This window comes from Leopardus geoffroyi, chromosome B2 (genome assembly GCF_018350155.1).
Source record: "Leopardus geoffroyi isolate Oge1 chromosome B2, O.geoffroyi_Oge1_pat1.0, whole genome shotgun sequence".
Classification (NCBI taxonomy): Eukaryota; Metazoa; Chordata; class Mammalia; order Carnivora; family Felidae; genus Leopardus; species Leopardus geoffroyi.
In genome coordinates this window covers 64,546,502-64,618,590 of record NC_059332.1, presented here as the reverse complement: position 1 = coordinate 64,618,590, position 72,089 = coordinate 64,546,502, and the positions used below count along the sequence as shown (strand labels likewise).

The window sequence follows — 72,089 nt, the reverse complement described above, 5'->3', positions numbered from 1 at the left end:
AATAATGAAATTTATCCTCTTGATTTTCTTCATGTAGACCATAATCTCCCAAAAGAATTTATTTGATATATCAAATACTACATGATTATTTCCACATACACTGAAAATAATTTAAAAGCAATTATTATGTACAGAACTTGGAAACTCACATCCTAAAAGTGTTAGAGAATACATTCATTTATTGGGTCTTGCTTAAAACTTCTTACTAAATATTAAATTCATTATCATTCAAAATAAAAAACCAACAACAAACTGTTTACAACAGAAATTACAAACAGACAGCTAAAATTTGAAATGACCTCTGTTCTTCAGGATATATTGTACAGTTTTTCCTCCCTTACCTATACACGTTTGTGGGTTTTCTGATAATTCACTGTGATGGTACATCATCAGGGGAGCCTGTATTTCCAGGATTTTCACAGTCTTTGTTGTGGTTTTCACCTTCTTCATCTTTTTCAGGAGGAATTGCAATCTCCTTCCTCTCTATAGGATGGCTGACTGCTTTTTCCAGTTGAGAATTTGAATTTTCAGCATTACCGTCCTCTGTCTTTGACTTGGTGGCTTCACTGCTGGGCTCTGTGCTAGGCCTGTCTGCCTCTTCTCCAGCCCCTCCAGGTGCCGCTTTTTTTTCTTCAGCTGTTTTGCTATTCAAATGAATAGCTGAGGAGGAATTTTTAGAGTCCTTGGATTTTTTGTGCATAGAAGTTTGACTGATATGACCAGAGGTGGGAGGGGCAGGCAATTTCTGGGCTTTGCTTCCCTCTGACTGTTCTTTCCTCGGCGGTCCCCAGATAAAATTCTCTGAAGGCGTGTAATGTTTCTGGGCAAACCGTAGGAGCTTTCTCCTCTCTCTCCTGTCTCTAATTGTATAAACAAAATACTCCAGAGCACTCTGTTTAATATTGGGAATAGTGTTTTCTACAAGAGCTTCATGAAGAATAAATTTTACAAGAGGAGATTTAAAACTTTCATATCCAAGCTCACCAAGGCTTTTGAGAATACGAGTGATTCGTAAATAGTTGTGCTGGGACCTGGAAGAGAGGATTGAACAAAAAATGTAGCGGGGAAATCAGGTGAGGGAAAGTAGGGGAATAAAAAGTATTAGAAAAATCATTTTTAGTGGAACTGTAAGCCATGGAAATGTGCATTACGATTTTAGTGAAAGTCATATTAGACACCATAAGAAGGATAAATGAGAAGTTATTAAACTCTTATACCTCAATGTAATGCCAATCTATGTGAAATTCAAATGTGAAATATAAATTCCTCTTGTTTCTTCAGTTCTTCATATTTGAGAGATATTTAGATCTAAAATTTATTCCCACTCATGTTGAATTGTTGTTTAATGTTAAATACACTGAGGATGTGATCTACTAGAGCATTTATTTGCAACGACGCCTGCTGTACCGTGCCCACCACAGGTAACTAGTCCCAAACATGAATGCAACATCAGCTATCAGCTGAAGGTATGATTTAGAGTGTCAGAAAAATCCACCACACTGGCCAAGTCATAAGGTAAGCAACAAAATCCACTCTACTTTACTGGAACAATTCTGACAAAGGCTGCAAAACTGACTTATTTAGCAGAACACAGTTAACGGCATGGGCTCTGAAGTCAGACCTGGAGTTTATACCATGGCTCTGCCACATACAGCTATAAGAAATTATGGTATCTTCTTCTGACTCAATATGCTCACCTGTAAAGTAGGGGAAATGGCCAATATTTCAATGGACTTTTATAAGAATAAAATGAGTTGAGACATGTTCAGGGCATGTAGAACTTAAAAAATACTAGATACTATTTAAAATCAATATTATTGCTATTATTTAAATCTGGTACTAAGGACCACCATATATGTACCTATCCCCACATAATTACCTAATTGTCTTCCATCCATGCCTTCTCTCTCCTTCTTTTTCCCGGAGAATTTTAAATTTTGCTTCTAATGGCATAGACTCCAAAGATGCCTTTTTTCCCAAATTGCACAAACTTCTTCTCTGTCCTCAAACTAAGGCCGTTATCAGATGAATGCTTTTCAAGCTTATCTATCACAATTCATAATATACCTACCTTACATCACTGGGCCAATAGTTGCCTCATTTACAAATACCTGGCCACATCCTAAAAGAATCTTCAGCTACACATATTAATCATGTGTCATCAGCAGCTCAGGTATTTATTTACCCAATATTGACACGCAACCATAACAACCACTTATTTCTAACTTCCTAAAATCTGTTTTATACATCAGACATTGAACTTTATACAAGCAATGCATATACCTGCTTTGGTTTCCAGAAGTACTTACAGCATTTCACTTATAAATAACTAGCTAATTATTTGGGAAGGGTGAAGAAGGATGTTAAATTACTTGAGGGACAAAAGGGGGTGGTTCTATAGCCTTACATTTTAATAATAAAGTTTGTCTGGACAAAACAAAATTCTTAATGAGTCAGGATAGATAAACACTGAAAAAGACAAGTCGGGCAGTTTTTATCATCCCCATTCTTCTGGATGTTTCCTACAAAAGTATTATCTTAATATTCAACTCTTTGAGGCCAAAAGGTAAAACACAGCAGAGATATAGTTCAGCCTCATGAATCTATATTTTTTAATAGTGGAGAAGTTAAGAGTCTTCTGAGACAACACAAATTTGAATGAGGTTAAGACAATCTGCCATTAACAGCAGAGATGACTTAGTATTAGGTTAGTATGGGGTTTATACTCTCCCAAAACTTAAGCAACATCTGCTTCATAAATCTATGAAAAAGAGATACATGGAAAAGCGAGGGAACATTTTTCCTAAAAAATCCCAAAGATGAGTTATATGATCCAACAAAATTTTCTATGTTTGCAACCAGCTCAATTGCAAACATCCAGTCGAAGACGAATGACCAAGATAAAATTTCTGTACACATTTATCTGTATCTATACACTCTTCAATTTAAACTATTTACATTACATAAAATATGTACACAACAACCCAATATTTACACTGAGTTCAAGAGAATGAAAATCAGGACTATGGAACAAAATTGTACAAGAAAGAAATTGAGTGTGTCAGTATGATTTGAAATAAATTTCGCAGATGAAGACAAAAAGGAAGAGAGGACACCAGCTGAAACCCACCCAATATTGTAAGCAGCCTCTGGGGTTGCAAAGCAGATAAAAGGGAGAAGCTGGGCTTCCCAACAGAAGTAAAGGCAGTAAATAGCCCTGAAAAAGTCAGGAAGACTAGGTAGGTGAAGAGAGAATACACAAAAGGCAAGAACCAGGAGACAGGAGATAAAAGTTAGAAGCAATTCCAGGGTCTAAAATATGGCTCAGTAATCTAAGGTGATTACAAATAAAACTGGAAATACAGCTTAGTGGTTAGTCTATATGTTTGTATTCTCATGTTCAAAAATATTTCACTTCTTTTAGTCATGGTCACTTGTTCACTGAACATTATTTCATTTCACTTTCATTCAGTTTTTTTTTTGGTCTGCTGGGCTACTATAAATATATTGAGTTTCCTGCCTACTCTAAAAAACTCAAGATGTCATACAGATTAAAACACAAATAAAAGCTCTGTGCAACACCCAGGGAAAGAAAAACGAGAGACAGTGGGTGGCAGAAAGAAAAGGATCTGAATGAGGCAAAGGGAATATGACAGTTAATTCAGGCTCCTTTCTCCTGACCCAAGCCAGGAGATCATTTTAATTAAAACCTTCAGAAGGGTTCTGTTTCCAACTGTCAGTTAGAGGATCTGAAAATAAAACCCCAAGGAGGATTTAAGCTGGCAAATGTTATTTTGTTCAGTGTTTATTCATTCAACAAACAGTTACTAAACAAGATTTCTATTCCAACCAAAATTAACAAGTTGGGGATGGAGATTCTCTAAAATAAAAGTTTACCATCCTAAATGTCAATAGGCTATTTGCATACAGCTTTCATTGACAGTGGGACATTAAGTGCTTAGAAATTCTGTGCAAAGACAGCGACCCGCATTGCTTAGGCAGAGGCTTAATATACTTCTGCTATAAGTGCCCTATATATATCAAATTTAACTTGAGTTATGAGTTAATGGGTCTTCTAGTCAGGATCATAAAGCTTTACGCCCATATCTTCAGTGTTTTAGTACAAGCTACCATTTTAATAGTGTTGATTATAACTAATAAAGTAAAAAGAAGGCTTAAACATTAATACTTATACTCATTTTAGCAAAGCAAGATGAAAGTTCTAGAAAAACACCAAAAAATTCAGTTAATTGATGCTCAAAACTCTTTTCAGCAAAGAAAAATTTCTTAGGTTAGCTTTTTTTTTTTTCTCTTAGTACTTGCCCAGTTCAGCTAATTATAATGTGCTTAAAAAAAATGCTTTAAAGCTGCTGGTTTTATGGTCCAGCATTCATAAGCCACCCTATAATTAAAATGAAAAAAATTCAGTTTGCATACAAAGAAAATACTAAGAAAAATAAACTCTGGGTATAAGTATTAATGAAAGTTATAAATATCCAGGCAAAAAAAAAACAAAAAAAAACAGCAAATCAATTCCAAATAAACTATGTTAAAATTCTCTTCACAGATTTTAGGATTTAAGCAAAAATGGGCTTTTGTTTTTACTTAAACAATGACGATTCTAATTTTCCCCCTTTTTTAGAAACGTACAAGCCCATTTCCTTCTTATAAAATGATTTTTTTACGTCATAGGCTTCATTTATAGATTTAGTCTAAGAAGGTACCATGCTTGAGGAACAGACTGTGCCACAAGAAGCTCACGGACTAGCCGAGGGGAGCTGGAAAAATGCATACACAAAATAAGTACAAATGCCAAGATACATGCTATAAAGAGGGAGAGAGGCCACACTTGGCTTTGGGCAGTAGAGAGGTTTCAGGAAACAAAAGAGCTATGAAGCAGAATGGCCTTATTTCTACCTGGAATTTCACTCTTTCTTATAGCTATTTTTTTGTGCTTTAGATGGGACAAGGAATAAAATGCATTTCAGACTAGCTTTTGCATTCAGATTCCTGGGTCCATCTACTAGTTAGCTGTTCCTATGTTCCACGGAGAATTCTAACCAAGAAAAGATAACATGCTGGCCCCTGGTGTGCCGTTGGGGCTTTACTTACTCATTCAGATGCTGAAATCTTTCCTGCCAGTTAACAGCACGAGCAACATTTCCAGTTTTATCAACCAGTTTTATTCCAAAAAATTCTAACATCATCTTATAAGCCAGGAGGAATCTTTTAATTGCTTCTTTCGTTTTTTTGAATTCCTAAGGGGGAGAAAAAAAGTCAGCTGAAATGATTCAATAGTTACCAGGACAATAAAATAGCAATATTATTTGGTCATCGCATATAAAATGAAATGAGCTTGCATTACCTCAATTTCATATGTAGTTAATTCTTTAGCATAAAAATTCAAGCCTTGTTCTCTCAGGGGGAAAAGCCTATTTTTTAGAAAAATAATATTATTATATTAATGCTATCTGAAAAACATACATGATTAAATAGGACATGGTTCAAGACACATAAATGTAACTGACCATTGAATGTAAGTGTGATTGTGCTCCAGCTTTTCATAATCTCCTTTCCACTTATTTAGAACTTCTTCAATGTAAACACCTAGACAGTAAACATTTAGAAAATGAGCCAGACATTTAAGACACTGTTGATGACATTTTAATATTTAATCAATCTTTATATTAAAACCTCTGAAATGTAATTATAGCATGTGAAAATATTGTTTTTAAAAAATGTTTATTTATTTATTTTCAGAAAGACAGTGCAAATGGGGGAGGGACAGAGAGAGGGAGAGAGAGAATCCCAAGCAGGCTTTGCTCTGTCAGCACAGAGCTCAATGTGGGGCATCCCAGGAACTGTGAGATCATGACCTGAGCCAAAATCCAGAGTCAGATGCTTAACCAACTGAGCCACCAAGGACCCCCACAAAAATAATGCTTTCAAAAGAAAAATACCTTATGCCATATGCTCAGTTATGTAATAAGCCTAATTTTTAAAAAATCAGTGGCACCACAAATCACAGAAAGTCTATCAGTGTTACTCTAAAGCAGAGGCTGACAAAGTACGGTCTGCCATCTGTTTTATAAAGTTTTATTGGAACACAGCCATGCACATTCACATTTATATATTTTACACTACAATAGTAGAGTTGAGTAGTTGCAATAAAGACTAATGGCCCACACACCTGAAAATATTCACTACCTGGCCTTGTACAGAAAAAGTTTGCCAACCCCTGCCCTAGATGGTCATATAGTTCTTTAAATACAAGACGGGATCAAAATGGAATGTGGACAAAAAAAAAAAAAAAAAAAAAGGAATGTAGGCCAGGAAAAAAAAAAAAGGAATAAGAGGCGAGAAAAAAGAGAAGGGAAGAAGGAAAAATGGAAGAAAAAGGACCCAAATTACATACAGTATATATCATCCAGCTTACTCTTCACAGAACTCTCCCAAACCAGTACTATTATCCCCATTTTACTAATGAGGACATTATGTGATTTGTTCAAAGTCACACACTAACAAAAGACTAAATGTAGGAATAGAACACAGGTCTTTCTGTTTCCAAAAAGTAAGTCCTCTTCACCACATTTTATTGTTTCCTCATAAGAACTTATTACAGTTGACCCTGAACAACATGGGTTTGAACTGTATTGTAAGAATACAGTATATAATGCATATCACATAACAAAATATGCATTAATCAAGTGTTTATGCTATTGTTAAGGCTTAAAGTCAACAGTAGGCTATCAGCAGTTAAATTTTGGGGAGTCAAAAGTTACACACGGATATTTGACTGCACGGGGTTGGCACCCATAACCCCTATACTGCTCAAGGGTCAACTGTATAACAACATCCTCCTGCTTCTCAAATTCTATGTCCTCACAATTGACTATGTGGCCAGTTAATCAATTTTAAGGAAAAAAAAAAACAACAACACAAAATATTTCTCTAAATATAACTCATCTCATTCTTGTTTCTTCCAGAGATCACCAGTTTGTAGTTGAGGCCTACTCTTGGAAGGCTGAGTAAAAAGTTGTTTTTGAATCATACTATTGGCTTTATCAGCAATTTAAAACTATTTACCTCCATAATCTCCCTTCCAACTACCCCTCCACCTACTTACACAAGTAAAATACATCAGTGCAGGCTTACGCTTATTGGCAAGTGTATATGTATGTGTGTGGATACACCCACACGACAGGAAATGGTGTGAGTTGGTGTAATTTATATAATAAACTAGAACACATTTTACGTGACCTTAGATAAACTCCTGACTCCCACCAACCTTACATAATTTCAAAGTAAATTTTGTGATAAAAATTACAAAAAATTAGTAACAATGTTTGAATTTATTACTTTAAATTACTACCTCAAAAATAAATTCACTACTAGAAATACAAAAATAATTCAGTTAAGTACTCTCATGTTCAATGTTTTTAATATTTGAAGGCATTACTTTAGGTGAATTTTATTAAATTCAAATCAGAGTCAAATTAACAATCATTGCATTTCTTCTGAAGGTTTTCTTGCCCCAGGTCCTAAAAAACCCTAATAATTTAATTAACATTATTTCAATTAGTAAATAAAACAGTGTGTTTTTATCATTAGTAAATACAACAGAACACTTTTATCCAGAGGTTTCCTCCCAAGTCTCAGCAAACTTTTGGGACACTTTAATTAACATTAAATTAATTCAAGACCAGTGGATTTGGCCATTGGAGCAATGTTCTTAAGTCCTAACTCCTAACTGGTGCATCTCTCAGTGCACAGTACAGGGAATTCCTCCTCCCAACATGCCATCCACCCTTCAGACAGCCTTCCTCCAGTTTGTTCACCAAAGAATACACAGTCCGGCTACTTGGAAAGCTTTGCAATCTATGACCCTCATTCCCTGACTCACTTGGCTGCAGATTTGGCTCAGATTCCACTAAGAGCAAAGAGCAGAAGCCAGGGCCATCTGGTCACTTCACAGAGATAAGGGCAAGGAGAAAAGCCAACTTTGCTGGTTTGACCTGGATAAAATTAGGATGTCCATCATGAACCACAGCATGGTACTTTGGTGAAATATGCATATTACCACAGTGGATGCATCCTCTCCCTATAGGGGGAGAATCTTAGAAAAGATCTTACAAGGGTAATTGTAGAATTGTGAAGGAGGAGGCAGTTTATTTGGCAGGGTTGAATGGAGATGTAGTGTCTCTGTAGTTCCCTTCCCAGGATATTGGAACAGTGAACTGAGACTGCCAGGACCCCCTGACCCCTGAATCTAAAAATCAACAGGAAAGATCATTCTAATACAAATATTACTTTTCAATTATGTTCTAAATAATTTGGGGCTATGGCATAGTAAAAAAAATACTGAACTGTGGATCCTAGACCCAGCCCTATAATCGAGTGACCAGACAAGTCAGTCATTCAAGCTTTAAGACCCAGTGACCTCATCTTTAAAATAAGGAAGATTAAAAAAATAAAATAAAATAAAATAACATAAAATAAAATAAAATAAAATAAAATAAAATAAAATAAGGAAGATTAATCTGATCTCCTCTAAGGTTTCTTAATAATCTAGTATTTTATGATTCTATAAATGTCATCTCTTTCCCTCTCACAAAAGTGGCCCCCACTACCTTTAAGACAATAGCCCCTGTGAACAAATGGTGGGAAAGTATTGCTAATCCACAGTTATTCCTCTAGAATTTGCCAAGTGGAAGTTCACAAGTCTAGGGTCTAGGGCTTTGGGGACACCTTAGACTACATAGCAAAGTAAAGCCAACCAATGAACAAATGCATTAAGAATGTACTGACCACAGAATAAACAAAGAATAACTAGGTGTATGTTATTATGTAACATTTGCTTTTTACCAAGGTAGCAGATTACTCACCATCTGGCTTAAAAGGAATTTTATTCTTATAAAAACGAAGATTGCTCAAGTCATTTTGATATCGGATATCTTTGAAGTTCTGCTAAAGGAAAAAAATACATCAATCTCCAGCATATGGACATATAAAAAAGGCACAAGGACCCTTCTTGCATGTTTGCTCACTAGCACCACAAAATAACAAAAACAGAAGGGAAATATTTTACATTGTAGAAAAAAACATTCTATACTCTTACTGGGTACTGATGTCGGTATTTGTACAAATCCCTCGCAGCATAAAAGCTTCTCTTTGGTTTGGCAGTTGCTTCAGTGGAATCACCACCCTAAAATGAAAAGTAAAATTCCATTTACATGTTGAAGCACAATAATTTCACTGAGAAATTTCTAGAACACCTAAAATAATGAACATCCATAAGGAAAGCCTGAAAAGTGTCGAGCTGTTCAGAATAATGACAATATTATACATTTGCTTTTAATGATGCCTACTAGCAACATTTGTTGGCATTCTATTTGCCTGATTTGAACCCAATAACATTTGTCCTAAAATGTTTTACTAAATAAAAAACGATACTATTCACCAAAGCCTATGGAGGCCAAATGTTCTAGATTAATACTCATTAGAAATAGAACTCAAAATGAATTTAAGACATTTACCTTACCAGAGATTACACAAGTGGTTCTATGACCAAAATTATTTTTGAATACATAATATTAAAAAATTGTTAAGAAAATAAATTCTACAAAGAAAATTATCATTGATTTGCAACATTTAGCTGAACTTAAAGGCAAATAATACTCATGAAAGGGAAAGGGGATTTTTAAAACAACCTAAATAGCTTTCTAAACTCCATCCTTTATTGCACCATAACAAGTATACAAAGGCATGAATAATCTGTTAATCCAGTGATAACACTATGTGACATAAATCAGCAAATTTATAATATACATACACAAAGCAGTAAAAGCTCTCAAATGGAATGAACTTCAGATTGTAGTAACTTATGTGTGGTAGTTCATCCATACTATTTAACTTATAAAAATTCTCACCACCATAATGATTTTAAAAGTATAAGATACAGGTCAATATAATGGATTTAAATTCTCTAACTATATGTATTGTTATAATGTATTAAGAAAGTGCTTTGTGTCCCATGTCATCCAGGACAATAAGACAGATAACAATAATGAAACAGAAGACAATGTTTAGGTCTGAATATTCATTAAGAGCTTCACCTCCCAAATCCCTTTCTCATCATCCCCCACCCCCATCTGTATTGACAGATTAGCATCCTCCAAGCAATTTTCACACATTTTTCAAGTGGTGTGATTCTCACTATTACTACAAGTATAGAGATACTTACTTTAACACCAAATCCTCTGATGTTTAACATTAGCTACTCTGTCATGTTACATAAGCAAGGAAAAGCTTAAATTCTGGTCCTTGCCACACGTTCAAAATAGCTCTGCCTAGCAAGTTTCTGAATCTATTTAGCCTGAGCTACAACCATATGAATCATCATCTTACATTTGTACAGAAAGCACTTTTCCCATTTACAAAGCACTTACATGTATATTATTTCATTTGATTTTTACGACACACCTGGATGGCAGATATTAGTGTTTCCCTCTTAGAAACAAGGTAACCCAGCCTTAGAGAAGTTCAACAAGGCCCTCAAGCTCAGTGACAGCACAGGATGTGGAATTCCAGGCTCTGGGCTGCAAGTCCAACTAATTAGGCATGAATCCATTTCAGCTCCACTAAAAGTGAAGGAGCATTATAGAAACCTGGGTATAATGTCAACAGCCCAAGACTTGGGCTGTCTTAACTCTGTTACTTATTTGTGAGGCTTAAGCACACCACTTAACTGAATCTTAATTTTATTATCTGTGAAACAAAGATAATGACTCATGCCCTAACTATTTCTCCAGATTATTATGAGAATGACTGCAGCCTCCAACCTCTAAATGTACCAACCTGCAAGCATCTGTCTTTGTTTCTCCAGCTTCTGCTCCTTTTGGAATCTCTACCCTTTCCCCTCTCACTGCCCAGTCAAGGATTTTGTTCCTTAATATATTGTTCCTATTCCCTGCATCATCAAAATTTCTCACTCTTCTGGATCATTCCCCTCAGCAGACATATGTGTACAATTTCTAAGCTTAAACATATACAATCTTCCTTGACCCAAATCTCCCTTCAAATACAGAGCCATAGCTCTGCTTCCTGTTTTGATAAAATATCACCAAACAATTGTGCATAACCCCTATCTCCTCCTCTTCTCCCATGACACACCCCAATCAGGTTTTCATCCTCAGCATTCCATCAAAATGGCTCTTTCAATGTCACTAACTAATCTCCATTTTACCAAACCATTTCTCAGTGCTCAACTCAGGCAACCTCCCAGCAGCACTGGGCCCGTGAAATATCTCCCTCCTTCCTGCAACACTGTCAGATGTCACACCTCTCCTGGTTTCTTCCTATCTCATTGGTTGTCCCTTGTCAACCTTCTCTTTAGCTCCTCCTCTTCTGCATAGGTTCCAAATTGAGGAGTGCCCAGGGTTTAGTCCTTATTCCTCATCACTCCTTAATGACCACATATCTCCCCTGACTTTCCACACCACCAACAGACTGATGACTGCAGTTCTGGACTAAGGCTCCATTCATCGATATAGTTAAGAACTCCACTTAGACGTCCAAGAGGATATAAAATTCAAGGGAATTCTTAATTTAACCTCTGATGATGCTTTTTCCCTAGACTTACTCATCTTACTTATTGGCGCCATCATTTGTTAAATATTCACTTGAACTAGGAATACAGCAGGTATTCCTAGGAGGTAAGAAGTAGTCAGACTGGGATATATTCTAAAGGTAGCTCCAGTAGTACTTGCAAATGACTATGGGGAGAGGGAACAAAAGCAAAAATAAAAAGGAGATTTTTAAAAGAAGTTAAATGGTGACACTAACAAAAATAAATCACTAAAGGGGAAAAGGGAGGGCTGCTGTGGTCTACCATTTTCTGGGTTCACAATTAACTGAAACATTAATTCTGAAACTGTTTTATACAGAGGGACCTGGTTAGCTGGATTGAATCTGGGCTGGAATTTTTTGATAGCCCAGACTTCTTTGAGAAGGTTACTTAATTGGGAGACAAGAGAAAGAGAAAAACTGGAACCTAGCCTCTAATACTTTTTGAGGGTTGAATTTGCAATTCAAAATGACCCATCAGCAATCCAGAGCACAAGGGACAAGGGGATCCGCACAATATTGACAGGTTAAAGGTTCTACATTGGTCACAGACATACTTGGGTTTGCATCATTCTCTCCCTGAGTATTCTTGGGCAAGCTTCTACTCTCTAAGCCTCAGGTTTGTCTAAAATGGGGATTAAAAACAGCAACTCCCACCCAACCCCCGAAATCGCAGGTGACTGAAACAGCGCGTTTAGCATAGAGCCTGCACTAAGACTTTGTCTCCTCCTCATCTAAACAGAGATGATCATCCAGATGAAGGAGGCAGCCTTGGCTGTAATATTTAGGTGATGACTCCTTTACTCCAGTCAAGCAACCAGTGGTCATATTTGACTTTGGGCTCCATTTTTTTTTTTTTTTTTTTTTTCACTCTCATTTCCCCCTAGCTATAAGGAGGAGGGCCTAATACAGAACCACAAACCTTAACATACCTCTAGGATGCGCACTTCTCCAGAGGGCTGGCTAAACAGTCCCCCCTTTCTAAAGTTTTCTGAATTATTTTCAGTCCGTCAGAGGTTAATAGGGAATATTTAACTATTTACTAACCTCTCCTCCAAACTGTATTAGCCAAATGATTTAAGGACAGTTGGATCAACAAGTCTCTGGGTGATACAAGAGTTCTGCAGAGTGCCCTGAACTCCTCGGTTGAAAGGCCTTACTTGGGGCGTTTTAACTTCGGATGGGGGTCTCCTACCATACTCTGAATGGCTGTAAACCCCACGGTAGGGGAGGGTGCTCACTGCTCCTCACTTGCAGTCCCACCTTATTCTGGGTAATTTTTCCCAATGACACGCACTAGACCGGTTTTCACAATCCTCTATTTTTAGACAGGTTCCTCCCACCCCACCTTCGCAGCACCCAGCTGCGCCGCAGAGGCAAAGAAAACACCCATTCAAGTTGGGTTCTCCCCTCAGGGACTTTCTCCTAGTGCCCGCGGTCAGGCCCCAGGCCGGCAGCGAAAGGCTCCGGCACCGCAGGCCCCCAGGTCCGCGGGGCTGCGGGACGGCGGCCGGAGCGGAGGGGTCTGGCCGCAAAGGACCGGCAGCCGCCGGCGCCCCTGCCCTCCGTGTACAGGGGTCGCTCGGCGTTTGCTCCGGCCCCCGGGGACGTCCTTCCTCCCGGGGCAGGGGCGCCCCGGCCCGGGCCGAGGCCACCGCGGGGCCGCGTACCTGCTCGGCGCCCGCCGCCTCGGCGTCTCCGTCCGGCGCGGGGCTGGCGCGGGGCCGCCCGCCCGCTCGCTCCGGGGGCTGCGCAGGCTGCTCGGGCTCCTGCCCCGGGCCCTCGCCGCCGCCGCCGCCGCCCGGCCCGGGCTCCTCGGGCTCGGGCTCCGAGTCCGTCTGCCAGGTGGAGTCGCAGTCCTCCACGGTGGTGGGCTCGCGGAAGCTGACCCCGCCGAGCAGGTTGCCCATTGAAGAGGCGGCGGCGGGCGCGGGGCTGGCGGGCTGCGGAGCGCGGGACGGGGCGCGGGGCGCGGGCTGCGGCAGGCGCGCTAGGGCCCGGGCATGGCCGCGGCCAGGGCGCTGGGCGGCAGCCTCGGCCCGCCCGCCACCGCACTGCCTCAGCGCGGCGAGCGGCAGACAGGCACACTCGCGGGGAGGAGCCGGCGGCCCCGGGACCGCCGCCGCCGACGCTTGAACCCGCCCATCTGGTTCCTTCCTCTCCCCACCCGCGGGAACCGGCGCCGGCCCGGATCCCTGGGGAGCGTAGTGCCTCCACTCTCCCCACCCCCACCTGGCCTGAGCGCTGACAGCCTCAGCCCTGGGGACACACCTCACTTTCCCCTTCCCCCCACTTCCCCGGAAGGCCTGCCTTCGCGGGGCCTTTGACGTCTCCAGGGAAGGATCGGGATCTGCTGCTATTCACCCGCTCCTCTCCACCCCTACCCAGGCAGGGCAACCAGCTTGGGGCTCCTCCCAGCTGAGCGGGAAGAGTGGTCCCGCCCAGCTCGGGGAGCCACGGCTGGGGTGGACGTGTTATCGAAGACAGTTAACACAGTCTGGAGGCCAGTCCTGTCCACACCTCCTCCCCCTCTCCTGGCTGGTCCGGGAAAAAGATAAATTAGCCACAGCAGAAGAAGACAAAAGCTAATGGTGATGGGGCACCACACATCAACAGAAAATCCCAGCTACCACGACTGCAGGTATTTAGGGCAGCCACCTAGAGACCCCATGGACTAGATAAAGTCAAAGCTATCTGTCACCTCATCTAATGAGCAAACATCTCTTGAAACAAAAGGAGCAATAATAGCTAAACTTCTTCATTGATCTGTGGATTGTTATTACTATTACCCACTCCAAATCTATACTCTGAGTAGAATAAAAACTCAGAATCGTAGTCCTCTTGGTCTGTTCTGTAAATGAAAGGAGGAGGGAAAACATGTTCTAGAAATACTTAAAGATAAAATAGCATGGTGAATTCAATATCCCACAGCAAAGTGACTAGTGTAAACTTTGTGTTATGGCCTTCTAACTGGAAAGACAACCTCTTGAAAGCAGTCATGTCTGTGTATATATACCACAACTGTGTATATATACCACAACTTGGCAGGTACTTGGTAAACATTTATTGAATAGGAACTGAGAAAATAGGTTAGATATATAAGATTATGTCTTATAAATTGGTGCACTTAAAGTAAGTAGTTTCTTTTTAAATATTTCATGATAAAATGGGAGACTGAATCAAAGCCAATGGTCTATTTCTAGGGGAAACAATCAGGTGAACAGAGTACCCATTCTATAGATAAATCAGGTTTGCCTCCCTTCAAGCATGCTGCAGGAGATCCCAGCTGTGGCTCTGTCCCTAATCAGTTTCTGACCTTGGACAGGTCACAAACTGTGACCTACTTTAAACCTAACTTTAAACCTAAACCTCAACTATAAAATAGAGCCAGATTTGGGACACCCGGGTGGTTCAGTCAGTTAAGCATCTGACTTCAGCTCAGGTCATGATCTCGCAGTCCATGAGTTCAAGCCCCACATCAGGCTCTGTGCTGACAGCTCAGAGCCTGGAGCCTGCTTGGGATTCTGTGTCTCTATCTCTCTCTGCCCCTCCCCCACTCATGCTCTCTATCTCTCTCTCTCAAAAGTAGGACCAGATTTTATTTCTGGGGTCCCTTAAAGCTCTCATTTTCTGTAGTCCATGACTGGGAAAAGCTCTAAAACTAATAAATAAGAGACACTTAAAAAAACAAAAAAACTTACACAAAGACTTTTTTTGATCATAATGGCTCAGTGAAGAAAAAATGGAGCAGCAGTAGAACACATGAATCCAACTGCTCATATCTGGGGATTTGGATGCATCTTCCATTGGCAGAGAACCAGACCACATTGCAGAAGTAAACGCTGTCCATCCAGCCATAAGCATTCCAGACAGAGGGAGTCTAGGGATAATTGCTGTGCCCAGGTGCCTAATCAGTTGGTCTAGTTTTATGTAGATTAAAGTTGGCCTCATATTCTTTGCTTTCCTTCCATTGAGAGATAGAGTCTAATTCCTTACCCCTTAAATGGGGGCTGACCTCAGTGGATTGCTTTGGAAATTAGAATATGGAGGATTTTCAAAAATAGACTATCCTGAATTTTCAAGGTTAAGCCACAATGAGACTTGCATCTTCTACTCTGTTTTCTTGGAACATATTCTCTGGTAGGCCTGAGCCGCCATATACGAAGTTTATTATGAGACTGCCATGCTGGAAAGGCCACTGTGTATGTCTTCAAGCCACTAGTCCCAGCTGAACCCTGCCTTCCAGCATCCCCTGCTGAAGCCTGCTAGCTTTTATTGGATCTTCCTGACCAGACCCTCCACCAACTGAATACTTCTCAGTGACCTCCATTGATGCTGTGTGGAACAAAGCAAACTTTGTTCCTCAGCAGACCCCTGCTCCAATTCCTAACCTTCAAAATAGTGAAATATAATAAAGTGACTGATGTGTTAAGTCACTAAATTTTGCAGTAATTTGTTATACAGCACTAGATGATGGCATAGTGTCTGCACAAACCTATACGTGTTTGTGTATACAACTACTACAATTAAATCCTTACCTTTTCCACCACCTTTTGGCAAATATATCAATTTTTTTAGGGCTATAGATTTTGTGCCGAGCTATGCATTATATTTTCTAAAGAACATAAGTTTACATGAGGTATTCCACAACCTTAAGTAATAATTTTTAAAATTTAAAGCAATAATTGATCATGTTGTGTCCAATCTATGTATTTAAGAAAATTCTGGACATCTGTCTCAACAGCCAGAAAGCACAGTGGTTGTATACATAGTAATTACATGTCTTGGTTGTATACATAGTAATTACCCTACCTGAAAACCTAAACTTTTTCATCACCCCAACTTTTGAGAGTATTTAACACTCCAGCATTGACACTAAAGAAGTATGTCTATGCTTCATGTAAAACATTCAACACTTAGCCAGTGCCAGGTAGATACTAATCTATCAGTACATGTTACCTCCAATCACTATTTAATATATCTACAGAGTATTGAATTTAACCAGAGTATAAATATATATGGGACAAAGAGAAACTACTATGACAATGTCTTATTATAAAGTATAACTTCTAACTCCCTGTATCTAGAACCTACCCAAGCTGTACAGATACTATAGCCATGCTCCAATGTAACTATTTTTCAACCTTGTCATGGTTCCAGCTATGTCCTTGAAGGGTGAGGCCATTGTTAGGAGGAACTGGTCCTTTAGGAACTAAACTTTTTAAAATAGAACACAAGACAGATGTGACATATCTTAAATTGTTTTTTATAGCAAATTGTTTTTTATAGTGAATTGTGTTTTAAGGATGTTAAGAAAGAAGGTTTATTGTTATATAATTTCCTCCAAGAGCCTTTCAAATAAAAGGAAAGAGTAGATCAAAGGCCATTTTATCCAACCTCAGGAATTAACTTCTCAGTAGTTCCCAGGAACATGAGACCTATGGAGAAAAAAAGTAGTGTTATAAAAAAAATTACTCTCTTTTATCAAAAGCAACTCTATTTCCACTATTTTTGATAGGAGTTTTTGTTGTTTTTATTATTTTGTAGCAAAGTAAAAGTGTAGTGAGTAAATAACTGACATCCTCAAAAGACTTGAGTGGTTGGACCATCCTGGTTACATACATTAGGTGTTTTCCACAACTTTTTCAGACCATTGGAGTATTGGCTAATACCCTGAAGCAATAATGTATTGTATTTCATGGAATCTAAGAAGCAATCAACTCTAAGATGCATCCTATTTCAGACATATTTAAATGTGAAAAAAGGAACATTCTACAGTCCATGCGATATGCTGGTTTGCTAAGAGAAGTTAACATTTTTAAAGGACTAATTTATTCCTAAGAAATAGTTTACACTTCAAAGGCCAGCCCTAAATTCATATCCAATACTGAGTATTTTCACAGTTTAGAGTCCTTTGTACTAATCACTCTAAACTTATTAATAAAGGGAAAAGTTCATAGAATTTATGAGTATTTGATTAGCATATAATAAGATACCAGTGGAAATAAGTTGAAATTAATACAAGAATTTGATAATAAACCATCATTTGCATAACTAAGCAAATAAATTCAGCCTGTAGACTAAAAATAGAGCCTTGTTTAAACTGAAAAAGGAATAACATTTGTTCAATAATAACATTTGTTTGGAGTCTTTATTTGGAAATTCAGCAGCATTTAGATGCATATTTTAGGGTTCGTATTCAATTTAAGATGCTATACTGAAATAAGACACTGAAACCATCTTTCTTAGCCACATTTAATTAAAACAAAACATTCAAATTTTTAAGAGAAAATTAGTATAAACACCATGTAATGCAGGAATTTGACCTCAATCAAAAAAGGAAAAGTAAGAAGAAATATTACTTATCACCTCCAAAGTTATTGTTTATTTTCCATGAATATAGTTATGTATTCCCAAATCCCCTTTTTCTAATTACTATTAAATATGCTATTATTTTATATAATTTGTGTTCTTAGCCCCTTAAATTTATCTGATCATTTGAAGAATTATAGTAACTGAATATGAAAAGGATATGTAAATACATTCTAGACTTTCCCCCAGCTCAGAAGGGTGCTTGTTATTAAATCTATAGCCAAGGAATATGTGGCTCTCGTGGGTTCCTCCAGGCTTTCTCTGAGTTCCTGCCCTTCTCTTCTACAGTTACTTTTAATCTTATGAAATGATTCCCAGAGGCAGGTTGTAGGAATGGATCTCCTCCAGGCTACTCAGAGCACAGGTGCCCCAACAAGGACATATCAGAACCAGCAGACATGCTGTCACTGAGCCCTGGGATGCTGAGAGACCCAAAGGCAAGCATTTGGCACTTTCTTCCAGGACTTGATAGCAGCCTCAATATATCAAAGAAACCAAGTCATGCTCCTGCCCAAAGACAAGTGTAGGCTGCTTAAGCCTTAACCAATCCCAGACACTGGTCCTGCCTTCTGTGAGATGGGCTTGCTATCTTGGGGATTAGGGGATGGAGTTAAAGAATATTTCCCCATAGACTGTCAGCAACTCCGTCAGGAAAAAAACTGAGGCATGGGAGTGTGTGGCAAGGAGACTTACAATCCATCCAGGTGGCCATCACTTCAAAGAGAGGCACCATCCTGTTCGGCAACAGTGGTTTCTTCCCAGCTTCCTAGCTCACAACTACCTTTAGAAGAGTGCCTACACAGAGGCTCTGTCTCGGTTTGAAATTTTGTTTTCTAATGGCTGAGCATCTATTCTACCTGGTTTCCAAGACAGCCCTAGTAATCCTCACGTCCTGATATTCATGGCCATGAAAAGTCCCCTCCTACACTGAATGAGGGCTGGCCCTGTATGACCAGTATGGTGAACTTGCTAACACGTGACTTCTGAGCCTAGGTCATAAAAACTCATGCAACTTCCACCTCTGTGTCCTCACTTGCTTGAGGGAAGCCAGTTGCCTTGTCTTACAGATTTTTAAGCAGACCGGTGGAGAGGCCCACAAAGTGGGGAACAGAACTGTCAATAGGCAGCACAAACTTGCCAGACAAATGGGTGAGGCACCTTGGAAGTGGATCCTCCAGCCCCAGCCAGGCCTTCAGATTCCTACAGCTCCAGCTGACACCTGACCACAACCACCTGAAAGCACTCTCCCCTCCAAAGATGAGAACTATCCAACCTAGCTCTTCCTGAATTCCTGGCAAAACAGAAACCTTAAGAGAAAATAAGTAATTATTGTTTTAAGCCACTCCATCTTGGAGTGATTTATTATAAATTATTAGAGTAACTGAATCAATGCTAGTCACCAACTTTATTTATTCCACAAACTTTTACTAAGCATCTATTATATGGCAGGCCCTGTGCTAGGCTGGATACAAGGTCGTACAAGTCACAGTTGTGGGATCAATTCTGTGGGAACATAGATGAGTAAATATAAATGACAATACAAGATCTTATGACAAAATGCTATGAGAACACAAAAAGAAGAGAATGGTTTTTGTTCCTTTGTTAATAAGGAGAGTTATAGAGTTATTCATTCTTTCAGTAAAAATGTACTTAGTGCTTCCTGGGAACCAGTCACTGTGATTTGTGATAGACACTGGTGAAAATACGGTGAACAAGACACATGCCTGCTCTCAAGGTTAATACCAAAGCTGAGGAGATAACACATTGGAAGAAAACTAAAAGTAGGTAATCAAGTTTGCTGTATTGTGACCTTGGTGGGAGCAGTTTCTGTAAAATGGTGAAAATAAATAAAGAATTAGAACAGAAAGAGGAAGTAGAGGCTGCTAGTGTAGAACATATTTGTTTTTTCCAGAATGTTATTAGTAGAGAGAAGGAGGGAGACAGGTCAAGAGCTTGGTTCTCCTTCTCACCTGTGCCGACCCCCTGGTCCCATCAGCTCTACTGGTTTCATTGCCATTCTTCTCACTTCTGCTTCTTCAATGGTGAGCAGAACAGGATCACTGGAAGTGTTGGCTCTTCCCATGAGAATGGACTGGGTGGCATTAGCCATGGTGAGGTCAGCAAGGCAGAGAGGCTGCCCTCAGCCACACAAGCTCAGGATCTCTAGCTTGTTTTGAGTTGATCTGACTTGAGGATGTTTGCTGATATTAACAGAGCTCTTCAAAAGACTAGTCCATAAATCTAGAATACCTTTTCTTAATTCATGATGAGAACTGTAACTGACAATCCATAGTGTATATGAGTGAATGCTCATCAGACTTCATGAATGTCCCCCAAAATTTGTATGTTGAAATCCTAGCCCTTAGGGTGATAATATTAGGAGTTGAAGACTTTGGGAGGTGATTAGGTCATGAGGGAGAAACTCTCATGAGTGGGATTAGTGCCCACATAAAAGAGACGCCCTCAAAAGCTCTCTCACTCCCTCCATTATGTGAAGACACGGTGAGAAGGTGACTGTCTATGGACTGGGATGCAGGCTCTCACCAGATATCAAATTTTTCAGCATGCTGATCTTTGATTTCTCAGCCTCCAGAACTGTGAGAAATAAATGTTTATTGTTTAAGGCACTCAGTCTATGGTATTTTTGTTATAGCAGGTCAAACTGACTAAGACAGTGGGCATGAAATCAAACTAAGAGACACTGTAGAATTCAAATGTTTAAAGATCTTAAGGTCTCAAAGCCGGCCTACGATGGGGAGTGGAACAGTGTGTTCTGCAGCTCAGGCACTGTTCTGTTAGGCACATTGTGCCTCTTAGACTCTATTTTTCTGAGGACTCATCAGTGATCACACTATTTATGAGTGGCTTATTCAGAGAGGATATTCCAAATCTCTAAGAGCTCATATAATGTGGGCTCCAGCCAAGTGGAATTCCAGCAGGAGGGTGGAGGGGGCCTCCTGCTCTGCCAACTGCTGGGTTTGGGGGAGTTTCAGCGTGGCTGGGAGAGGGAGGAGCACTGGGGGTATTGGGACCATGAGTATATAATAACTGGCTGGGAGTATTTCAGTGTTTAAGTACTGACAGGCTGATTATCCATCATCTTCATGTATGTGAGTACCTTGATCAGGGACAGGCTCCCTTGAAAGTCTTGGAGCCACTCTTCCTCTTTTTGGTAATTGCCTATTCAATCGAAGTCCATTTAATGCTGAATCAAGATTTAGGTCTCAGAGGAAAACTATTCCCAAGTTCTTTAAAATACTTCGTTGTTTAGAAGTATAAATTAGCAAATTGCAAGGTGGTTGATATTTTTCTTCCTTGGAGCTTTCTGTAAGAGGTCATACATTATATGCACTTTTAAATGGTTTGTAATAAATACTTAGATGAATGAACAAACAAGCCTAACCTGGTAGCTGTATGTTCATTTAAACTGATACCTACTACTTTCATAAAACATTTGTTAATGAACAGAGTGTTAATACAAAGATAAGTCACCAGTTTACTTGTCATTGGTACCTCTTAGCAGTTCATAGACTTAACTACAACACATTCATTCATTAATTTTAATGATATATCTGTAGCTATCTTTACTGTTATGAACACAGAAAGGAGTGATTTTTGTTTTGAGTTTCAAAAGTGCAACAAAAATGAGCATTTCTTTAAGTGTCAATGAGACAAACTTTTAATTGTGTCTATGTCATAGATACAATCATTCAAAAATCATTGGGAGGTCACAAAGCCCAGTCTGATCCAAGGCACATGAGCCACAACTGCCAAGTATAAGAAAATAAACATATTTTTAATTGAAAAATAATTATTAAATCATCTCGTCATTTTTCCTTCCAAAGTAATTGCATGAATCATTGCTCTTGACCAACCCTTCTCTTCATATAATACTGCATCTAGTAATCCATTTAAATGGAATTTTTTTCTCTTTAATTTCTTCTTTTATATTTTGTAAAATAAAAGGAACAAAAAACTCAGAGTGTAATAGATTTCTGGGCATGCATTTTACAGCTGTATAAATCTATATGGAATAATTCCCCAAAAGGCATTTCAAGGTTCTGCTTTAATAACTGTGCCATTCCTAGGAATTCATAGTAGAAACCAACCAGTCTGCAATGTGTATAATGCTCAATACAGAGAGAGTTTCTCAATAAATATTAATTGATGATTGAGATTATCACATGAAATGTTTGAAGGTGAGAAGAAGCAAAACTGGATTAATTCAACAGAAGAACTGACCCAGAATAGCACCACTTAATAAGTTAGTTGTGCCCAGAGTAGTTCAGTAGTTTTTCAGAAAAATATAAATGCTCTAACAGTTGTGCAGTTTGGTTACAAATCCAGAGGATGAAGGTAAGAGTGAAGATTGAGGTAGGAAATAGAATTTTGTAATCTCCTTCCAGCCAAGTCCCAAGGGACCTTTCTTTACTACTTACCATTCTTTTTCCAACGTTGTTAACTTCTCCTTTGCCACTGGCTCTACCTTCACACACACACACACACACACACACACACACACACAAACTTCCCTAGCTTAAGAAAAAAAAAAAAAGTAAACTTGACCAGATGTTTCCATGGCTACTCTTTGTTTTTTTTTTAACCTTCCATTCATTGCCAAACTTCTACAAATGACAAGTGATCTATATGTTTCCAGTCTCTCATTATTCACCCCCTCCAGAACTACATTCCATTCCCCACCACTTTACTGGAACTTCTAGAAGTTATTGCATAAGCTTCATGATCTCTGTAATGTGTCATCCTGCTCACTGTATTTACCACTTGGGTGACATATTCCATCTTTAAACCCTTTGCTCAACCACTTTCAAGATTCCACACTGCCCTGGTTCTCCTCACATTACCTCCAGATATTTCCTTAGTTCTCTTCTCATTTCCTTCCTGTCATCTCAAAGTCTCCAGGTCATTTATTTGAAGAATAACATGTGTTGAGTATTAGGTGCTGTTCTAGGTGCAGGGATACATAAAGCCTCTTTAAGATATCCTAATCTACGCTCATGATTTTTTTTTCTACAACCAGTGGCCTTACTAACTTCCCTGCTGTTCTTTTAATCACCCAAGTTATAAATCTTAGAATCACACTTGATTAATTTTTTCTGTTTACTTCTCATTTTGGTAGATCTTATATATGGAGTTAATTTTTTTTCTTTAAAATGGTTGTCCCAAATACAAATCAAAACCACAATGAGATACCACCTCACACCTGTCAGAATGGCTAACATTAACAACTCAGGCAACAACAGATGTTGGCGAGGATGCAGAGAAAGAGGATCTCTCTTGCATTGTTGGTGGGAATGCAAGCTGGTGCAGCCACTCTGGAAAACAGTATGGAGGTGCCTCAAAAAAAAAAAAAAAATGAAAATAGAACTACCCTATGACCCAGCAATTGCACCACTAGGTATTTATCCAAGGGATACAAGTATGCTGTTTCAAAGGGGCACATGCACCCCAATGTTTATAGCAGTACTATCAACAATAGCCAAAGTATAGAAAGAACCCAAATGTCCATCAATGGATGAATGTGTATATATATATATATATATATATATATATATATATATATGTATATATATATATATATGCATATATATATATATATATATATATATATATATATATACACACACACACACACAATGGAGTATTACTCAGCAAACAAAAAGAATGAAATCTTGCCATTTGCAACTACATGGATGGAACTAGGATGTATTATGCTAAGCAAAATTAGTCAAAGAAAGGCAAGTATCATATGAATTCACTCATATGAGGACTTTAAGATACAAAACAGATGAACAGAAGGTAAGGGAAGCAAAAATAATATAAAAACAGGGAGGGGGACAAAACATAAGAGACTCTTAAATATGGAGAACAAACAGAGGGTTGCTGGAGGGGTTGTGGGAGGGGGGATGGACTAAATGGGTAAGGGGCATTAAGGAATCTATTCCTGAAATCATTGTTGCACTATATGCTAACTAACTTGGATGTAAATTTAAAAAATAAATTAAATAAAATGGTAAAAAAAAGAAAAAAGAAATAAATAAAATGGTTGTCCCATCCATATGTTCCTTCCTATTTCCATGGACTAGTGTCACAATCTAGTTTAAGTCCTTAACACTGCACACCTAGATTACTTCAGTAGTCTCCAGTTTTTCTTTATGATTCTACCCCCTCTCCTTCTTTCAGTTCATGTAGTATACCTTTACCAGACCAATCATCCATAAAAGTCCATTGAAAATATCCTTTCATTCTCTGCTCAACACCTGTAGTGTGCCCCCATCTTGATAAGATGAGAGGTCAGCTTTGCTGGTCGTTTTCTCTCACTCAAGCTTATGAATGCCTACTCTCAGTAGGTCTGTCATCTTATGGACACCTTGGGTTAGGCAAATAATTCTTAGATGTGAAACCAAAAGCATAATCCATAAAACTTTTAAAAAATCATAAATTGGTTTTTATCCAAATTTAAAACTTCTGCTCTACAAATGATACTATTAAAAGAACAAAAAGACAATTTACAGATTGGGAAAAATATTAGAGAATTACATATCCAAAAAGAAAAAAAAAAGACTCATATCCAGAATATATAAAGAACTCTCCAAATCCAACAATAAGAAAACAAACAACACAATTTTTTAAATGGGCAAAATATTGAATAGATGCTTCACCAGAGAAAATATATAGATGGACAAATGGCAGATATGTACATAAATAGATGTCTCATATCATTACCCATTTATGGCTAATGCAAATTAAATTTATGATAAGATACCACTACCTACTTACAAGAATGGCAAAAATAAATAAACAAACCACTGATAATACCAAAGTGCTGATGAGGATGCAGAGCAACTGGAACTCTCATATACTGCTCATAGAATCCAAAATGGTACAGACAGTCTGAAGCAGGTTGGCAGTTTCTTACAAAGTTATAAATATTCATACCATATGACCCAGCAATCCCATTTAACCTAGAGAAATAAAAACTGTGTTCACAGAAAAAAACCTGTACATGAATAATTATAGCAATTTCATTTGTAATCACCAAAACCTGGAAACAATCTAAATGTTTATCAATAGATAAATGAATAAGCAAGACGCAGTATATCCAAGGCAAAAGTACAGAACTGTGAGGAGGAAGAACAGATGAGTGATTGCAGGGATTGGGGCAAAGGGAGTTATGGATAAACAGAGATAGTACTAGGGAAATTATAGTGGTGATGGACCAATTCTGCATACTGATTGTGTTAGTGGTTACCTGAATCCACACACATGTTAAAACATATAGAATTATATAGCAAAAATAAGTTATTTTTATGGTTTGTTAACAAAATTTTAATAGTGATAAAAAATAATAAAAACTTGAATTATGTGGCTATATATAGTTCCAGAACCATCTCTATTGTCATTTAGGTTTCTTATACTATTTTGTTATTAAAAACAGCCAGGAAACTAATGCTAATAAATGTATTTAATAAAAATTATACTTACAGTAGTAACAAATGATATAGTCCCCTTTTTAAAGAATATATTCTTTGTAAATAATTTGAGTGTCTTTGATAAGGGATAAAGAACGCAAAAGAGTGGCAAATGTTCAACAAACATTTTTTTGAGTAGCTGCAAAATGAAACACATGATATTTGTAATACTTATGGGTTAAAGATAATAATTATGAGACAGAAACAATGTGCATAGTACTAGGTAATAAAACAGCAATTATGGCAGTGGTTAATATAAATTAAAAAGTCAATTGTAGGTATAAAGACCATCTTATTAGTTGGTTTAAAATGCTGTGTTAAACATTCAGGGAGGATAAAGATTATAAAGATAACCTGTACATATTTGAGAATATGCCATTATGGAGAAATGCCAGGTGATACAGTTAGCAGAAGTCTTTCTATGAATCTGCTTATACGGATTTTCCCAAAACAGAGACTTGTATAAAGTTGAAAATCACAAAATATCAATTTACAAAACACCTTTGAGCTCTAAGTAGACAAGATACTGGGATTTTCCATAAAAACTCAACATACTCTTTATGTCTCTAATATGCCTTATTCTCTGTAAGACATTCAATATGTCTTTATTAAATACATTTTAATTAATCTACTACAGCAAAAATAAAGCTAAGTAAATGATACAAATCCAATTTGTGAAGAAAATAGAAGGCCTGATATGCAGGAAGATAGAATGTCAGCTTGGTGGCTGACATTCTAGGTGCTAAAGAAGCTTCCATAATATTCCTGAATTTCATGCAAAAGAGATATGGAAATGACACATTTTCAGGATAGCCCATTGAATCTGTAACCAAACCTGTCTGCTCTAAGCTGGACATCCAACAGGCCCAGTATGAGTATACTTGCCAACCTAGGGCAGCTATGAACTGACTGTATAGAGCGTGTGTGTGTGTGTGTGTGTGTGCGCGCGCGCTATGTGTACACAGTTGATATTCTTTTAGTTACTAAAAATGTTAAAAATGAAAGATTTGGCTCAGGGGCATAGCATAAAAATATGTCATTTGTTTGTCATTCATGACAAAAAAACCCTGTCAGACTCACTGCAAGTTCATCAGTTTTTTTGAACCTATCAGAGAACTGAGGTCACAGGATAACCAATAAGCCCCAAATATAAGGAAAGACAGACATTTGCAGGGGAGACTAGACATGGCCACTTGCTTACCTGGGACAGACACAATCAGACTGGTTGTGGAAGAACTCAGCCAGGATAGTTCATGAACCAGTAGAGCCCAAGCAGAGCTTGTTGGAGAAGTTTACACTCTCTTGCAGACTCTTCTCCATGAATCCCACCTAGAGCACACTAGGAATGCATCCCTGACCTTGGAGGACTGAAAAGCTAAATAGCAGTATCTGCTATGGGGATAAGAAACCCCAAGTAGGACCTTTCTCCTTTATGCTGCTTATGGAACAAAAGCCTTATGCTATTAAGGAGAATGATAACAAACACTGTCATCTATAGGACACAGGTGAGAACCCATTGCAACTGGGGAAAGGAACAGGAAATAACCTTCTACTTCTAGTTCCAGTTTGCCTAGGATGGACATTGGGCTTTCATCGCTAAAAACTGGGTAAGTCCCTGGCACACTGGGAGGAGGTAGTCATCCTAACCATAGGTGAGTCTCTAGAATATATCTCTTGGATCCATAACTACAGTGAAGAGAAGAACAGGCGGACAGAGGACCACACCCTACAGACACAGTGCCTACCTAAGACTAAGTCTTAATAATAACAGAGAATTTCCTCACCCACCCTCACCACCAGGCTCACAAGCAGAGTAACAAGTGACAATGGATGTTGCTGGAAAATGGCCAAGAGAGTGGAGACAGACCTTCTCTGAGGCACAGCACAAAGGGAAGACCTAACTCTAAGGGTGGAGCAAACACTGTGGGGGAGGGGGGGTGATTACAAAGCAAACCATCCCCCTGCTGACACACAAGGAGTCAATAAAGGAATTTGATTCCTGTGGTACATTGAGAGTAAGCACTGCAGCTGAGGAAGGGTAATGTCAAACTCATTCCAACTCCTAACTCAAATTCACATGCTAAAAGTCTAGCAGAAGGACAGGTATATGCATTTCCAGGCATAAAAATCTATTTGCCTCATCGCTACCTGAACAAGGTGTCTGGCTTTCGACAAAAGATTATGAGGCATATGAAAAGGTGAGAAAAAACGACACACTGTCAAAAAATAAGGAAATTGACAGAACCAGACTCAGATATGACAGAGACGTCAGAACTACCTGACAGGGAATTTTAAATAACTATGAGTATTATGATAAAGCTCTAGTGGAGACGGGGGACAACATACAATATTGGCTGAGTAATTTCAGCAAAGAGGTAGAAGCTGTAAGAAAGAATCAAATTGAAATGGAAGGAATGAAAACTACTGTAACGGAAGTGAAGAATGCCTTCAGTGGCCCTCAGTAGACTTAACAAACAGTGAACTTGAGAATTGGTCACTAGACATGACTTAAAGTTGAAACACAGAGGGGAAAAAAATTTAAATCTCCTAGGTATTTACCCTAGAGAATTGAAAACTTGTGTTCACACAAAAGCCTATACATGAATGATTCTCATAGCTCTATTCATAATCACCCCACTAGAAATAACCCAAATATTTTTTAATCAGTGAAGAGATGACAAAGCATGGCACATCCACACAGTGGAATACTATTCAGTGATAAAAAGGAACGAACTGTTGATACATCCAACAAAATCATGGACTTTAAGTGTATTTTGCCAAGTGGAAGCAACCAGACCCAAAAGGCCAGTTTTATATGATTCTCTTCATATAACTTTCTGAACAAGGCTAAAATAGAGACAGAAAAAAGATTGCCAGGAATTGGAAGAGGAACTTAGGTAGTGATAAAAGTACTCTGTATCATGTCTGATGGTGAATATGTGGGTTTAAGCATTTGTCAAAACCCAAAGCATGATACCCCCAAATGAGTTAGTTTTACTCAATGTAAAGTGAAAAAAATATAATAGGATGTGGGGGTATCCCAAAATGGAATACAGGCTGTAACAAATATTACTAACCTAACCTATGAATAACATTACCACACTAACACAGGTGGAGAAGAAAAGAACTAACCTAAGAAACTTTAGAAAGCAATGTTTTGATCAAATACTATTAAGAGTAAAGACAAAAATTATCATAAAAATATACTATATTCTAGTTAGTGAATGTGTTTCTTACAGAGATATGAGTTAGCAATTCTGAAACTTCTAGTGTATTCTCAGATTGAACAACAACAAAAAAGAAATACATGGTAAACTCTGAGAGCCAAGGTTTTGTCAGAGAAAGATTAAACTCTGTAGTATTGAATTGAAATTAGAATGGAGCTATGAACTCATAGGTTTGTGTGTGTGTGTGTGTGTGTGTACTATATACTATACATGTAGCTTTTGGTATATATAGTTTTTAGAGTATTTATATATACACTATATATAGTTACTAGTATGTTATTATTAGTATAGTTATATATATATATATATATATATATATACACACACACACACACACACACACACACAATTTGTGTACCAACGAAGATGTGGAAATAAATATAAATGTGTGTATATGCATGGGGCTAATATTATATATTATACATACATGTATATGTATATACACGTATTATCTTTTTTTTGTTGATTCAAATTCATGCATCTCCTTTAAACCAGGTCAATGCCACCTCCTCCATGAAGCTTTCCAGTTTTCCCTTTGCAGATTCCCATTTCCATTTATAATTCTCTTACAGTACTTACAGTATAAGTCTTACATTTGTGTAGCTATCCTAGATGTCCTTCCAGATAGCAAATTCTTAAGAGTCTTGTTTGTCTTTTACCTTTTTCAACACCTCCATCAGCTTCTAAATAACACAGGTGCTCAGTAAATTTACCGAATGGGATTTAATGTTGGTGATATCTAGACACAAATCTGAATGTCTAAGAATAAACATGCCCTTGAGGCAATTAGTCCTGCTCAAGCTGGACTCCTCAAAGCCTTCAAGAGCCAAGATACTTTTTAGGGTTTGTCCTGAGCCCTCCACTCTTCCTTTGCATTCTCTTCAATATTACCTAGTCCTTATGCTATGAAAACTAAATGCTGCTGATCCCTGAATGTATATACATCTAGCCTTATCTTCTCCTCAGAGAAAATCTGGCATCTTCCTGTTCCCCCTTTCCCAGACCTGTCTCCCCACTTGTCTCCAAATCCTCAGTCATGTGTCAGCTCTCTTCCAATTCTCCCCCAGTTAGCCCCTGCCTGTCTATCACAGCCACAGTCTAAGCCATTATCATTGCTCCCAAAACTTCTGAAAGCTTCCAGGCTGGTCAGCGTGTTTTACACTCTTCATTTAATTTTAGCTGGTTCTTCATAAAGCAGTTAGAATTTTTAAAAATCTAAATCGTATCATGCATCTGTTTAAATTTTTTAAAATTCTTCAGTAGCTTCCCACTGCACTTAAAATCAAATCACTTTATTTTTTTTTTTTCTGTCCTCAAAGCTCTACACACAACTACACTTCCAGACATGAGCCTCTTGTCAGTTGCTCAAACTCAGCCATCACTTCCTTCTTTAGAGATTTTGTAACCGAAGTTTACTTCTGCTACAGCAGAGTTTCTCAAATTATCTGCAGTAAAGGATCAGATCTTTTCTTCAATCTATCACGGAATTATACTTTCTAAAATAGCATAAAAATTAACAACTAGAAAAAATGTTTAAAGAAATATGTTTTATTTTTAGATTTAACTGACATAAAGGTGGTCTATCAAATTACTATAAATGTTTCGAATGCTTATTCTCAATTTCTGAACAGATTTTACTAGGGTTCCAGAGAAATTTGCTGATGGGGATGATCCATAGGCTATTTAGTGGCCCTGTGCTGGCATACTCTGCATTATGACTGATTCCACCTGCTCTTTAAGGTCTCAGCCAGAATGTCACTTCCTCCGCATCTGCACCAAACATACCAGCCAATTCGGTCTATCACCCTTTGTATTATTTTCTATTACTGCATCCTATTTGTTTCGTTCATAACCCTGACCTAAATTACATATACATGCGCGCGCGCACACACACACATACACACACGATTTCTCTGCTTACTTTATTCCTGCATCTCTCTCCTAAACTCCAGGTGGCAGAGACTGTGACAATTTTTGCCACTAATGCATAGCAATTACAAAGTCAAAAATGTCAAATTCGATTAAGACTGATACATTTCTCAGAGACCGTCGTGTACTAAATGAAGTATGCAATTCCAAGGGTGAGTATAAAGTGCAGAGTTTCTCAAACTCATGGGACCAATAGATCTTTCTTCAGGATGTATTCTGTAGAATACATTGTAGAAAACACTGATCTAAAGAAATAACTGGAAATTTTGTACATGCCAAAACTACTTTTACCAGGTTATAAAGTTTGTTGCATTAATATTTAAATTTAAGCTGCTATTATTTCATGCGTGGGAGAGTAGAAGATTGGAATTATGCCAAAGATTTGGTGGAATTAGGGGTGTGTGACACTCATTTCCCCATCTTTGTTAGTTTCTTTTCTATCTTCTCACATTCTAGGCCTGAAACACTGAAAATTAAATTTCCCTGATTTCTTAGCCAGATGACTTCTGGATCACTTCTTCCAAAAGGAGGCACTAGCAGAAGATCGGAAAGCTGAAGGAAAAGGGAAATTTTATTTTTATTTTTCTAAACAAATTCTGTTTTTGACAGCAGTGGATGGTCTCAGGCTTCAATGGCCTTTTGGCCTTGTGGACTGGGGCTGATGGCACTGTTCACAGTTAAAGCAGCACAAAAGCAGCCATGAAGCCAGCTGGCTGTGCCCTCCATGGCCTTCAGCAGCTGCAGCAGCAATGACAATGGATTTGTCAGTGGTGTGGCTTCTGGCCTCCAGCGACGCCCACTGTGAGAATCATCCTGGGTCTGGCAACACTGTGTCTTTCCTTGTGTTCCTCCAGCCAGGGCTGGTGGTGACTTCTTACAATCACTAACTCTTGGTTACCCCACCTTCCGCCTTTTGCTCCCTCAGGTTTTCCTACACCATTGAAACCAATGCCTTGTATAAAGCCCCTCTGTTTGAAGAACCTAGAGTGGTTTCTGTTTTCCTGACTAGACACTGATTAATATGGGGTCAGGATGGTACAAGGTGATTCTATCTTCCAAACAGATTACATGAGGGTAGAAAAATGTCATCTGTTCTGTCAGATGTCATTATGAGTCAGGAATTAGGCATTAAGAGAAACACCCAAGTAAAACAGGATAATGAATCATGGGAACACAAGCAAGAGTGAAAACCCAAGCCCATGATTTTTAATCCAGTCTATCACAGGGTGACTTCTGCAAGTCCTTTCACCATTCTGAGCCTTACTGTCCTCATTTCCTTCCTCCCTGATTGTTTCCAACATCAAGGGGTGCACAGAGGTTTGTAACCCCCTATGACCTCTATCGAGTCATCCAGAGTCACTCCCAAATAAGCAATCTAAGTAAATGCCATGTGTTTGCTCTACCAACACAGCTTCAGGACAGGTCTTCTAGTTTCCAACACCCCCCCCCCCCAACTAGACTATGACCCAAAACCCTAGGTAGAAAATCTGGAGTCACCATTATTCAACACTTTTTCAGTACTTCTCCTATGAGGCACTAGGCAGGGAAAAATAAAACTCACAGAATGATGTGTGGGAGACAACAATGTATACAAACAAATAACAGTAAAGCTTTGAGCAAAACAAAGGCTGTTATAGAGGTACAAATTAAGGTAATAAGTACTGGGAGAGGGAACAATGAATTCTGTGGAGATCCTTCTAAAGTCTTCAAAGAAATCCATTGTGTGTGGTGGAGCATAGGGCTCTGGAGGCTGAGTGAAAAGAGCTGAGAATAGGGAGGTGGAGTGGGGTCAGAGTGAGTGGGCCCTTCAGGGGCCACACCCACGTTATTACCCATGTGGCACTAGGAATTCATATGAGGCTTTTATTTTTTTTTTTTTATGTTTATTTATTTATTTTTGAGAGAGCACGAGTGAGCAGGGGAGGGGCAGAGAGAGGGAGATGGAAAATCCCAAGCAGATTCCAAGCTGTCAGTGCAGAACCCGATGTGGGGCTTTGAACTCACAAACCATGAGATCATGACCTGAGCCAAAACCAAGAGTTGGATGCTTAACCAACTGACACATCCAGGTGCCCCATGAGGCTTTTTTTTTTTTAATTTTTAAATGCTTATTTATTATTTTGAGAGAGAGAGAGACAGAGACAGAGACAGAGCATGAGTGGGGGAGGGGCAGAGAGCAAGGGAGACACAGAATCCAAAGCAGGCTCCAGGCTCTGAGCTGTCAGCACAGAGCTGGACGCTGGGCTCAAACCCATGAACTGGGAGATCATGACCTGAGCCGAAGTCAGAGGCTTAACTGACTGAGTGACCCAGTTACCCCTCCCATGAGGCTTTTAACCTGAAAAAGGGAAGTGAAAATGTTTTAAAACTTGAAATATATAAATATAGGAAATGGTTGTTGAGGAATGATGTTACTTGAAGAAGATAATATTGAGCATTTCATATTATTTTTATACATCTGTTACACTCAGGGTGTATGTATAGTATCCCATCAGCAGGAGGATATGCTTAAGATATAATTAGCAAAGGGAATTGTCTTAATAAATTATCATAATAATGACACAGCCAGGGCAACTGAAACATTGGTTGAAAAGAAATCATTATGTTGAAAGACTAAAAATGTAGTTGCAAGGAAGAATTTAATATCCTTCTTAACAATCTAGAATGAAAGGAATATTTTTTTAAGTTTCCAGATATTACTGATTTGGAAGGACAATGAGAAATAATAATAGTTTATGGATATTAAGAAGCTGGAACTGTGATTCAATATTGCATAATAAGAAGCAAATTATAGAAATTTATTCTGAACTCATTTAATTCCTGCATATTCAATGATCAGTGAAGAAACAGTAATGGCACAAAGATTTTTGAGTGCCATTACATGGGAAATTAGTTATAACTCTTCAAAGTAAAATGATAAAAACACCGATAAAGTCAGCACTATTCTGAGCTATATATAAATGAGGAACTCTAATCCAGGTGAGGAAATTTGAAACCCTCTCAAACAGCCTTAGGATAAATTGAGCCCAAAATATCTCATTTAACTTTGATTAGCACTATATTAAAAAGATGGAGACAAATTGAATGGAGAACTAAGAAAAGCAGCTTAGTATTGAGGAAATTGATTTATGAAAAACATTATAGGAACAAAATATGTGCAACTTTGCAAAGAGATGACTAAGCAGTGATGACAGTCTATAAATATTTGAAAGGTATAAACATCCAGTAGGGGAGGAATTATTTAGCATGTTATAAAGAGCTATAATTACAGTTTATGGGATGAAATTAGACAACTAAGATGTAAAGCATTCAAAACCACTCTTCTTGGGTTACTGGAGACTTGTATTTGAAAAGATAAATAGTGTCATCTTTGGGATATCTGAATGCTCTTATCTGTTTTTCTTTAATTTCTATTTTTAAAAAACATAATCGATGTAGTGAAGAGAGATAGGCATAAATCTCTTAAGGGTAAGTACAACAAACACTTGATTATTTTATTTACTTTGCACACTCCCTTGTCCTAGAAGAATCTCAGGTGGCTCGCTCAATTGTTTGGCAATAGAATACAGAAGAAATAAACAAAATCCACAAGTACTCCCCCAATCAAATGTTAATCTTTTCCACTGGACCTACTTACTAGTAGGGAGCAAAACTCACTAATTGGAATTTTGCCCAAACATTACTAAAGGACTGTAATCATTGATCTAGAGTAATTGGAGTTATGTACCTAATTGAAATAAAGACAAATATTGGCTGCTTTACATTGAAAAGACTCAAGACTTTATTTGGACTTGACACTAATTACTGCCTCTTTCTTGAATTGTTTCTTTCCCTGTGAAAGTCTAAAATATGCTGCCACAATCCTTTTCCTGTGCCCGTGTACCATATCTCACACTGAATGTCCTGCTGCTCCTTCGAACTCAATAGACTCCAAATCAAATCCATTTGACAAACAAAATAAAATTTGCTGCACAATGTATTTGCCAGGCCTTGTGCTGGGAGCTAGAGATAAAACCATGATTATAAAAGAATCCCTACAGGGAGGAGCTCCTAGATCTTATCTCCCCACCATCAGCCATTTCCCAGGTTTTAAACTACATAATTCTGTTATGAACACTATCTAAGCCTGCGCTCCCAAGAATACAAGATTCACTGAGATTCTGGTGTTCATGATTTATTGAGAGAGCACTCTCAGGATAAAAGGAGCCAAGCAAGTGACCTATGGAGGAGAAGGAAACTAAATAAGGCAGTGGTCCCAACTGGAATCCAGCTTCAGCCTGATCTGTGGGGAACTGTGAAGCATAAATTGTACCACTGAGCTGATTCCACCATGAAGCAAGAAGGATTATCTTTTGTACATCCTTGTCAATGAATCACCGACTGTGTGCTGTTTTCCCCAGAGAGTGCCATGTGTAACCTCTCAGTGTTTGTGCTCTCATTCCTTCAGTAGATGGCAATTTTCTGGAGGAGGGGGCAACTACAAGTCATTACCAGCCAACTCTCAAAGCAGCTGCAGGATATATACACCATCTGGTAAAAAGCATCTGGCCACCAACCATGCTTATCATAAACATCATCACTCTGCTGACCACTCTGGGTCAAAACTCCTCAAGCCGTACTGCATTGGTCACTAAATCTTGAACATTCTTCCTTTACATTTTCTTTCTTGTGTTCTTTCTTTGTTTTTTTCCCAGCCACCACTTGGAGCAGATCCAAGTTCTTACTGACTCACACTTAGTCTACCATCATATTTTCCTAACTAGTCTCAAGATTTCCAGAGGCAAAAAAGGCACTACAAGTAGGCAAAGTGACTGGGTGTCCTGGAAAGTGCAGGCTCGTTAAAGTGCAGCTACGACCCAGTTTCGGATGTGGGAAACTGTACCCAGGGCTACAGATCTTCTGATATTTTAAGAGAACTTATAAATCCACATTTTTAGGTGAATTCTTCTAAATTTTATATCTGGTAACTAAGTCTAGGGTTTTTTTTAAGTTCTATGTGAGGTAAAAGGAAAAAAAAAAAACAAATCTGCAGGTCAAATAGAGGTACCACAGCCATTTTGCAAAATCTAGCCAGAAGTATAAAAGGGGATGACATTTAAATAAATAACTATTGCTCAAAGCGAGGGGAAATGAAAGTCTCAAAGGAGACCCAAGTAATGTGCTGTGGGAATTTCAGAGGAAAAAGAAGGAAACAGACCCTGAACCCTCATGAATAAGGATGTTGTTTTCATTAGGATTTCCATCTCTGATTTCTAGCACAGCGCATGGCACATAAAAATCCTAAACAAATGTTCAAATAAATAAATGAACAAAGGAATGTGCATCTCTGTATGTCCTTGAGAGTGCAAAGGAGTGATGATGCAGTCCAAACCAAGCAATCATTCTAGTATGAAGCACAAAGCTAAAGCTGTCACATACTCTCCCCTGGGATTTCTGTCAGCCAGGGTCACTCAGACACAGTCCCCACTTTCCTTCTCCTCTCAGCCTCCTCTGGCACAAAAAGCATGTGTCAGTGTATTGCTAAGTGATGCTTCTGAGCTTGCAGGCAACAGCAGCAAAGAGAAGAGGCTGAAACTAGTCTCTAATAATAGACCTTGGTCAGGTCTATTTTATGGGGTATATAGCAACAGTGCCCAAACACTTCGCATCTCAGTCTCCTTCAGAAATGCCTCGTATCTCCCAACATACCCTAATATGGGGAGCTCTTTGTCTTCATGCCACAGAATCCCGACTGCTAGACCTTCTGAGCGGACCTGAGTCAAAAGCAGCTCTTTCAGTCATTGCAAAATGATTGTGCCATTGGACTGGATTTCCCCATCACCTGGCAGGGCTCTCTTCCTGAGCCAGTACCATCGCCGAAGTCCCACAGATGCCTGATGAAGGAAGGGACTTGAGCTGCCAAAATGCCATTCCAGAAAAGCTGAGCAGAGCTGAGGCCAGGGAAACACAATGCCCAGTTGGCTGCCTTCAGGAATATCAAGCCCTTTCCCAGAATGGTCCACATTTGCATGCGTCTTTCCCATCACAGTGGAACAGTTCCATAGAAATTTACAATCAGATGTTTCCTGCCCTAACTGGCACCTAAACACGAGGTGGGCTGGGCCTATCTCTCTAGGATGCTTCTCGATTGTCTGCTAAGACTGAGCTTAAGTAGCAGAGAAACCCTACATTCTGGAATTTTTCAGTTGCCCCTGAAAGCATTCAGAGCTTTCCTCCAGCCCAAGTTAGGTTAATAAGTCCTAAATGTAAACATTATTTGTGTTAGACTCATTATTCCAATTGCATCTTATAGCCCTCTTGTTTCCTGCTTTCCATTTAAAAAAAAGTTTATTTCAGTACATAATTGAAGTTCTTTTCACTATTTGCAGAATTAGCTTTTGACAATTAGCCTTTTGCTAATTGGCCTGCCCCTGCCTTCCCCCATTTGTGCTCCCAGAAAGTATCTATTTGCCTCTTACACCCACCTGGCAAAACCCCATTATCGAATGGACTCAGCTCTCCACCTGCCTTGCCTCACCCTAGACTGCTGAGTGCTGAAGAAAAAGTCACGCAATAAAGCAAGCCCTAATCTGCTTGTTTGTTCTCTTTCAGCAGACCTGGGCAGGCCTCTTCCTTCATAGAGGAATCAGAAGCTGTCAGACAGGAACTTCCCCAAATTCCTGCTGCTGCACATCTAACTGTAATTACATCAGCCGATCCCTCCATCCTCCTGCTGCAAAGGAGGAAGTACCCTTTCCTGTGGACTTTGTTCTCTGGTCTCTGGAGTCCATCAGCCCACATCCTTCCGGCTTCACCCCTCCCTCTCCACCGCCACCTTCCTATCGGCACTTGAAAGTGTCCATCTCCCTCTATATCTGACAACTCCAAAATGGTCCTATGATCCAGTGTCACTGATTGCTACCCTTTTACTTTCCTTCACTCCCAAACTTCAGCATCACCCAAACCTGCTGCACCTGTGCCTCACTTTCTTAGTCAACACACTGTTTCCCGGCTACAGCTCCCATTATTCTTCACCCTGCGGCCAAATCCAAAGGACACACCCAGTCCTTATCTTGCTGGACCTCAGCAGCATTTGTTACAGTTGAGTTCCTCCTCTCCCCAAGGCTTCCTTTCCTTCACCTTCTTCCTTTGCTCTTCTGCTTCCATTTTTGTGCCTTCACAGTGTCCTTACTGTGCTACCTGTGTTTTTCTTAATGTTTATTTATTTTTGAGGGGTGGGTGGGGCAGAGAGAGAGGAGGACAGAAGATTGAAGCAGGCTTTGTGCTGACAGCAGACACCCCAATGCTAGACTCGAGCTCACGAATTGTGAGATCATGACCTAAGCCGAAGTCAGACACTTAACTGACTGAGCCACCCAGGAGCCCCTTTTTAACTTTTGATATTCTTTAGGATTCTATCCTAGGTTTTGCTCTTCACTTTTCATTGCACTCTAATCCCAAAGTCATCTGACTCTTGCGGCTGAATTTTCCATACACCTTCAAGAGTATTTCTTATTTCCCCATTCTGTGAGATAAGAATATGAACACTCCTGGGGCGCCTGGGTGGCGCAGTCGGTTAAGCGTCCGACTTCAGCCAGGTCACGATCTCGCGGTCCGTGAGCTCGAGCCCCGCGTCAGGCTCTGGGCTGATGGCTCAGAGCCTGGAGCCTGTTTCCGATTCTGTGTCTCCCTCTCTCTCTGCCCCTCCCCCGTTCAGGCTCTGTCTCTCTCTGTCCCAAAAATAAATAAACGTTGAAAAAAAAAAAATGTAACATTAGAATATGAACACTCCTACCATCCCTCTCCTTCTACCTCCTGTCTTCTATCAACTACACTCAGAGTTTATCATTACATTTTATCCATTCCACTGTAACCAAACCTCTCTTGCTTTATATATACATTCATGCTGAAACATGGAAACCAACAAACAGCATTCTATTATTGCTACTCTGTAAATATCCCCCACTGTGAAGGAAATTACAATGTTGCCAAATAGTGGGCTGTAATTACACTTCCTTCCCTGATTTCCTGACCCGTATGCCACTGCTGGACAATTCCAAGCATCAAGGTCAAATGGATTAATTTTTCTTATACTCCCCAATTACTTAAAATTATGTAACATCATAATCTCCTTCATTTTTAGGTCATGACTTTCTTAGGTATTTTGCCTAGAATTTCAAATTGCTTTCTTGATTTCTTGTGGCATTTGCCTTGACCAGCTTCTTCACATTTTCAGACTTTACATCATACTAGCCCGTGCGGCTCCCTTTTCCCCCCAGACTTCCGTTCTCCTATTCCAGTCTGGCTGGTTTTGTTTTTAGCGGTCTGCTTATCTGTTATCCTAGAACTCTTTTTTGCCCTTCCAACTTGAAATCACTGTCCTCTCAGTCTGTCTTCCTTTTTCTTGAATATACCTGTTTTCCTGGAATACATTCTTGGGTAACTTCTTTTAAAAAGATGTGTATGGGGTAAATTATCTAATTCTTTGCACGTCTGAATTGTTTCTTTGTTTTGTTTAGCTTTCACCCTGGCTGGGAGTTTGGCAGATTGTAATCTTTGAAGGCATTTCTTCCGTTTCTAGCCTCTAGGGGTGCTATGCCAGATTGACTCTTGTTCCTTTGTAAATGATGTATTATTTTTTTTCCATTGAAGCTTTTATAATCTTTTGTTTATTTATTGCTTTGAAATGTCATGCTGATATGTCTAAGAAATGGTCTTTTTTCATTCCTTGTCTGGGTACATGGTGAGCCTTCCTGGAAATCTATGGATTTGCAGCCCACATATGTATAGTTGCTGCCCTATGTCTGGCCTCAGTGGTTGGCTCCTGCACCACCTTTGGGCAAGAGCCCATTCCCCACAAATGGCCAGGCCCCTGGGGCAAGGCCCACTGCACTATGACTCTGAAGGGGCAGGGGGAGCCAATGCTTCCCGGAGCACTGGGGTTTGGCTGATAGGTGGCGTGAGCCAGATGCCTTACAGAGGAGCTCAGGTGCCTCTGGCACCCAGCACTCAGGTGTTTCTCATCCCAGGACTCCCCAGCCTACCTCAGAAGAACTCCCGAGATCCCACGAGATGCAGCTTCTTCTGGGAAGAGTGGTCGTGGCTGTAACATCTCAGGACCGATTCTGCCCTTCTCGAAGACTATATTGTGTTGGACTGGATCTTCTAGAAGACAGCACCTGAGGTAAAATCTTACTACTGGGGAGTGCAGTACCAGAGAACCAGGAGTGAGAGCAACAGATGTGAGGCAAGAGAGGAAAGAGTATTACCGAGAAGGCCACAGCTTCATGAAAGCCGAGTGCTGGGTCCTAGGTCCCACAGCATAGCTTCAGAAAAGAAACTGAAAGGTATGTATCTCCACACAGTCCCTCTGAAGGGAAAGAGTGTTTGCCCAGTCCCCTCTCCTTTTGGTCAAGGACTGTTCCGTGGGGTAACCCCTCAATAATTGCAGGTTGTATAGTCGTTGGTGTCAAGAAGTTCCTCAGCAACAACAAGGAATCCCCAGAGTAGGAGGCAAAAGGTGCTGCAGGGGAGCAGGCAAGGTGCTGTCAGGTTGTGTTCTTAGGTGACCTCAGGGACCAGAGGTAGCTGTCACCGCAGGCCCTTTGCAGCAGCAGCAACCTGACTCCCTAACCATGGGAACAGCTCTAGTAACTGCTAGATTCAGTCACCGCAGATGACTGAATGCATAAACGGAATCTCCTGGAACTACTCACTATCTTGGTAGCTCTGGGAAATAGTTTTCTGGTCCTTATATTGTTTTATTGAACTTATTCGCATTTTTTTTACGTGCACAAGATTGTTCTGTTTATTGTTTTCTGTTGTATGTCTTCTTATCTGATGTTATTTATTTATTTATTTATTTATTTATTTATTTATTTATTTATTTTAATTTACATCCAAGTTAGCATATCGTGCAACGATTTTAGGAGTAGATTCCTTAGTGCCCCTTACCCATTTAGCCCACCCCCCCTCCCACAACCCCTCTAGTAACCCTGTGTTTGTTCTCCATATTTAAGAGTCTCTTATGTTTTGTCCCCCTCCATGTTTTTATATTATTTTTGCTTCCCTTCCCTTACGTTCATCTGTTTTGTATCTTAAAGTCCTCATATGAGTGAAGTCATATGATACTTGTCTTTCTCTGATTAATTTCGCTTAGCATCATACCCTCCAGTGCCATCCACACTGTTGCAAATGGCAAGATTTCATTATTTTTGATTGCTGAGTAATACTCCATTGTATATATATACCACATCTTCTTTATCATTCATCCATTGATGGGCATTTGGGCTCTTTCCATACTTTGGCTATTGTGAATAGTCTGCTATAAACATTGGGGTGCATGTGCCCCTTTGAAACAGCACACCTGTGTCCCTTGGATAAATGCCTAGTAGTGCAATTGCTGGGTTGTAGGGTAGTTCTATTTTTATTCTTTTGAGGCACGTCCATACTGTTTTCCAGAGTGGCTGCCCCAGCTTGCATTGCCACCAACAATGCAAAAGAGATCCTCTTTCTCCTCATCCTGGCCAACATCTGTTGTTGCCTGAGTTGTTAATGTCAGCCATTCTGACAGGTGTGAGGTCATATCTCATTGTGGTTTTGATTTGTATTTCCCTGATGATGAGTGATGTTGAGCATTTTTTCATGTGTCAGTTGGCCATCTGGACGTCTTCTTTGGAGAAGTGTCTATTCATGTCTTTTGCCCATTTCTTCACTGGATTACTTGTTTTTGGGTGTTGAGTTTGATAAGTTCTTTATAGATTTTGGATACTAACCCTTAACTGATATATCGTTTGCAAATATCTTGTCCCATTCTGCCAGTTGCCTTTTAGTTTTGCTGATTGTTTCCTTCACTCGTACAGAAGATTTTTTATTTTGATGAGGTCCCAATTGTTCATTTTTTGCTTTTGTTTCCCTTGCCTCCGAAGACGTGTTGAGTAAGAAGTTGCTGCAGCCAAGATCAAAGGGGTTTTTGCCTGCTCTCTCCTGGAGGATTTTGATGGCTTCCTGTCTTACACTGAGGTCTTTCATCCATTTTGAGTTTATTTTTGTGTATGGTGTAAGAAAGTGGTCGAGGTTCATATTTCTTCATGTCATTGTCCAGTTTTCCCAGCACCACTTGCTGAAGAGACTGTCTTTATTCCATTGGATATTCTTTCCTGCCTTGTCAAAGATAAGTTGGCCATATATTTGTGGGTCCAGTTCTGGGTTCTCTATTTCGTTCCATTGATCTGAGTGTCTGTTTTGTGCCAGAACTTATTCGCATTTTTAACACTTAGGAGCTCTTTCTGGGTCTCTGTTTATTCCTTTAAAACAGTATCCTGTGCCCAGTGGGGAATAGGCAGAAGTGTCCCAGAACTTGGTCCTATATATTTGGTCCATTCTTTCCAAACTTTGATAAGTTTGTAAAGCGTATTGGGATATCTACTAGCATGTTTTCACTATTAATTTTTCCAGTCTTCTTGGTTTTCTGCCCTCTCCTCTTCCTTTGCCTATCTAGATCTATCTATCTTTCTTTCTTTCTTTCTTTCTTTCTTTCTTTCTTTCTTTCTTTCTTTCTTTCTTTCTTTCTTTTTTGTATTTGAGAGAGAGAGAGAGAGAGAGAGAGTGAGTGGGGAGAGGGACCGAGGGAGAGGGAGAGAGAATCCAAAGCAGGCTTCACACTCAGTGCAGAGCCTGACATGGGGCTCGACCCTACAACCCTGAGATCATGAATTGAACCTAAATCAAGAGTGGAACACTCAACAGACTGAATTACCCAGGCACCCTGCCTATCTAGAAATTTTTATTCAAGTTTATGTAAATCTCTTTCTTGAAACCTGGCAGCAGTTTTCCTTTTTTCTGCCTTTCCCCATATCTCCTTTTCAAGCCGCAAAAGTCTTCCTATTTTTTCTTCTCCTGGGTGTAACTTTCTACTAGTAACTTTAGTTTCAATGAGCATCCATGCTCTTTCTGCTACATTTTTCTCATTCTCTTAACTTCTTTTAAACATGAAAAATGTATTTCATTGACATTTATATACTTTCCTGTTCCTGTTTTTTGCAAGCTTCAACTGGAAATTTGTTTCTTCTTTGTTCCTCTTTTTACTTTCATCATCTTCTTGTTTATCACGAACAAGCAGAAGTATATCATCTGTCTTTAACTTGGAAACTCCCTACCTTTTTGCAGTTTTCCAGTTTGTTTTCCAGTTCTTTTTTTTTTTTTTTTATAAGTTTATTTATTTTGAGAGACAGAGAGAGTGAGCCAGGGAGGGGTAGAGAGAGAGGGAGAGAGAGAATGCCAAGCAGGCTCTGTGCTATAAGCCCAAAGCTTGACATGGGCCTGGAGCCCACAAATCATGAGATCATGACCTGAGCTGAAATCAAGAATCAGACACTTAACCAACTGAGCTACCCAGGCACCCCTTAGTTTTACAGTTCTTAACAGGCTTTATTTCTCTTTATTCTAGAAACAGAATTTTTCTATAATTTTCTTCTGCTGTTACACTTCATACTATGTTCTTCCAGGGTAGTGTTCTAAGAACTTCTCCCAGGGGAGTCTGGGTGGCTCAGTCAATTAAGCGTCTGACTTCAGCTCAGGTCATGATCTCATATCTCATGAGTTCAAGCCCCGCATCGGGCTCTGTGCTGATAGCTCAGAGCCTGGAGACTGCTTCAGATTCTCTCTCTCTCTGTCTCTCTCTCTCTCTCTCTCTCTCTCCCTCCCTCCTTCTCTCTCTCTCTCTCCCCCTCCCCTGCTCATGTGCTATCTCTCTCTCTCTCTCTCAAATAAAAACATTTAAAAAATTAAAAAAAAAAAAGGAACTTCTCCCTTTAATGTTGGCTTCTGTTTATGTTTGTTTCTCACTTTTACAAAGTTCTGGTAATCATAATTGTCCAGTGCCCATGTCATCCTCCGGTTTGCTGAAAGAATTTTTCAGAATCTGCACTTCTCTTGAAAGCGTGTGATGGTACTTTGTCTACAGGAACTTTTCTGGACGTGGCTGTGAAAACTCTGTGTTTCTGAGTGATCCAAAGCCTGTGTGTCAGTTTTTCTGGATATGGCACTCAAGTCATTGGTTGTTTTCTCTTCTTTAATAAGCTCTTCATATATCAACCTCTGCTCTTATTTAAGAGTGTTCATTGCATTTTCAATGGTTTCCATTATTTCTCTGAGCTTTCAATAAAATTATGTGTAATTTTCACTTCTTTTCACTAATGCTGGAGTCTCTTTACATTATTATGCATTTTGGCCAATTGTTGCTAGATTTTCGCTCTTCCTAGTTTCCTGCCAATAATTTATATTCCAATTCTTCCACTACAATATGCTCAATAATAGTTCCTTTTTTTTTTGGTTGTAGAAAAGACTATCTTTTTCTGCTAATAATTTGATTTAAAAAAATTTTCTGCTTTAAAAATTATCTTAGCTTTCTCATTCCCAGTAGCTTTCAGCTTTCTGTTTTGAAGCTGAGATGATCGAATTCCATTCTGAATTCTTTTCTCTTAGACATGCGGAGCCACTCTAGCCAGGTGGGCCTACGGGTTCGCACAGGGGACGCTTCATAGAAGGAACAGACTGTTCCCTGCATGTGTAGCCAGGCCTGTGGCTGCACCGTACCTTAATTTCTTCTTCCATAAAATGAGGTAATACTGTATCTACCTCTTAAGGCTGTTAGAATGGAGAACTTAGTATATGTAAATTCAAGATAGTTTATACCTCAGATTATTATTAATTCCTCAAGTCAGTGTTTTGTATGTTGGCCTTGCTTGTTCTCTTTAATGCTGGTGGTATTTCTCACATGTCTCCTTATCCTAGGATGTCTAGTCATGCTTTAAAAAGGTTTGGATCACTAGAATTTCTTCTGCTATTGTTTGAATAGGATGATTTTCCTCATGGTGTCCCTAATAGGAAGAGATTTGATGGAGAATTCTATGCATATTCGTGGCCCAGGCACATTCCTCTATAAGCCTTCATGTTAGTTGGTGAGTAGGAGCTAAATGTCAGTCTGTAGATCCCCAAATTTGGTTGGCTTTCATACATATCCTATCTTTGTATAGACTTCCAGTTAATATGGCATTAAAAGGGACTGGTGATGAGGCACCTGGGTGGCGCAGTCGGTTAAGCGTCCGACTTCAGCCAGGTCACGATCTCGCGGTCCGGGAGTTCAAGCCCCGCGTCGGGCTCTGGGCTGATGGCTCAGAGCCTGGAGCCTGTTTCGGATTCTGTGTCTCCCTTTCTCTCTGCCCCTCCCCCGTTCATGCTCTGTCTCTCTCTGTCCCAAAAATAAATAAAACGTTGAAAAAAAAAATTTTAAAAGGGACTGGTGATGATATCCTAGAGTGGTGGATATTATGAAACAAATGTATAAAATACAAATAAAATGTTTATAAGAAGTTCTGTGCTTGATAAGAGAGAAGAATCCATGGCTTAATTATAAGTGCAATGCTTTTATCACTTCAAAATGATGTCCTAAGTTCCTTTTTTTTACTTGAAAGTGACATGCAGTTTACTCTCTAGAATTGAGGGTAATTATAGAATCACTGTAATTTTTGTTTTTTTGTAGAATTTTCTGTAGAATGCCAGAATTGCTTGTGATTTAGTGTAGATTCTTTAATTTTGTTGATTCAAAAATAGGACAATAACTTCAAAATATTACCCCCCCACCAACAAGGTAATGGTGTGTATCTGGGACACCTGCAAACTCTTGAACCCAGGAGAGGAAAATGAGGAACAAAGGAGGAAATATTCTTCAGTAAAAAAGCCCTATGAGCCACTAGTGGAGTGAGTTGTCTGAGGTTGTGGTCAATTCTCTGACTGTTTCTCTGCTGAATTAGATTTCATAACTTCCTATGATGTCATCTGTTCTTTTCCCTCTGGCTTGAATTAGGACCTCCCTTACAGCTGCCAAGTCAGTTTCCTTTAGACCAATTTATAATCAAGTATTTCTACTAAAGTTTTGTGAATAAAGCAGTGAATGAGAAGGCAGGATAAATAGATTTCTTAGGCCCATTTTCCTTCTTGCTATCTGACTTTAGAAACCAGTGTTCAATGGACCCTGTACTTCTAAACAATTCCCATTCCTGGAAGGTAGAAAGAGCTTCCTTAAATAGTAATGAGTTCTTTGTCTTTGAAAGTATTCCAGAAGACACTTGAAAACCACTTCTTAAGACTCTTGTGGAATGTTTATGTAATAAGATTGGATTCAATGGCCCTAAAAAGTCTCTCTGAACCCTGAGACTCAATGACTTTCTGCTTTAGTTTTATGGAAAAGAGGCAGGTAGGAAATAAGGAAGAGAACTAGCTTATTTATTCAGACTTGCATGGATTTCAGCCTTGGTTTCTAGAGTTGCTCCAGTCTTCCTAAGGTTGTTCTTTACCTGTCCATTCTGACTCCATATGTAGATACACAGTTTTTTTTAATATCTTTCCATTCTTTTTCAGCATGTCTGTATAAGTATCCTTAAATCAAAGGTAAATGCATCCCGTTAGTTGAAGAGATGGTCAATCAATGCAAGCACAAGATTTCTTTGAATATTATTCTTTAGTTTTTTAATTAAAAATTTTTTTAATGTTTATTTTTGAGAGATAGAGTATGAGCAGGGGAGGGGCATAGAGAGAAGGAGACACAGAATCCAAAGCAGGGTCCAGGCTCTGAGCTGTCAGCACAGAGCCTGATGCGGGACTCGAACTCTTGAACCCTCGAACCATGAGATCATGACCCGAGCCAAAGTCAGACACTAAACCGACTGAGCCACCCAGGCGCCCCTATTATTCTTTATTTTAAAAGTACATGGAAACTTAAAATTATATATCATATATCTGTTTCTCTTTAAAAATTTTTTAACGTTTATTTATTTTTGAGAGAGCGCGAGAGAGAGACAGAGTGTGAGCGGGAGAGGGGCAGAGATAGAGGGAGACACAGAATCCAAAGCAGGCTCCAGGCTCTGAACTGTCAGCACAGAGCCAGATGCAGGACTCGAACTCACGAACCATAAGATCATAACCTGAGCTGAAGGTGGATGCTTAACTGAGCCAACCTGGCGCTCCTCTCTTTCTCTTTTAATACAAAATAATATTTTAAGTCACCAACTTAAAGGCAACAACTTGGAGGCAGAGGAGGTAAAATGTGACCCAATCCATCTGGGAAGATATGCCTCTGATTTCTTCACATGACAAGGCATATCACTCCTGCTTAAGAAACGCAGATCAACACATGGACTGGCAGGCACTCTGGAGGCAGGTTTATTATCCATGATCTCACAACCCTTGGGACCTGTTTCTGCAAGGCCTCCCTTCCCCACTCCAACATGGAAGGGGAATCATACTCTGGAGGAGGATTGTGTGCTAAACACCCCCTTTTAAATCATTCATGCTTCTCTTTCCATTTGACTCTGAACCATTTACAATGACATATTTTAGTAGAATTATTTCAGAACCTGTCTTCACTCAATCTGAATGTGCCTCAGTTAACTAATAAAATCCTTGCCCCTGAAAAAAGGGTGTATTATGTGTTACATTTTGCTACATTTCATGATGTGTCTTTGGAGAAGAAGTGTGCATTTTATATTATTTGTCAAGGACCGGTTCAGAATGTGTAACATCATCAATCTCACTGACAACATCTTTAATGACTTCACTCTGTAGTCAGATTTTTGCCAAACGCGAGCTCGGACTCAGACTACCCCACACCTGCTCCATACCTATTGTTTTAGCTGTATCATCTGTTGAAAAGACAACCAAGTTTAAGAAAAGAATTCATCCATGAAGCATTTCTTCTCTAATTAAGTCAACAGATGTTTGAAGTCTATACCTGGGGAATTCATTACTTCAGTTTTAAAAAGTAAGAGGAATTCACATATCTACCTTCACAATATGTTTGTTTGATCAATGTAGCCAGGCTGGTAATGACTGAAAATAGTCAAGAATTTGTGATGGCTGTCATTTTTAACAATTTGAATGGCATTTTCCAAAAGTGCTTTCAATGGCATTATCATCCAGATTTCATTGCTCCATGGCAGGAAATCTGATCTTCCTCTCATGGTTGGAGAGCTGACCTGGCTGACACAGGCTCAAGGAACTTGGGCAGATGGCAGGAAGTGGCTTTCAGGGCCTCTGTGGTTGTATGGAGGCAAAGAACAAATATTAAAGTCGAAGATCATACTCAGAAATGCAGAGCTAAAACAGTCATAGAAGAAGGCAAGAAGAGCCCCAGGCAGGAAACAGTTAACTGGTGCAGGCTGTGAGTCAAAGAGCCAGTGAAAAGGAAAACAAGGATCCTCCACTAGAAAGAGGCAAGCAAGATGGCTGACAAGCAGCCAAAAGATGAGCACTTGTTGCCTTCTGAATATATGAAGCCAGGGCAGAAGGGACACCCATTGACCTTTCTAGGTTTCAGTTTTTCAGTTTCTTTATCTGTTTCCTCTCTCCCTGCCTAAGAAGAGTGTGGAAAAGATCAATGTTGATCTTGTAGGTAAAGTCAAATTACCATTATTATTATTATTATTATTATTATTATTATTATCATCATCATCATCATCCAAATCCATGAAACAAGTGAAAAATATATGGAAAGATAACCTAAATAAAAAAGAAAGAATAGAAAAAACCATCTATATGGTAAGAATATTTTGTTGTTGTTGCAGAACAAAATAGGACAAAGCATTTTGGTGTTTATTTTCCTTAAATTCAGTCTGTTCTTGTTAGTTTCTAACCAAAGTATTTAATTAGCATCTCTGATTGCCAAACATTTGTTATAGTTATAATTTGTAAACGAGTTATCTATTGTTGTTACTGTGGCAAGTTCTGGTAAAGTCACAGATCAAAATTTATATAACTAGGAAAAATCCCGACATGAAAGAATTGGATTTTTTTTTAACAGACCAGGTCTCAAATTATCTACCTACTTTGACAGCTTTAGTGTCTTGATTAAATATTTTATGATGATACTACTTACGATAAAATGTAAAAGCTAATATATACTGACATCCCTTTATGTAAAAGGTTCCCAGACTGATTTATTACCAGGTTGAAGCATGTTAGTGAATACAACCATGTCTAAAGTAAAGACACTTTGCAATTTTCTTCCACACTCCTAGTTAAGCAAGTTCAACTAAACAATTTATATGAAAAACAGGGTCTTTAATTTTACAAGATTCTAGTTTATCTTCCTATGATATCTTCTTTAGTTTCATTCTTCAATTCAATTTAGTACCTGCTATGTTATGTTCTAAGTAATGAATTTGGAACACTATGCTCAATTATAATTCATTTTACTACCTGTACACTTGAGGAAGCTTAATGTGAAAGATTCAAACTTAGTTCTTCTCAGACTTGAATTCTTACCTTATACTTAACAGAAAAGTAGTTAATCAGTTGCCAGATTAACAGTATGTTTTCCCAGTTTTCTAATTCCCTCTCATCATTTTGTCTTTTGGTAAATTTATTATTTTATGTCATTCTGAAAGGATTTTGAGGAAAGTGTATATGCATGTGTCTTCGTGCTATATAGTATATATATACTACATATTAAATAATATATAGTTTTGGTTTGGATAAGAGATGGTTAAGGGACTACTTCTAATTCTTGATTTACAATTACATAGGACTATTTATCAATAAAACTAGTGAAATAAAGCACTATAATTATAATCTAATCTATGAATATAGAAAATCTGGATAGTGATAGATGAGTATTATTCCTAAGGTTTAAAATTATTTTTATCAGTAAATGGATTTGAAGGGTTATTACAGCAGAAATAAATGACGTGGATTTTCTATTGGTAACAGTTTGTGTTACGGGAGCATTAGAGGTATTGTAGAGAAGATGAAACCAAGAGAACTCTAGAAATAGGACAAAGAAGAAGCAGGCACACCCCAAGGAAACAAGTGCACATGGTACACTGTAGGATCTTATGGGACAGTTCATGATAGAGGAGGTGGCAGCCACAGTGGCATAATGGGAAAGAAAGATGTCTTTGGTAACAGCATTTTGGTGGGAGGGAACAGGAGAAAATAGAGAAAAGAGTAAGGACAAAGGGAGACCAGATGCTGATAGTATTGAGCCAGAAACCAAAATATGTCATGGACCCAAATCTTAGCAGAAAAAACCTAGTAAAATGGGAAAATGATAACACAAATAAAACCAATATAATATAACTTATTTTCATCAATGTAGTGTACTTACATTTTATTTCATTTGAGATGAATTATTCAAAGGAGGAGTTATTTACAATAAGACTCATAAAACAGTACCTAAAGTGGGAGAGGGAAGCCTACAATAAGAGTCCACAGGGTGGCTATGTTTGAGCATAAAACCTGGAGTTTTCTCCTAGCCATGATAAGGATGGAAACTTAATTATATTTAATGAGTGTTTTATAATTTATAATGTAAAATAATCACCTATAAATGTTTGGGGGATAAAAGTTTCCTGGGAGAAACCTGTCTCCTGTGTGACAATAGCAGGAATAGAATATCAAAAACAACATCAATATTGGTTTCACAATGAATAGCTAAATTTACGTGGTTAGTTTTGAAAGTAACCCAAGATAAAAATCCATGGCCAACAACTGAGAGACAGTTCTACAAAAGCAATGACATGTCACTGTCTGAAAATGTACCTTCTTATGATCTAACTTGATCCAAGAACATTGGTTCATATTTAGCGAGTGTTTGTGCTGGCTTGGGGACACACTTGTGAACGAAATAGGCATAGTCCCGGCCTTCATGGAGCTTACGGTTTGTACAGGAGTCATAAAATAAAGTAAAAAAGATACAAAAATAAAATAGTTACAAATTGTGATAGCAGTGTTAATTTTCTTCTTAGACCTATCAAGGGTTAAAGGGGTGGAGGATGTCCTCTTCTTTCCATCTAGTGTCAGGGAAGACCTTTTTAAGGAAAAGACATTAGGAGAATTTGGAGTATATACAGTAGTGAATAGATGCATAACCCGAGACAATCTGTCTTAACCACTTTTCTACCAGAGTTTCAGTATGCACCATTTAAGTACATATTGTTTAAGAGTATGTGCTCTAGGCAATTGACCTGGATTACAGGCATTCCGTACGGCTGATTAAGGAAATTCCATAAATTTTATAAAACAATAAGCTGATAAGACAGTATCCTACTATAAAACTTAATAAGCTTAATATTTCAGCTCAAGTAAAAGTGCTATAGACTGAATTGTGTCCCCACAAAATTCACATATTGAAGCTCTAACTCCTAATATGATGGTATTTGGAGATGTGACTCTTGGTGAGTAATCAAGTTTAGATGAGGTCACAAGGGTGTGTGGCCGCTTGATGTGATTAGTGCCCTTATAAGAAGAGATGTGAGAGAGCTTCCTCTAATCCCACCCCATGTGAAACAGTGAGAAGGCAGCCATCTGCAAGACAGAAAAAAGGCCCTCACCAGAGAATTCAGGAAACTAAATCAGCCAGCTCCTCAATCTTGGACTTGCTAGCCTCCAGAACTGTGAGAAATAAATTCCTGCTGTTTAAGCCATCCAGTCATGATATTTTGTTATAGCAGTCTGAGCCGACTAATACAGAGATGAGGCAGAAGAAATAGTAGAATTTAGATAGGAGAGTCATAAGATATGAAAGAAATACAGATGCTAGATGTTTATTTTAAATCCTAATTGTGCTGACAAAAGTATAGTGAGTTCCAGTCTTTCTTTGATACTCAGAGGCATCCTCTGGATCTCAGAATTGATTATAGCTGCTTTACGTGGACAGTCTGGTTCTTACAAGCCCCTACATTTCACTAAAAGGGTCTTGCCTACCAAGATTGGGGGATTAAGTCAATCCAACTGCCCATGAGTAACTAATAATTCTCATTTGTTTAATAATGCAATACTGTAGTATTTTTAAAAATTAGTTCCATTGTATTTAAAAAATTGCATAAAAAATTAACTCTTCAACCTCTTTTTCCAAAGCCTACCAATGGTAAAGAGTTTCTTGTATATAATTCAAGATATACTTAATGTACATATAAGTATTGATATTGTATTACACACACTCAAATCCAAATGGCAGAATTGTGCAAATAATATGCCACCTTTTCTTTCAGTTAGCAATATACCTTGGAGGTCATATAGTACATTTTGTGTATCTTGATATAATCTGTTCCTAATTAACGTTTCTGTTTTCCCAATTTTTGCTATTACTAATGGTGCCAAAATGAACATCCTGTATAAATACTTTTATGCATGTGTGTGAGTATATCTGGAGGATAAGTTTTTTCATATATTTCTCAATCATATTTCAATTTTAACAACCATAATAATGATGATGTATTAGACTTCCCATTTAAGCAAATACCAAATTGCCTTCCCAAAGAGGAAATACCCATTTATACTCCCACCAATTATAAGCAAAAATGACTATGTGTCAAACTATGCTATAAATTCTTATAACAACCTCAGGAGGAGGTATGATTATTATTTCCAACTTAAAACTGAGTTAACTGAGGCACAGGTAGGTTGAGTAGCTTGACAAAAGCCAGACAGAAGTGACTAAATGGAAAGCTGGGTTCAACATTCCACCCTCTTACCCATTATACTATATGGCCTTCCTGAGTTTCAGTACTAGCTCTCATACTTAAAGCTGATGGCCTTGGCGAACTTATTTACCTCCCATCCGTAATTTCCTTATATGTAAAATGATAAGCTGTATGGGAAAATGTGAGGGAAAACTGAGATAGTGGAAGGAAAATCCCATGCACAAAGCACTAAACAAACATAAATGCTTTGCCTCCCTGTTGAGATAATATATGAATCACATGGATGAATAAACCATTGCCCTGGCTGATCCTTTTCAATGACACAAATTAAAGAAGCAACTGTGACCCCTTTTAAACAATTTTTTTAAGGTTTCATTTTTATTTTTGAGAAAGAGGGGGATGGAGAGGGGCAGAGAGAGAGGAAGACACAGAATCCAAAGCAGGCTCCAGGCTCTGAGCTGTCAGCACAGAGCCGACATGGGGCTCAAACCCATGAACCATGAGATCATGACCTGAGCCGAAGTCACTCAACCGACTGAGACATCCAGGTGCCCCGCAACTATGACCCTTTTGAAATACTGTGGCAATAAAGCCAAGAGACATGAGAATTTGTGGTGTAACTCCCCTCCCCGTCTTTCTTGTACAGTCTTTAATTCTGATTGATTTAGTCTTGGTCCAACTTCCTCACAGTGTTTATATAGATTCTGAGTCCCTAGAAACCAGTCTAAGAAGTAGGAGTCATTTTAACCTGCTGGAACTGGTTTCCCCACCTATTCAGGAGATTGCTCAAAGTTCTCTTTACTATCATCATCAGTCTTTGGCTAATAAGTTGAGAGCAAGTGTCAACCTGGGAAGAATTAAACGGAACATATTTGTGTTCAGCTGTAGAGTATGTTGTCACTTAGAATATACAATGACGGGGAGAAAACTTTGTACTGCTAAATGAGACCTGTGCATTAAAATATTTTCACATACTGTAGTTTCCTTTAATATGATAAAGTAGTTGAGTCAGTAGTTACTGAAGAGTTCTTCTCTTGGGAATGGGCCTTGGGAGTAAGTAATTCCAAGAGAGGTCCTTACCTGTTTCCCACATAAGCAGTTCAGAAGCCGAAACCCCACTGCTGTTGTGCACAGGGGCTAAGATGGTAGCAGAGCTCGAGCTGAGGCTACCGTGACTCAACCATAGTCACTCCTGGCTGATTCCTTAAGATCCAGCCTATTCTCTTGTTTGTCCCATAGGGGCTTGGCCGAGATAAAGATTGGTAAAGCTGTGTTGCTAGAAACTGCTATTCATTCCAATATAGCCTTGAATGGACCTTCTATTTAGGTTCCACAGTCCAGAGACTGCAGCCGGGGATGACTCATGTACTTCTTCCCTCCAAATGTGTTCCCTTCACAGTATGGAGGATATCTATATATAACCTCACACTGTGGCCTGTCTCCTCATCCCTGAGTGACGAGTAGAGCTCAGGAAAATAGGCTCAAAATGGGAAGCAGGACATTTAGACATGGCTGAGTTGACATAATGGTTTTGATGTGACTCAGAAAACTCACAACCACATAAAAATGTCAAAATAAAAAAATCACTGTTTTTTACAACCAGGTTATAAAACAACAAACACCCTGACAATTATACTAACTTTGTGCTTCACTTCACCTCTCCCTCTTACCTGATCCATTACCTTAGATCTGTGAGCCCTGATGCTGTGCTCATCTCTGTCCCATCCACGCTGTGTTCCCTACCCGAATCCCTTGACTCCATAGTGCTAACCAGCAATGATGTGAGTCTCAGATCCTTTCATTTTTTCCACAAGTATTTACTAAGGGCCAGGCACCATTCAAAACACTGGAGTGAATGTGCTTTTTCCTCTGTCCTTCTTTTTTTTTTTTTTTTTTTTTCTGCAGAGTCCATAATTACTTTCCATGGAAAATTTAATCTTTTGTCTTTCTGAGTAATATAGGTCTCATTTCAAAATAGACAAGTCACAGTGTCATATAGTACCAGAAAGTGCTTCTGCTAATAGAAAGGATTTCCATATGATATAATTTAGGAAAGAAATAACTGCAGTTTGGCAAAAAATATTTTAAACAATCCGATGGACAAAAGGTTCTGTTCATCCCATTTAGTACTACCATTTTTGCACGTTTATAAAAATGTTTCAGAGACTTACACAAAGAATACATACCTCTGAATGTCCTCCAAATTTGGTAAATCTGGATATTTTACCATCACCTGTTTTAGCTTAAGAAAAATACAGTGTACTTCTTTATTTTAAAATTGTATCTACTCTGGTCACAATAGAACAGTTAGTTCCTGCTTTAATGTACCCCCTGGATCCAATACATAGCAAAAGTATATAAAGATATAAAAGGAAACACCTAAAACACAGGTTCAAAACCTGTTAAGCATTGCTGTGTACAGAAATAGAAGAAAAATGCAGAGCCGGGTAGATCCGAGGTCACAGGAATGCTGGGCTCTAGTCCTGAAGCAGGCAGTGGCCGCTGGCAGTTCAGTGAAGGCAAACTGAAGGTGTTCCATGGAAATCCGAAGACTGGAGCCAGGTTTGAAAACAGGAGCAAGGTGAGGCTCCTTCTGGTGAACGGAGGTTGGAAGTATGCAGCCCCCCACTACCTGGGGTGATGACTGTAGACTGCTTCAAAAGCAGGAGGACCAAACACTTCATGCACCTAAGGAACTGGGCCAAATGCCCATGGCCAGAGACCTGATGGTCCTGTCCCTACTGAGACCACAGGCAGGTGTTCTGCAATTGTGTACAGTATCTGGGTTAAAGCTGAGGTTCAGGAAGTTGAGAGAACAAAGCTCCAAAACCACTGGACAGAGAAGTGTGAGGAAAAAGAAGAAAGAGGGATGGATATCTCATTCAAAATGAGGCTGCAAAACAAAATTTCAAAACAAGGAGAATTCTAATGCTATGAATGTGACCTAGCCAAAAATCAACAATTGTAACAAAATTTCATTCCAGGTGAAATTTTATGAAACTATCCAGCCAAAGCTTTAGAAAACACATGTTTCGAATGCTTAAGGATTAAAATGAAAATTATATATATATATATATATATATATATATATATATATATATATATATATAATGTAAAAAATTATATAAAGACAGTAAAAAAACAGAATGAAACAAGTCAGATAAGTTAAAAGTAGAAGGACTAGACATTGGAAATTAAAAATCTATTGATTGAAATAAAAATTCTAAGCATTTGGTAAACTTTGGAACAATAAAAGAAAATAATAAATTGGAAAGTATTACTGAGGATTCACCAAGATCACAGCATAAGGAATAAAATCTGAAAAAAATGTTAAATGATGTAATTATCAGCGGCATTCCTTTTAACTCTCAAATGCGCCCTAATTTAGACAAAAAAATATATTTTAAGAAATATATAGGATAGACTAAAAGGCAAATAAGACTTCCAAAAGGAAATAATAGAATCACAAAAAAGTAAGAAAGAGAAAAAAATTAAGAATTTTTGACAATTGAATAAAGACATGCATCCTCAAATTGAAAGTGAACTCTAAGAACCAAGAAGGATTATTGAAAACATATTCACACTTAGACCCATCATAGTTAAACTAGGAAAAATCAAGAATTAAGAGACACTTGTGTCAGGTACTGGGAGAAAAGACAGATTACTAAATGGTAATGGTAAAAATGGTAATTAAACATTAAACCAAGCAGATTTCTATCCAGCAAAAATAGATGCCGTTAAACAATAGATAATTTCCATGTAATGAGGGGAACTTTCAATTTAGAATACTATAGTCAGATAACTTCGTGACAAAAAAACCCAAGGTGTTGGAAAATAGATATCAACCCATACTTGATGTGTAGTTAGATTCTTGGGTTCGAGAAGTGGATGAAAATACTAGATAACTTCAGGGGCGCCTGGGTGGCTCAGTAGGTTAAGTGTCTGACTTCGGCTCAGGTCATGATCTCACGGTTTGTGGATTTGAGCCCCACATCGGTCTCTGTGCTGACAGCTCAAAGCCTGGAGCCTGCTTCAGATCCTATGTCTCGTTCTCTCTCTGCTCCTCCCCCACTTGTGCTCTCTCAAAAATAAGTAAATATAAAAAAATTTTTTTAAATACTAGTTAACTTCAGATATTTTTAGAAATAAATTATAACTTACCTAACTTTTAAGAGTGCAAAGTTTATTGGCATGGTTTCAGGGTCTAAATTGTATCTACTCTTTTTTCTTTTTAAAAAATTTTTAGCAGTTTTATTTATGGGTCATACCATTTTTTGTGTGTTTTTTGATGTTTCAAGTTTTTAAATTCTAGTTAGTTAACATACAGTGTAATATTAGTTTTGGGAGTAGAATTTAGTGATTGATCATTTATATATATGTATCGCCCAGTGCTCATCACAAGTGCCCTCCTCAATAATCCATTGTGTGTATATACCACAACTTCTTTATCCGTTCATTAGCTAATGGACATTTGGGCTGTTTCCATAATTTAGCTACTGTTTATAGTGCTGATATAAACATTGGGGTGCATGTGCCCCTTTGAAACAGTATTTGTGTGTTCTTTGTGTAAGTACCTAATAGTACAATTGCTGGGTCACAGGGTATTTCTATTTTTAACTTTTTGAGGAATCTCCCTAGTGTTTTCCGGAGTGGCTGCACCAGTTTGCATTCCCACCAACGGTGTAAGAGAATTCCCCTTTCTCTATATCCTCACCAACATCTATTGCCTCCTTGTTAATTCTAGCCATTTGGACAGTGTGAGATGGTATCTCATTGTGATTTTGATTTCTATTTTCTTCATGATGAGTGATGTTGAGAATCTTTTCATGTGTCTGTTAGTATCTGGATGTCTTCTTTGGAAAAGTATCTATTCATGTCTTCTGCCCATTTCTTCACTGGATGATTTGTGGGTTTTTTCAATGTTGAGTTTGATAAATTCTTCATAGATTTCGGATACTAATCCTTCATCAGACATGTCATTTGCAAATATCTTCTCCCATTCTGAATGTTGCCTTTTAGTTTTGTTGATTGGTTCCTTCACTGTGCAGAAGCTTTTTATCTTGATGAAGTCCCAATAGTTCACTTTTGCTTTTGTTTCTCTTTCCTCAGGAGAAGTATCTAGTAAGAAGTTGTTGCAGCCGAGATCAAAGATGTTGCTGCCTGTGTTTCCTTCTAGGATTTTGATGGTTTCCTATCTCACATTTAGGTCTTTCATCCATTTTGAATTTATTTTTTGTGTGTGGTGTAAGAAAGTGGTCCAGTTTCATTCTTCTGCATGTTGCTGTCCAATTCTCCCAGCACCATCTGTTGAAGATACAGTCTTTTTCCCATTGGATATTCTTTCCTGCTTTGTCGAAGATTAGTTAGCCATACGTTTGTGGGCCCATTTTTGGGTTTTCTATTCTGTTCCATTATCTACGTGTCTGTTTTTGTGTCAGTACCATACAGTCTTGGTAACTACAGCTTTTTAATATAGCTTGAAATCTGGAACTGTGATGCCTCCAGCTTGGTGTTTCTTTTTCAGGATTGCTTTAGCTATTTGGAGTCTTTTGTGGTTCCATACAAATTTTAGGATTGTTTGTTCTAGCTCTGTGAAAAATGCTGGTGGTATTTTTATAGGGATTGCATTAAATGTGTAGATTGTTCTGGGTAGTATAGACATTTTAACAGTGTTTGTTCTTCCAATCCATGAGCATGGAATGTTTTGCCATTTTTTTGTGTTCTCTTCAGTTTTTTTTCATAAGTTTTTTTAATAGTTTTCAGAGCTGTTTTTGGTATAGTTGTGAATAGGATTGATTCCTTGATTTCTCTTTCTGTTGCCTCATTATTGATGTATAGAAATGCAAAAGATTTCTGCACATTGATTTTGTACCCTGTGACTGCTGAATTTGTATCAGTTGAAGCAATTCTTTAGTGGAATCTTTTGGGTCATCTGCAAATAGTGAAAGTTTGACTTGTTCTTTGCTGATTCGAATGCCTTTTATTTTGTTTTATTGTCTGATTGCTGAGGCTACCACTTCCAGTACTTTGTTAACAATGTGACAGTGGACATCCCTGTCTTGTTCCTGACCATAGAGGAAAAGCTCTCAGTTTTTCCCCATTGATGATGATATTACCTGTGGGTCTTTTGTATATGATGTTGAGGTATGTTCCCTCTATCCCAACTTTATTGAGGGTTTTTATCAAGAATCAATCAATGTGATACAATGCATTAATAAAAGAAAGGATAAGAACAATATGATCCTCCCAGTAGATGCAAAAAAGCCGTTGAGAAAGTATTTTTTTTAATGCAGTGTATCACGTTGATTGATTTGCAAATATTGAACTACCCTTGCTGCCCAGGAATAAATCCCACTTGATCATGGTGAATGATTCTTTTAATATACTGTTGGATGCAATTTGCTAGTATTTTGTTGAAAATTTTTACATTCATGTTCACAAGACATATTAGCCTGTAATTCTCTTTTTTAGTAGGGTCTTTGTCTGGTTTTGGAATCAAGGTAATGCTGGCCTTATAGAATGAGTTTGGAAGTTTTCCTTCCATTTCTATTTTTTGGAACAGTTTGAGAAGAATAGGTGTTAACTCTTCTTTAAATGTTTGGTAGAATTTCCTTGGGAAGCCATCTGGCCCTGGACTTTTGTTTTTTTGGGGGGAGATTTTTGATTCCTGATTCAATTTCTTTACTGGTTATGGGTCTGTTCAAATTTTCTATCCAGCCTTGCTGGATAAAGTATTCTTGGCTGCATATTTTTCCCATTCAGATATTGAATTTATCATGCCACTCCCTTCTGGCCTGCCAAGTTCCTGTGGATAGGTCTGCTGCTAACATTATTTGTCTTCCCTTGTAAGTTAGGGATTCCTTTTCCCTTGCTGTTTTCAGGATTTTTTCCTTATGTCTGTGTTTTGCAAATTTTACTACAATATGTCATGATGTTATCCTGCTTTTGTTGATTTTGATAGGAGTTATCTGTGCCTCCTGGATTTGAATGTCTGTTTCCTTCCCCAGATTGGGGAGTTTTCAGCTCTAATTTGCTCAAATAAATCTTCTGCCCCCTCTTCCCTCTTTGCTTCTTCTGGGATTCCTATGATACAAACGTTATTATGCTTTATGGAGTTACTCAGTTCCATAAGTCTACATTTATGATCCAATATTTTTCTTTCCCTCTTCCTTTCAGCTTCAATATTTTCCATAATTTTATCTTCTGTATCATGCATTCACTCCCCTGTTTCTTCCATTCTTGTGGTCATTACATCCAGGTGGTTTCACATCTCAGTTATAGAATTTTTTATTTTGGCTTGACTAGTTTTTAGGTCTTTTATCTCTGTAGTAAGGGGTTCCCTGGAGTCTACTGTGCATTCCTAAAGCCCAGCTAGTATCTTTATGATTATTGTTTTAAATTCTGGATCGGGGATATTATTTATATCTGGTTCAATTAGATCCCTGGCCATGATCTTTTATTGTTCTTTCTTTTGGGATGAATTCCTCCATCTTGGCATTTTGTCTAGCTCTCTATCTTCTTCTCTGTATTAGGAAAGCCTGTTATATTTCCTTCTCCTAAGAGTAATGGCTTTCCGAAGAAAAGGTCATATATTGTCCAGGTCCTGGCACTTTAGGAAGCATTTCTGGTGTATGATGTGTGTGCTCTGATTCTGTGTTTTGGCTGCTCCTTCCCTCAAGTCAGTCCTCAGTAGAGGACTTTCCTGCAGTGGGGAGTGTTTGGACCTTATTCAGCATGCGGTGAGTTTTAACTAGTTGTGCTCTGTCTGCTTGTTAAAAAAGCCCCAACTCTATTTCTACTGGAGCAGAAGCTTTGCAGCGCTCTGTGGTCAGTAGACTTGTGTGTGCAAGGCCATTTGTGCTGGTCTTCTGTGGAAGGGCCCGCTGCTCTGGTTCTCAGGCATACTTGCCCATGTAAAGAAGCACTTGCAGAGCACAGGGGTGTGGGACTTAGTGTAGGTGGCTCCAGCCTCCACTGTGGGCACTGTGATGCTCACTAAGTCTGTCAGTGCTGGTAGGTGGGGGAGAAAAATGGCGTCAGCCAACTCTCTCAACTCGTAGAGGGGAGTTTATGCTTCCACTGTTCAGGAAGCCCTCACGGAAGAACAAACAATCTCCCCTTTCTCATGTATTCCAGGTATCCCTCAGTTCTCTGCCTTCACCCTATCTGTATCTGCGCCATCCGCCCACCCATCAGCACAGTGAACCTGTGTTTTTATTTCAGGCACACAAGCTAAGTTTCAAAACTCTGAACTTCAGGGACCTGGCATGGCACAGACCCACACTAACTCCCTGGGGAGGGTCTTGCTGTGCTGGGGCTGGTGCCAGTTCGTCCAGAAGGGCAGTCACACCAACATGTAGGAGCTTGGAGTTTAGAGTAAAGTGCAGCAAAAAGCTGGTGTCCAGGTTAGCTGCCCTCAGCAGGTGTCTCTGCCCCTATGCTAAGAAACTGGGTAGCACGATAGCACTTGCTGACTCTTTTGTCCCCTGAGATACAGTGCCATCTCTCCCAGATACACTCCAAGAAGGGACAACCTTCTCTCCCAGTGCATCCCAGCAGATCCTCAGATTACACCTTCCACTCCTGGGCCTCCACCTTCCTTCTCCACAGGAGCACCACTGCACCCACTGGGCTCCACACTGGCCATGGTGCAGACTTCTAAAACTTCAGTCTTTGAGCCCCAGTGGTTGTAAAAATTCACAATAATCAGCCCCTCTCATTTTTCCTGTCAATGGTTTTGGAGAAGTGTTTTTATTGTGTGATCCCCTGTGTGTTGTTTGCTCTCTCTCTCCCTACCCTCTGTCCATAATCAGGGCTCCCTCCCCTCTACAGCACCCATGATTCTTTTCTCCCCCAAATCACATCTCCACACCTTCTACCTTCCATGATATGGCCTTTTCTCTCCTTCTAGTTGTACAATTTGATCTCTCAGTCCAAGAAATTGGACATCAATTTCTTGGGTGTTCAGAATGATTTGATATTTATCTGTGTCTCAGGGTTGAGGCAAGCATAGGGTCCCCCTACTATTCCACCATCTTAACTCCTTCCTCTACTCTTTTTTTTTTTTTTGAGGTATACTTGGCATATAACATTGTATTCGTTTCAGGTGTACAATATAATGATTCAATATTTGTATACATAATGACTGATCACCACAATAAATCTCATTAACATCCTTTATCATACATAGTTATAACTTTTAATTTTTTGTTTTATAATGAAGACTTAAGATTTTCCTCTCAGTCACTTTCAAATATGCAATACAGTATTATTAACTCTAGTCACCATTCTGTACATTATATCCTCATGACTCATTCATTTTATATATGGAAGTTTGTACCTTTTGACCCCCTTCACCCATTTTAACCCCTGGGCCCCACAACAGCCAATCTGTTCTTTGTATTTGTGAGCTTGGTCTTTGTTAGTTTCCTTGGCTGATTTTTATTTTATTTTATTTTATTTTATTTTATTTTATTTATTTTATTTACTTAGAGTGGGGAGGGGCAGAGAGAGGGGGAGAGGGAGAATCTTAAGGAGGCTCCATTCTGAGCATGATCTCATGATCATGGGGTATGAGCCCCAAGATGGGGCTTGATCTCACAACTGTGAGATCATGACCTGAGCCGAAATCAAGAGTCAGACACTCAACCAGCTGAACCACCCAAGTGCCCCACAGTTGTTTTGTCTTTAGATTCCACATATAAGTGAGACCACATGATATTTGTCTTTCTGTCTGACTTATTTCACTTAGCATTAGTGCTCTCAGGTCCATGCATGATGTCACAAGTGGTAAGGTTTCATTCTTTATATATGGCTGAATGGCATTCCATTGTATACATATACTACATCTTATTTATCCATTCATCCATCAAAGGACAGAGAGGTTTTTCCCATATCTTGGCTGTTATAAATACTATTGCAGTGAACACGAGGGTACATATATCTTCTCAAATTAGTGTTTTTGTTTCCTTCAGGTATACCTAGAAGTAGAATTGCGGGATCATATGGTAGTTTTAGTAATTTTTTGAAGAATCCCCATACTGTTTTTCACAGTGGCTATACCAATTTACATTCCCATCAGCAGGGCATAAGGGTTCCCTTTTCTCCTTATCCTCACCAACACTTCTTAATTCTTGTCTTTTTAATTTTTTGAATGTTTATTCATTTTTGAGAGACAGAGAGACAGATTGGAAGTAGAGGAGGGGCAGAGAGAGAGGGAGACACAGAATCCGAAGCAGCCTTTAGGCTCTGAGCTATCAGCACAAAGCCAGTCATGGGGCCCGAACTCAGGAATATGAGATCATGACCTGAACTGAAGTTGGACGCTTAACCGACTGAGCCACGGGGGTGCCCCTTTTCTTGTCTTTTTCATACTAGCTTTTCTAACAGATGTGAAATAATATCTCGTTGTGGTTTTGATTTGCATTTCCCTAATGATTAGTGATATTGAGCATCTGTTCATGTGTCTGTTAGCCATCTACATGTCTTTTTGGAAAAAAAAAAATGTCTTTTCAAATTCTCTGCTCAGAGTTGCATGAGTTCTTTAAATATTTTGGATATTTTGACTTGCACATATTTTCTCATATATATGGCTTGTTCATATTTTGTCTCAATCAGTACATTAGCTTTTCATCTTGTTGATGATTTCCTTTGCTGTGCAGAAGCTTTTTAGTTTGCTATAGCCCTCCTTGTTTATTTTTTCTTTTGTTGCCTTTGCTTCTGGAGTCAAATCCAAAAACTCGTTTCAAAGGCCAATGTCGAGGAGTTAATGCCTATGTTATAATTTAATTATAATTAATTAATTTTATCTATGCTTAATTTATAGCTTGTATTCTATGAAAAAGTATTTTTGTGGAAATTAAAAAATATTATCTGATTTATCTATATATAGAAATGTAAAGGACTAAGACAAGACAAATTAATTTTGAAGAATAGCAAAATTGGAGAACTTTGCTCTAAGGGTTATCACGGTGTATTGCAAAGCTACAGTAGTTAAGACAGTTGGGTATTAGCACAAGATTAGACAAATAGACACCCGGAAGAGAATAGACACATGCGAGACCATTTGTTTTCTTATAAAGTATAAAAAATAATGAGAAAAATGTTTTTTTTAAATAATGATGTTGGGTCAATTGGTTATCTATATTGACCATATGGAATATCCATATCCATAGGATATTCTTGATATCCTACTTCACATAAGATACAAAACTCAATTCTGGGGAAAGTGGGATATATATGTCCATGTGAATGGTAATAATAAAATATCACATAGACTCTAGGCTTTCAGCTAGGGGGAGGCGAAGGTTCATCTGACATCAGGTGCCTCCACCATGCTTCCTAAGTTTGACCCCAATGAGATCAAAGTCATATACTAGAGGTGTACTCATAGGGAGCGCCATCTGCCCTGGCCCTGTCTACAAAGAAGGTTGGTGATGATATTGCTAAGACATCAGGTGATTGGAAGGGTCTGAGGATTACAGTGAAAGTGACCATTCAGAACAAACATTCCTGGATTGAAATGGTGCCTTATGCTTCTGCCCTGATTATCAAAGCCCTCAAGGAACTGCCAAGAGGCAGAAAGAAGTGTAAAAATGCTAAACACAGTGGAAATACCACTTTTGATGGGGTTGTCAACAGATGTGGCACCAATCTCTAGCCAGAGAACTCTCTGGAACCATTAAAGAAATCCTGGGAATTGCCCAGTCTGTGGGCTGCAATGTGATGGTTGCCACCCTTGTGATATCATAGATGACATCAGTAGTGGTGTAGTGAAATGCCCAGCTAGTTAAAACCTATAAAGGAAACTATTTCAATAAAGGATCATTTGATAACCAAAAAAACAAAACAAAACAAAAACCCATCACATTGAAAACAGAGAATATCTTCATGCCTTCAGGATAGGAAAAACTTTCTAAAGAAAAGTGTTGAGGGGAACCTGGGTGGCGCAGTCGGTTAAGCGTCCGACTTCAGCCAGGTCACGATCTCGCGGTCCGTGAGTTCGAGCCCCGCGTCAGGCTCTGGGCTGATGGCTCAGAGCCTGGAGCCTGTTTCCGATTCTGTGTCTCCCTCTCTCTCTGCCCCTCCCCCGTTCATGCTCTGTCTCTCTCTGTCCCAAAAATAAATAAACGTTGAAAAAAAAAAAAAAGTGTTGATAAATGAAACAAAATTAAGAACTTCTGTTTATCTAAAGACCCCAGCAAAAGAATAAAAGAGAAAACTACAAACTAAAGAAAATACTTTTATATTTTATCTGACAAAGATTATTATCCAAAATATGTAAAATATTCCTGTGAAGCATTATAAAAATAGAAAGTCCATTAAAATGTGGGCAAAAACTTGAACACTGAACAAATAACTCATGAAAGAGAATAAATGGATGACAAGCATATAAAGTACGTAACATCAGTAGTCATCAGGGAATTGAAAAATTGTATAACTATAACTACACACTCATAAGAATAGGCAAAATCTAAAGAAATTAGTAATATTACATATTGGTGAGGATATGGATCAACAAGAAATTTCATGCACTATAAATGGAAATATAAATTGGTACAACCACTTCAGAAGACTGGTAGTAACTATTAAAGCTGAATGCATGTGTAGCCTATAACCTAACAATCTCAGATTTCACTACTACAAACATACCCAACCTAATGATGACTGAAAGGAGCAAGAATATTTAAAATTGCATTAATTATCATTGCCAAACACTAGAAACAATCTAAATGGCCAGCAACAGTATAATGGATGATAAATTGTGGTGTATTCATACGATGGGGTAGTCTACAACATTAAAGCAAATGAGTCACCATTACATCCAACAGCATAGATGGGTCTAACAACATAGCATTGAGCAGTAGGAGTCATACACAAAGAGGTTATATTTTATTATTCCATATACATAAAGTTCAAAACAGACAAAGCTAATCTATGGTAAGGAAGACAGAGTAGTAGTTAAACTTAGGAAGGGAAGAAGAGAAAATTGGGATGGGACATTATAGGGGTTTTGGGGTACTGGTAGTGTTCTACTTCCTGATCTGGGTTATTACACATGTATATTTACTTTGTGAAAATTCATTGAGGTGTACTGTTATGCATGTGCTCATTGCTGTATGTTGCTCTACATAAAATTTAAAAGGTAAACCCTAGATAACCAATTTATAAATAGAAACAATCTTAATACCTTCCAAACTAGATGAATCAAAAGGAGGACAAATAGGAGGATTTGGAGGAGGAAAAAGAAGAGAGAAAAAAGGAAGAAAAAGAAAAATTTAGAACACTTTATCAATCCAACAAAAGATAGGATAGCAGGAAAAAAAAAAAAAACAAGGAAAATGAATGGTAAGCAGAAAATACAAAAGGAGGTGGTAGAAATAAGCCCAAATGCATAAGATATCAAAGTGAATGTGATAAATAAAGCTCACCCATTAAAAGAAATTATCATTTATTTTTATTTTTTATTTTTTTTTTGGTATGAAATTTATTGTCAAATTGGTTTCCGTACAACACCCAGTGCTTGTCCCAACAAGTGCCCTCCTCAATGCCCATCACCCACTTCCCCCATCAACTCTCAGTTTATTCTCAGTATGATTATCAGATGGAGTAACGATGATATAAATTCAGATACATGTGGTTATAAAAGGTATACCTAACACCAAACCAAAAAGAAAATTTGAATATAAACTTTTCAAAACCTAAATAGATTTCATAGTAAGTTGAATTACAAAAAATAGAGAATAATTCCCAAGACAATAAAACAATTTGGCACCTAATAATATAACATTCCATTAGGCATAGCAAACTGACAGGATTACAAAGTAAAATTGACAAATCCAGAAGGGTAGTAGATGTGAACACTTCAACAAAAACCATGAATCAAATAGTAAAAGTATAGGATAATTGAACAAATAGGCTATACCCAGTCCCAGCTCAGCTGTCTCCCTATTCCTACCCATCTTCCAAAATACACACACCAAAATCCTCAGGCCACTGAGAAGTAAGAATAATTCAATAACCAGCTCTCAAACCATATTTTGTAGGGAAAGACTCAGAGAATATCGGATAGACTTCCGGAGAATTTACCAGATTATACCAGGGCAAAAACAAAGTCTACATACAGGATTCATTGGAAATATAAACAACACAAAAATATAATGACATAAGAACTATGCAAACAGAACAAAAAATAACAAAAGAAATTCTATAGCAACCAGAGTCTAAAAAACACAGGAAAATGTCTCACCAGTGTTTCATACCATAGAAAAGCATATTAAGAACATAAATAAGAGCTTAAATGTAAGATAATAACACAGAAAGAAATAAAATTGAAAAAAATGACACAAATTGAAAGTAAAATAATGCCATTACAAAACTAATAAACAAATTACATATGGAAAGAAATTGAATGGACAAGGCTGAAAAATAAATTACTTACACAAAGAAAAGGCTTGAGGTAAGCACAGTAAAATCAAAGGAAAAAGATAAAAAAAATTAATGGAAATAGAAGATAATAGCTATGGAAGAGTGAAAAAGATGACATTACACAAGGATGGTAAGTGTCCCTGAGTTAAAGAACTCAAAAAAATGAATCAGAAAACCTGTTTCAATAACAAATAGAAAGATAGTCCTGAACTGTAGGAATAAGAGGCTCTGCGACTCAGAAGTTTATATACTATTCCAGGACAAAAATATTGAACACTATCCATTCTAAATCATATTCCTGTTATTATTGAATTTAGAGGATAAGGAAAAAACTCTTTAGGCATCTAGAAACAAATTGCTATAATCTAGAACAAAAGGAGACTGGCCTTAATCTTCTCCAGAGCAACACTCCAGGGGAGAGGACAATGGAGCACTGTCTACTAAACTGTAAAGGAAAAGAAATGTGATCCAAAAATATTGCATGCAGTTAATATTCCATTCAGCTATGAAGGCTACAAACAGATATTCTTGAATGTGAAAGGAAAAAAATAATAACATGCATTCACTTTCTTGAGGTGCAAAAAAATGACTCAAGAATGGAATCTAGCTAATCAAATGAATAGGACACCATGGCATATGGTGACTTCTGCCATGTTGAATACCAGAAGACAGTAATGTCACAGCATTACAACAAAGTGTGACCTACGTTTTCTATAATCAGTTAAGTGCTTCTTTAGGTTGAAAGGCAATAGACACATTGTCTGCTCTAGTGTGAAAGAACTTAGGGAATATAGCACCTAGAAGTATTTTTTTTAAATAAACCTTTGAAATAAAATCCATACAAGAGGGGATCAAAATTTAGAACTTAAAATGAAAAACTAATAAAAAAATGGTGATAGACATTAAATCCATTTAAACATAGAACAAAGAAAACAGAACTAAGGTTACAAAGCACAATATAAATGCCATAAAGCTTTTAAATGATTAACTTTAGTGTCTTAATGTCAAGCAAAACTAAGTTACTTTTTATGAAAAACAGAATGTAGATCCTGATAATGGTTCAAGACAACAGACAGAGAACATATGCTGATCAACTCTTTCTCCCAAGACTGGATTAAAATGATAGTACGAAGTATAAGATCCAGGGGGACAAGGAAAGGGACAGTGTTTGACAAAATAGTTCAGTAAGTTTCTGGAGTCCAAAAAGCAGATAGAAGGGTGGAAGTGTAGAAAGAGCTCTGGCCATGAAGAAGCCAGGTATGACAGGGGTGGGATAGAGACCTAGGGCTGATTAAAAAAAATTAAAAGAATTAATTAAATATGTATGGGGCGCCTGGATGGCTCAGTAGGTTAAGCATCTAACTCTTGATTTTGGCTCAGGTCATGATCTCATGGTCGTAAAATTTAACCCCACGTAGAGCTCCACACTGACAGTGCAGAGCCTGCTTGGGATTCTCTCTCCCTCTCTCTCTCTCTGCCCCTCCCCTGCACTCACTCACTCTCTCTCTCACATAAATAAACACTTGAAAATAAAGACTTACTTTAAAAAAATATTTAAAGAAAAACTAGTCACCCCATATCGCTCACCTACTCTTAGCATTCCCACACCAAGAAAATAAAAACTAAACATTTCTTTTCTAAAGAAATTTAATAGTTTGGAAAACCTAAAGTAGAAACGTTGACACTTTTGGATAAAACCTATCTTCTCATTTTAGTATTCTTCAACTTAAGGACAAGATCACTACTCACTCACTTTTTAAGGAAGCCACTTACGTATAACTTCTAGTTCTCTTTTCCATTATTCTAAAACAATGAATAACTATGAATTACATGACACTTGAGGGAAAATATTTAAAGAATAAGACTAAGATAAACCTGGTAAGATACCCCAAGAGAGAGAAAGATAAATTAAGGAATGGAAAAGAACTTTTAAATATTCTAGTTATTATACTAATATGTTAGAAGATGTTACATGCATATAGCAAGAATAGCATCTATGAAAAGGGAACGATGAAATAGCAAGAAGGTACAGTTAGAAAATTAGTATGTGACTATTGAAAACAAAGAAATTTGAGGGGCGCCTGGGTGGCGCAGTCAGTTAGGCGTCCGACTTCAGCCAGGTCACGATCTCGCGGTCCAGGAGTTGGAGCCCCGCGTCGGGCTCTGGGCTGATGGCTCAGAGTCTGGAGCCTGTTTCCGATTCTGTGTCTCCCTCCCTCTCTGCCCCTCCCCCGTTCATGCTCTGTCTCTCTCTGTCCCAAAAATAAATAAACGTTGAAAAAAAAAAGAAAACAAAGAAATTTGAGAGGAGAAAAACATCAAAGAAATAATAGAAAGGAAGATACCACAGTTTATGGTGGATATAGGTTTTCAGATTGAGAGAAGCCAGGAAATGTACAGCATGAGTGCAATAAACATCCATTTCTAAACATAATATTGAGAGATTTTACCACACCAAGTTCAGGGAAAAGATCCTAGAAGTTTTCGGAAAGGAAAAGTAACAGTACAGAGACTGCTAGAATGCAGGCAGAATTGCCTTAAAAATTCTGATGAGAGCTGATTTTGAACGTAAAAGCCTTACCTAGCCAAATTATTAATCAAGTATGATGATAGAATAAAAGTGTTTTCAAATATCCAAGAACTCAGAAAATTTCTCTCATATGCATCCATCTTTACAAGATTCCTTAATATGGATCAGAGAAAACAAGAAACTAAGAATGAGCAAGACCTAGGATATTGGAAACAATGAATCTAACCTGGGACAGTAATGAAGAGAAGACCTAACATTACTAATGTGTGGCAAAATAATTTTCAAAGTGAGGTCCAGAAATAAGTATGCAGTAAAAAAGATAAAAGGTATGTGCAGTGGGGTATGTTCCATAGACTTGATAGTATCCTTGAAATGCAGAACAAAGCTGAGGATTGACTAAAGAAAAAATAGAAAGCAATTAGAAATTTGCTTAAGAGGGACACTGAACATGAAAAGTACATGCTATCATGTAATCACTGCTTGGTTCAGCAATGAACTTTATTTGCATAGTTATGGTAATGCAAAGCAATGCTTATTGATTTTTCAACTTTTAAGACCTAAGAAAAGGCAAAGCATGGGAAACTTAACTGTGGTTATAGCTCAGAAGGCATTTTTTTTTTGGTATTGTTAATGTGAAAGTAAAAGTGATGCTTCCAAGAGTAAAGAACTGAAGACTTCACTTTACAAGGTAAGGAGTCAAGATAGATTGTCTGTTACTACTGGACAAAAATAAAAGGAAAATATATATTTTGAGGGCCACAAGTGTGATCCAAAGAGGAATGAAGAAGAGTAGTGAAATAATTATGATGGCAGGAGGGAGAGGGGAGAGTTTAGGGAAGAGTAACTGAGCTAAATCCTCATTTACCATGGCAGGATGTCAATACACAGTTTTGTTTTGTTTTTAATATGAAATTTATTGTAAAATTGGTTTCCATACAACACCCAGTGCTCATCCCAACAGATGCCCTCCTCAATACCAATCGCACACCTTTCCTTCCCTCCCACCCCCCCATCAACCCTCCGTTTGTTCTCAGGTTTTAAGAGTCCCTTATGCTTTGGCTCCCTCCCTCTCTAACTTTTTTTTCCCTTCCCCTCCCCCATAGACTTCTGTTAAGTTTCTCAGGATCCACGTAAGAGTGAAAACATTTGGTATCTGTCTTTCTCTGTATGACTTATTTCACTTAGCATAACACTCTCCAGTTCCATCCACGTTGCTACAAAGGCCGTATTTCATCCTTTTCATTGCCATGTAGTACTCCGTTGTGTATATAAACCACAATTTCTTTATCCATTCATCAGTTGATGGACATTTAGGCTCTTGTTGAAATTTGGCTATTGTTGAAAGTGCTGCTATAAACATTGGGGTACAAGTGCCCCTATGCATCAGCACTCCTGTATCCCTTGGGTAAATTCCTAGCAGTGCTATTGCTGGCTCATAGGGTAGATCTATTTTTAATTTTTTGAGGAACTTCCACACTGTTTTCCAGAGCGGCTGCACTAGTTTGCATTCCCACCAACAGTGCAAGAGGGTTCCTGTTTCTCCACATCCTCGCCAGCATCTGTAGTCTCCTGGTTTGTTCATTTTAGCCACTCTGACTGGCATGAGGTGGTATCTGAGTGTGGTTTTGATTTGTATTTTCCAGATGAGGAGTGACATTGAGCATCTTTTCATGTGCCTGTTGGCCATCTGGATGTCTCCTTTAGAGAAGTGTCTATTCATGTTTTCTGCCCATTTCTTCACTGCATTATTTGTTTTTTGGGTGTGGAGTTTGGTGAGCTCTTTATAGATTTTGAGTACTAGCCCTTTGTCCAATATGTCATTTGCAAATATCTTTTCCCATTCTGTCAGTTGCCTTTTAGTTTTGTTGATTGTTTCCTTTGCAGTGCAGAAGCTTTTTATCTTCATGAAGTCCCAATAGTTCATTTTTGCTTTTAATTCCCTTGCCTTTGGGGATGTGTCAAGTAAGATATTGCTGCGGCTGAGGTCAGAGAGGTTTTTTCCTGCTTTCTCCTCTAGGGTTTTGATGGTTTCCTGTCTCACATTCAGGTCCTTCATCCATTTTGAGTTTATTTTTGTGAATGGTGTAAGAAAATGGTCTAGTTTCATTCTTCTGCATGTTGCTGTCCAGTTCTCCCAGCACCATTTGTTAAAGAGACTGTCTTTCTTCCATTGTATATTCTTTCCTGCTTTGTCAAAGACTAGTTGGCCATACTTTTTTGTGTCCAGTTCTGGAGTCTTTGTTCTACTCTATTGGTCTATGTATCTGTTTTTGTGCCAATACCATGCTATCTTGATGATTAGAGCTTTGTAGTAGAGGCTAAAGTCTGGGATTGTGATGCCCCTGCTTTGGTCTTCTTCTTCAAAATTACTTTGGCTATTCGGGGCTTTTTGTGGTTCCATAAGAATTTTAGGATTGCTTGATCTAGCTTCGAGAAGAATGCTGGTGCAATGTTGATTAAGATTGCATTGAATGTGCAGATAGCTTTGGGTAGTATTGACATTTTGACAATATTTATTCTTCCAACCCATGAGCATGGAATGTTTTCCATTTCTTTATATCTTCTTCAACTTCCTTCATAAGGTTTCTATAGTTTTCAGCATACAGATCTTGTACATCTTTGGTTAGGTTTATTCCTAGGTATATTATGCTTTGTGGTGCAATTGTGCATGGGATCAGTTTATTTCTCTTTCTTTGCTTCATTATTAGTGTATAAGAATGCAACCGATTTCTGTACATTGATTATGTATCCTGCAACTTTGCTAAATTCATGTATCAGTTCTAGTAGACTTTTCATGGAGTCTATCAGGTTTTCCATATATAATATCATATCATCTGCAAAAAGTGAAAGCTTGACTTCATCTTTGCCAATTTTGATGCCTTTGATTTCCTTTTGTTGTCTGATTGCTGATGCTAGCACTTCCAACACTATGTTAAACAACAGCGGTGAGAGTGGACATCCCTGTCGTGTTCCTGATCTCAGGGGAAAAGCTCAGTTTTTCCCCATTGAGGATGGTATTAGCTGTGGGCTT

The 72,089-nt window shown here is 38.5% G+C and overlaps 1 protein-coding gene and 2 pseudogenes across 2 annotated transcripts; 1 reads left to right on the top strand and 2 right to left on the bottom strand.

The window, feature by feature from the left end:
• Positions 1-159: 159 nt before the first annotated feature.
• On the bottom strand, positions 160-13,957 carry OGFRL1 (opioid growth factor receptor like 1). 2 transcript variants are annotated; one of them, XM_045498704.1, is made up of 7 exons: positions 13,296-13,957; positions 9,119-9,205; positions 8,886-8,967; positions 5,529-5,607; positions 5,366-5,432; positions 5,113-5,258; positions 160-1,031 (listed from the first exon to the last, which is right to left on the bottom strand). In XM_045498704.1, exons 1-7 carry the CDS (start codon positions 13,533-13,535, stop codon positions 371-373), a joined length of 1,362 nt encoding a protein of 453 aa, XP_045354660.1. In that variant the 5' UTR covers positions 13,536-13,957; the 3' UTR covers positions 160-370. The 2 variants fall into 2 exon arrangements, with proteins under 2 accessions (XP_045354660.1, XP_045354661.1); XM_045498705.1 differs by having other exon boundaries at positions 8,886-8,964.
• Positions 13,958-42,365: 28,408 nt separating this feature from the next.
• On the bottom strand, positions 42,366-60,748 carry LOC123609911 (annotated as a pseudogene).
• Positions 60,749-63,410: 2,662 nt separating this feature from the next.
• Positions 63,411-63,960, top strand: LOC123609753 (annotated as a pseudogene).
• Positions 63,961-72,089: the final 8,129 nt, after the last annotated feature.

What these genes read in the sequence shown, in the direction of transcription:
- OGFRL1 (XM_045498704.1), bottom strand. Translation starts at nt 13,535, where the DNA reads ATGGGCAACCTGCTCGGCGGGGTCAGCTTCCGCGAGCCCACCACCGTG. An exon ending in AGGCGGCGGGCGCCGAGCAG is followed by an intron (nt 9,206 to 13,295) that starts GTACGCGGCCCC and finishes TTTTCATTTTAG; the next exon opens with GGTGGTGATTCCACTGAAGC. An exon ending in AATTCCTTTTAAGCCAGATG is followed by an intron (nt 5,608 to 8,885) that starts GTGAGTAATCTG and finishes TTTACTGTCTAG; the next exon opens with GTGTTTACATTGAAGAAGTT.